This window comes from Henckelia pumila, chromosome 4, assembly GCF_033568475.1.
Source record: "Henckelia pumila isolate YLH828 chromosome 4, ASM3356847v2, whole genome shotgun sequence".
Classification (NCBI taxonomy): Eukaryota; Viridiplantae; Streptophyta; class Magnoliopsida; order Lamiales; family Gesneriaceae; genus Henckelia; species Henckelia pumila.
Window position 1 is genome coordinate 35,514,807 of NC_133123.1, and position 72,089 is coordinate 35,586,895.

A 72,089-nucleotide genomic window follows, 5' to 3' on the forward strand; every position below is an offset into this window, starting at 1 on the left:
GAAGATCAACAACGACAATCAAACTCAATAGCCAAATATCATCAACTCAAAATGGTTCAAAATCCCAATTTCAAACCGGCGGCATAACGGCTATATTCTAATTAAATCGGAATCGCAGACAGCATAATATCAATCCAATAAACTCAAATCAACCAACATTCAACCAAAACAACCTGATTCCAACAAATCACAAAACTCACTTTTTTGAAAATCACTTCAAAAATCATAACAATTTCAAACGACGCTCTATTTCAAAACCGACAGAGAATAAACGATCAGCACTCTGCCAAGATCAACATACTCAAAACTCAATCGATTCTAACGACATCCAAGAATAGAATTCTAGCTGATCAAAGAAAAACTTACTATAGAACGAAGCTCTCGCAGCCGTGATCGCTAATCTTCTTTCAAAAATAAATTCCAACGGACGGATCGAGCTCAGGACAAATTTTGGAAGCTCGAAGAACTTGGAATGCGTCTTCAATGGAGGGGAGGCAATGGAGGAGGAAGAAGAGTCAAAGCTCTCTTAAATATCTAAAAAATCCCATTTTTGCACTTTAGTCCCTTAAATTTCCAAAATTTGCAAAAAGGATCCTGATCAAAATAAAGTCTGCTCTTGAACTCTGTAATCTCCGATTATCTCAAATAAAGTCAATTAAGATAAAATCGGGGCGTTACATAATCCCTCAAATCTCATCTTGTTTTTCAAGTTCCTCTTGACCCTCCAAGCTTCCAGGCTGTAGAACAGGTTCAAGATAATCTCCTTTATGTGACTCCACCATGACATGATCACCACTATCACTGTCATTATCCAGGACTGTCTTTCTTTCTTGAAGCTTATTGTTTAGCAAGTAATCTTCATTGAAAGTAACATACCTGCTTATTACTGCCTTACCATGTCCATTTTCAGAAACCCAAACTCTGTATCCTTTAGTTCCTTCAAGATATCCAAGGAAAATGGATTTATTTGCTCTTGGTGAAAGCTTACCTTCATTTGCATGTATATAAGCTGTACAACCAAAGCATTTGAGTGTTTGGTAATCTGCTAGTTTCCCTAACCACACCTCAACAGGTGTTTTGAAGTCCAAAGCAGCCGAAGGACATCTATTGATTAAGTAACATGTTGTACTTGCAGCTTCTCCCCAGAAACTTTTCCCAAGTTTTGCATTACAGAGCATGCACCTGACCCTCTCCAATATAGTCCTATTCATCCTTTTAGCAAGTCCATTTTGCTGCGGAGTGTGCCTTACAGTGAAGTGCCTTGCTATGCCTGCCTTTTTTTCATAATGCATTGAATTCTTGATTCAGATATTCCAAGCCATTATCAGTTCTCAATCTTTTAATTTTCTTGCCCGTATGATTTTTAGTCAGTGTCTTCCAATCAATGAAATTTTGCAAAGCCTCACTCTTGTGCTTCATTGTGTATAACCATACTTATCTAGAATAATCATCTATGAAGGTTATGAAGTATCTAGAGCCACGTGTGTATGTGTTTTGGCAGGCCCCCATACATCAGAGTGTATATAATCCAAGTTGCCCTTAGTATTGTGTTTTGCCCTCTTGAACTTGACCCTAGTCTGTTTTCCTAACACACAATGCTTACAGAAGTCAAGCTTGCTTATCTGATCTTTGCCAAAAGCCCCTTGTCTGTTTAGTTCAACCATTCCTCTATCACTGACATGTCCTAATCTGGTATGCCACAACTTAGTTCTGTCTTTATCCACTACGGCATTCAGGGCATTCTGTTCAATGCATGTTTTGCCCTCCAGCACATAAAGACCATTATGTCTCAATCCTTTCATGACAAGCATCACCCATTTTGTGATACAGAGGATCACATCTTTGGCTTTGAACTCATATCCAAGTTGAACTAGCATACCAAGGGATATGAGATTGCTTTTTAAATCTTGGACAAATCTGACTTCAGATAGAGTTCTTGTCATACCATTACTGAGCTTAAGTTTGACAGATCCGATGCCTTCTATTTTACATGCCAAGTTATTTCCCATCAAGACTTTCCCACCAGTGATCTTGGTGAAAGTATTGAACCATTCCTTGGATGGAGTCATATGGAATGAGCATCCAGAATCTAAGATCCATTCTTGTTCAGGCTTATCAGTGCTCACTAACAGAACATCAACACTCTCATAGCCATCTTCTTCCAGTGCTACATATCCTGGGCTTGACTCCTTTTCATTGTGTTTCTTATTCCTTTCTGGGCAATCCTTTCTGAAATGTCCTTCTTTATTTCAAGTGTAACATCTCCTTTTAAACTTGGTTCTTGACTTTGATCGAGACTTGTATTTTGGCTTAAAATCTCTCCTCTCTGATATTTCCCTGACATACAATCCTTCACTCTGATCACTGCCTTGAATTCCAGCCTTCTTATTCAATTCTTTGGACATCAAGGCTAAATGTACTTCATCCAAAGTCAGTGTTTTTTTACCATATATCATGGTATCTCTCAGATTGTCATAAACATCAGGAAGGGAACGCAACAACAATAAAGCTTGATCTTCATCTTCTACTTTAATCTCTATATTCTCAAGATCCAAAATGATTTTATTGAAGTCATCAATATGATCTTCAATAGACTTACCATTCGACATCTTGAATGTATACAGATTTTGTTTGAGAAAAAGCCTGTTCGCCAGAAACTTTGTCATGTAGAGATGTTCAAGCTTCAACTAAATCGCAGCTGCTGTAGTCTTTTTTGAGATTTCACACAGCACTTTGTCTCCAAAACTCAAGATCAGGGCGCTATGAGCTTTTGCAAGGATTTCTTTCTTGTCAACTCCTTTGAGATTCTCAGGAAAATTGTCATCTCCCAGGAGTGCATCTTCTACTCCGTTTTGGACCAATAATGCTCTCATTTTTAGTCTCCATAAACTGAAATCGTTCTTTCCCGTTAATTTCTCGATGTCGAATCGTATGGTGCCCATCTTCAAACAAGGCTCTGATGCCAGTTTGTTATGTTGTGTATTGATTCACAACCGATTGATTCACTCTTGTTAGATTACACGATCAAAGAACGAAAACTTGAATGAGATAAAACGAATCAAAACAAGAAGAACACCAGGAATTATAATGGTTCGGATCAAAGTATCCTACATCCACTTTGCCTTGCCCAAGGCTCAATCAATAACTTGGATCAAAATCAGTTTACAAGGTGAATTCTATCAAGAACACAAATTGCTTACAATGATATCACTCAACCAATATCATATCAAGAACATAAGCAATTTGAGATGGAAGAACACTCAATTAACGATCAGCAGTATTGAAGAAGATCTCTCTTTTGGGGTGTCCCTTGTTGTAGCAGCTTTCACGTATATATGTATCGCATGCAAAAGCTAGGATAACTTGGATCGAAATCTTAATCTTGATCCCAGCGTGCACCTTGAACTATGATCCAACCAATAGCTAGATAGGTGATCCAATCTTCACAGTTTGTGTATGAATTTTTCAAATTATTTGCCAATTTTTTGGCAAGTTACGTTGGATTAGGTTGGAGTTCTCCCAATCGACCAGTTGTTGGAGTGATCTGTTTGATAGGCGCTCTAACTATCCCTAAAATATAATATCCGTTTATCACTATAATTATATATTCATAATTTATGAACTCGATCATATGCTAGTGTTACTCTCCAAGCACTTTTGACTTTTGTACATGCAAGATCTGAATTCAAAAAAATAAAATTCAAATATATATATATACACACTGTTTTTAAAACCAGATCGGACCGGTCGGTTCGACCGGTTCGACCGGGAACCGGTCTCTGGTCCGGTCCGGAACACCCCCAAAAACTGTTTTAACGGTTCAACTGCTCAGAAGCGGTCAAGAACCGGTCAAAACCAGTCGAACCAGCCAAGAACCGGCCAAAAAACCAGTCAAACCGGTTTTTTGAATTTTTTTTATTTTTTTAAAAAAAATTAGTTTTTTAAAATTTAAAATCTTAATTTAATATTTTATTATATACATATACATGATTATTTGGAATTTTTACTTAGTTTAAAATATTATTTTAGTATTATTAGAGTTTTTTTTTATTAATTTATTTATTTTTAAAAATATATATATAACTATAATTAATATTTTGAATATATTTATATAGTTTTTTTATTTTTTAAACTATGATAAATATATTCTTGTCTATTTATATACATATTTTAGGTTTTTAAAATTTAAAATATAATATTAATTATATTATATTATATAAACGGTTTTCCGGTCCGACCGTCCGGTTAAAACGATCGGACCGGTTGAACCATTTTTTGAAGGTAGACCGGTTCGATCACCGGTCCGGTTATGAAAACATTATATATATATATATATATATATATTGCATATGACTTTTATTCGTTCATAATTTATTTATACATGATACAAATTAAAGACAGGAAACTTGAAACATAAGACGAAACAAAATGAAAACTGAACTTGACACAGAGTAGTACATATGCGTTTGATGCTGCCAATTTTAGAATTATGGCATACATATCTTACCCAGAACAACATCTTTACATGTCCAACCGGAACAACATGAAAGTGTTTGTTCTGGTCTGTTGCAAACAGCAAAATATGGTATGCAAGTAAGTCGAAGCAATTTCCTCGAAGAGACGACACTCGTTGCCACAGGCGCCGCCGCCGATTCCGAATCTGCAAATACACACACACACATGAAATTAAATTTATAAAATGATAATTGATATATCGAGATATATAGTATTGTATCATGCGCACATATATAATAAATCATGTTTAATTTAGTTGTAACAATTATATATAGAATGACTCCAATCACACGTATGCATGTGATGCTTTTATGAAATCGAAACTATAAATAATACGGGATGCATGATCATCTACACTACTTTAACATGTTCATGTGTGAAATAGTAAAAAAAAAAAAAAAAGAAGAAGAAGAAGAAGAAGAAGAAGAAGAAAATGAAGAAGTTTTAAGGATATTGTTAAAAGATCGAAAGACAGTTACCTGGTGCGCAAAGCATAAGGAAACAGAAAAAATCTAGCTTAATGAATATTGCTTTCTCCATTGCTATTGGTGAGTTTTAATTGAATTTCATGAAGGTCTAGATGACTCTTTTTTATAGGAGATGCCAAGTTTTTAGGGTATGATTGAGCCCAAATAAAAAAATAACTAAATAAATAATTAATAATGAAGTACATATATTTGCTGGTAATTTATGTTATGAAATTCGGAATCCATATCGCTCATCAATTATTAATTTTTATTTACATGCGAATCATGTTGTGGCTTATAATTAATTATTAGAACCTCGTTTGACTGCACGTACAAATGATATGATCAAATTTTATTTATTATTTTAATATCAAAATTATTCATAAAATCATGTATATAAGTGTGTGTATCTTTTCTAAAAATATATTTTTGGATATCAAATCACAGAACACATGCAAACAAGAAAAATATAATGATGCTACCAGAATTTAGGGTTTGTGTTGTATTTCATGACGTATTTGAGTAAAACATAATATACTTTAGATCAAAGATATATAGGAAAATATATTTTTATAAAGAGAAAATTAAAAGTTAATCATCACACATAGCTGGGATCTGTTATTTTGGAATTTCATTTTTCAGAGATGAAAACATTTCATTATAAAATATGACATATATATGAATAAAATAAGTTTTTATGTCCAAAAAATGTTCAAACTGATTATTATTTAGGTTAATTAACTGTCGCTTCGTAAACAATATTTTTAATACATTTAAAGATTTGGACAGATATCGAAGTACGTTATTATATTAAAACAAGCTTATGCATTGATCAAGTACATTGTTCATTAATATATAAATTCACATGAGTATCACAACTCATTGATTATAACTAAAATAAGTATTATCTTATTGTCAGTTCCTTGTTGGAAGCATCGTCTTGCAAAAACTAATGTGCATTATCATTTACAGTTTAAGGTTGCTATTTTATATTTATATATTTATTTTTGTTATTTTAGTCATTTTTACGAAACGAAGCTAATATGGATATGATGTGTCATTGGCATGACATTAATATGTGTAGACTATAGTGCATGCCAATATATATGATGCTCCGATCCTATCTTACATAGGAAGAATTGAAGAGTTAAGAATGGTTTATAATGGGTTTCAATGGCTTCTATAACAACTTAAGTTAATTATTTTCGTAAAACGAGGATGAATACTAAGTAGTTCCTATATGATCTCATTGTGTAGTCGCGCGGGCCCGGGGTCGACGTGAGAGAATGGTAGGTGTTCTATCTCACATGGGAAGAATTGAAGAGTTAAGAATGTTTTATAATTAGACTATTAATTTCTAACAGTCCATGGTCCATACTGATCGATTAGGATTTAATTACGTGAAAATATATTATATAACGATTCCGACTACAGTCTACAGATGATATTGTGTATTGATGTCAACCAAAAACTGGTAAATCAATAATCTGTCCTGGATCAGTTCCAAGACGCAAGACATTCAAATCAGCCAAAATCGATTAATTTCATAAAGGCAATATAGCCATCGCCAACTCATTGTGGAGAAGTGTTCGGAAGGGCTGCTGATGATGCATGTTTAAGGAATATGTAAATCATTGGGATAACTATAGCACACGCACCTTTAGACGTGCCATCATGCATTGTCAACATATTTGAAGCATTGTCAACATATATATTTGATGTCACATCTGCACTCTATGCAAAATTGACCAAAATTGAATGAAAGAAAGTGCAAGTTAGTGGACGAAAAAGATAAATTTATCGATAATCTATATCTATATCTATACATATATAAAACAGTGAATAAAAGGTCAAAGTTTTACCATTGTGAAATAACGTTGTCCTTTATTTACAGTATAAGTAAAATCATATAAAAACATATAGGGTTATAAAAGTAAAAAAAACACTTTAGTTATATGACATAAACGTAAATTAATATTATATTATATGTAAAATATATTATTATGATAAGTTCAAAACTGAGAAAGTGTGTGCAAATTAGATAAGAATTCAGTTTCCAAAAGCATTGAAATATTTAAATACTTTTTTTTTTTTATTTTCTTGTATATAAAGTAATCAATATTTATATGTAAAATCGATTATCATGATAAGATCAAAATTTTAAAAATATGTGCATATAATATAAAAATTCAGTTTTCAAAAAAATTGAAATATCAAAATACTTTGTTTTTTATTTTCTTGTAGATAAAGTGAATATATTTTTTCCACAAATATTTTTAAAAAAAATTCACAAAAATATTAATTAAATACTATTCGGTTTCTCAAAATATTGAAACACCAAATTCTTGATTTTTATTTATTTGTATACTGAATAAAAAAAAATTTAAAAAAAAATCTTATATATTTTAATTCGTTTAAGGACCTATTGAAGTAAATAATTATATCATGAGTTCATATTTAAATATATACAAATATTAGATTCGGAAAATTTATATATATATATATATATATATATATATATATATATATATATGTTAATTAAATAATATACAGATGTTGAAATAAATCAATTAAAATATAGTCAAATTTTAATATAAAATAATAAATAAAAAAATATATCAACACACAAATATCATATATATAAAATTTGAAATTAAAAATTTAATTAATTTTCCTTCACATAAAGCTAAAACCATTTAAAAAAATTATGAGATAGTATTGCAATTAAAAATATCATATTTCTAATCTTTTATAAAGTATTATTTATAAAGTCACGTGAAATACCAAAATATTTTTTAAGTACTTGAAATACTTATTAGTTGCAATGTTAAAGATTATATTGATTATTATGATAACGTCAAATTGACAAAGTGTGTGCAAATTAGATAAAGATTCAGTTTTCAAAAAGATTAAAATACTTAAATACTTTGTTTTTATTTTCTTGTAGATAAAATGATCAATATTTATATTATATGTAAAATCGATTATTATGATAAGATCAAAATTGAAAAAATATGTGCATATTATATAAAAATTCAGTTTTCAAAAAAATTAAAATATCAAAACACTTTGTTTTTTATTTTCTTGTAGATAAAATGAATATATTTTTTCCACAAATATTTCAAAAAAAATTCACAAAATCATAATTAATTACTATTCAGTTTCTTAAAATATTGAAACACCAATTCTTGATTTGTATTTGTTTGTATACTGAATAAACATATTTTTTTAAAAAAAAATCTTATATATTTTAATTCGTGTAAGGATCTGTTGAGATAAAGAATTATATCATGAGTTCATATTTAAATATATACAAATATTAGATTTGGAAAAGTTAATAATATATATATATGTTTATTAAATAATATACATATGTTGAAATAAATAATTCAAATATAGTCAAGTTTTAATATAAAATAATAAATAAAAAAACATCAACACACACATATCACATATATAAAAGTTGAAATTAAAATTTTAACTAATTTTCCTTCACATAAAAGCTAAAACCATTTAAAAAAAATTATGAGATGGTCTTGCAATTAAAAATATCATATTTCTAATATTTTATAAAGTATTATAATTTATAAAGTCCCGTGAAATACCAAAATATTTTTTTAAGTATTTGAAATACTTATTAGTTGCAATGTTAAAGATTATATTGATTTCATAACTAAACATGTAATAGTTTTTCTTTCAAACAGTATATATATTACCAATTACTATAAAATATACTTTAATAAAGAACGACAACACTTCAATAAAGTGATGATAATGGACCGGGTCTAAACTTAGTTTTGTATTAAACGTGTCCCGAAAAAACGAGTTTAGACTCGCCCAAACGTGTTCACAAACAAGTCCAAATGGGTCTTCGTGTTTGGCCAGACCCACCATATAAATTGTTGTTAGATGATAAGAATATTGATTTTTTCATGAAGAAAAAATAATGCATGATAAATGGAAAAAAATCGTGAAATAGATAAAAAAAAAAAAAATTCATTATATAGAGGAAAATATTTATTAATAATTTAAATTAAGGTTTAGAATGCATTATATATGTTATTATTTTTATTACATAAATTAATATTTGTAAAACAAGTAATTAACACATAAATTAGAACATTACAAAATGAATATTTTTATTTAATTTGATTAACATATCTCACTTATTAGCAAATACATAATCAATAATATCGATTCAGAGCAACATACATAAGAAAGAAAATAAAACAAATGCATGGTACCAAAAATGTCATACTTGCTCAATATTAATCAACCAAATAATTGAAATTCGAGTTAATAATTGCATAAGAATCAATATCAATATTGTGCCAAAATAAAACTATATTAAAATTTAAACATTATATCTATAGGCTAGCTAACATGAGTTATTAATAATGTATTATTTTAAAATGTTATAATGATGACTGTAAATTGAAACTGTAAACTTTTGGTAAAGTGACAAGCGATCGGTCATACAATTGATAACAAAGCTAAGGTCACGTGTTCGATTCTCATTGATTACAAGAAGCTAAGTGCAATGAAGATTGTTGAGTGCAATAATTTTCCTTGCTGTGTAAAACAATCAAACCATGACGCTTGATTGTTGTGCGGTTTAAAAAATTTGAGTTGCATTATTACCGTGAGTTATAACTTTTGGTAAAGAATGCAGCAAACTCTCGGTCCTCTATATTATTACAAATTATTAATAAAATCTTTTTAATTTATAGGACAACATCACTTCAAAATAATACAAAATTTTAAAGGCACTAAATTAAAAAGAATATACATTTATTCTCAAAATGGATAAGACGGTTGAAATACAAGATGAAATGTTAACATTTTTAATAAAAAAAAAACATTCAAAATTCGAGTTAAAATTTAGCAAAAAAAATTATTGCAATAGTGGATTTCGAACAACTTAACATTAAATTAAAAATAGAAAAAACGTCCAATAATACATTGATTATTAACGATATTGACTTACAAGTAATAGAAGATAATAACACAAGAATGGAGGTTGAAAACAATGAAATTATTTATACTCTTGCAAAGAATTTTTTCAGCATAATCCAACAAAAGAATCAAAGAATAAAGATATAAAAATAAAAATAATTAGATAGTAAAAATATTACAAAAATTATTATCAAAGATGATGAGAAAATTAATTTTTTTATAAATGGACTGCAAATGAAAAATCGTGAAAGAAGAAAAAATTGTTATGTAAACAAGAAAAGACGTTGTAATTTAATTTAAAATTTAGAATGCATTATTTGTATTATTATTATTATTTTCTCAAAACCAGTAGTTGTAAAATAATTTTTAAAAACTATATATTATTTGATATATTTTTTTTAAAATTTTATATTTATTAAATATTTCACGACATCAAATTATATATTTTCCTCTTTTTTAAAAAAATTATTTATTTTCCTTAATGTCTAATTTATACAAAATTATAGTATTTGTTACAACTATTATTTGCAATAACGTCTATAAATTCAATTAGATTTGTAACATATAAAATCTTTCAACAAAGATTCTTCGCACTCATTTTATAATACATGTTGTAAATATCATACTACATTGAATTTAATATTTACTAAATATCATGAAAATTATTAACTAACTGCATATTTATCTTTTCTCATCTCAACTCATTTATTTAACAACATTTATCGATAATAGAAAGCATTCTTACGTGCAACGCACGTCACTTTTACTAGTATGATTGAAAAAATGAAACAAATTGTTGGGAAATTTAGTTTTGGCATTTACAAAATAAAGCCAAACTACTTAAGCATCTACGGAAAACTAAACTGATATTCAAGAAATGATGACGTCATGATGACAAACGATTCAGTCTACCTCGACTAAACTGAAAGTCACGCTAAAGGAAAACAATTCAGTTTACCTTGCTAAATTGAATCCATCAGTCCATCCTTACTCAACTGATTACTTCAGAGATACAAAGCAGTTTACCTTGCTAAACTGAATCAATCAGTTTACCCTTGCCAAACTGATTGCGTCAATAGTATTCATAGCAGTTCACCGCCATACTAATTTTAGATAAGATCCTCCGTACTCTGGCATTTCTGCAAAATGTAGTGCCGCGATACTAAGGGAATGTTGGCGTCCGAGATCGTTAATGATAGTGACAAATCCAACGGGAATAATTTGAATCCCATCTGAAGAACACTTTGAAATTATGACCGTTGCAAACCAAAGAGTATAAATAGGGATCTTGATCAAAGTTCAAAAAACAACCAAGTGCTGATATCTCTGATATTGCTCAAAAATCAAAAAGCATCTTACGCTCAAGACTCGATCAAGAGACTCGAAAGCACAAACACTCAAAAGCATCATTCTGACCATTGAAGGGTCGATCTTTGTGTTAAAAGATTTCGAGATTGTAATTGTTCTACTGTAAAATCAGTCTAGGACTGAAATCAAGGTGCTATATTAGGAGTTCTTGTTTAGGCAGTGTTTAAGTCCTAAATCGGATTGGGTTTGTGCAAATTGCTTGTATAAATCAAAGTCTTCTAGTGAATTCTTTCGAGGTGGAAGAAGGGGTGACGTAGGAGTGTTTGAAATCTCCGAACATTCATAAACAATTTTTGTGTTATTTCAGTTTACCTTTCATCTTCATACCTACCCTAAACTGATTTACACTAAGTGTTTTAAATCTGTAGCTTGACATCTTTCCGCATACATTCTGTTTGCCCCCCCCCCCCCCCCCCTCTAGACTTTCAACCGATCCTAACAAGTGGTATCAGAGAGGTTATTATCTTATTCATAAAGCACTTAAACAAAATGACTTCATTCAGCAAGATTCCTATGTTCTCAAAGGAAGACTTTGATGATTGGAAAATTTGCATGCAAGCACACCTATCAGCACTGGACGATGACATGTGGTTTGTTATCACTGATGGACCTCTTGAAATCACAAAGGTCAATACTGCGATAGCCATCTCTGGAGGTGGTCCACAATACATTGAGAAACCTAGAATCGAATGGACTGCTGAAGACAAAAAGAAGGCAAATTTGGACAATGTGGCTAAGGATATCTTGTATAAAATTCTTGACAAGAATACCTTTAGAAAAATCAAGACATGCAAAACTGGAAAAGAGATTTGGAAAAAGTTGATCCAACTTTGTGAAGGAAATGAACAAACAAAGGAAAACAAGCTATCTGTAGCTACTCAAAAATTTGACAACATCAAAATGAGACCAGGAGAATCAATGACAGAGTTTGATGAAAGAGTAAGCATCATTGTTATTGAACTCAACGGATTGGGCAAAACATATCCCAACAGGGAAGTTATTCTCAAATTAATTCGAGGCCTTCCTAAAGAATGGGATGTGAAGACAATGGTCATGAGAGAATCAAAGGACTTGAACAAATTAGAATTGCATGATTTGTTTGCAAATCTAAAAGCATATGAATTCGAGTTACAGACTCGAGAGAAAGATCAGTCTACCTCACAATTGACCAAGGTTTTGACTGCAGTAAAAATTGAGTCACCAGTCAAATCAAAAATATCGGCAGAACAACTAAGCAGTGATGCAATGTCATTGTTTGTAAAGAAATTTGGCAAGTTCATCAGAAGAAACCAAGAAAGATCACACAGAATAGATTTTCAAAAGAAAGACTCGGTTGAAGAACCAAGAAGCTATTTCAACTGTGGGAAAACAGGACATTTTATTGCCGATTGCCCCAAACCAAAGAACTTTGACAAAAAAAAAAGTTCAAGAAATGATAGACATATCTCAAGACAGAAGCATGAAGCATTGGTTGCAAAAGATAGCAAAACCAAGTGGGCAGAAACAGACAGTGATTCAGAGGGATCAAATTACTAGTCTAGCTCAAGTGATGATGAAGAAGAAGTCAAATGTCTTATGGCAAACGATCATGAGCTTCCATCCACCAGTGAACAGGTATTTGATTTTAGTTCTGAGGAATTTACCAGAGAAGAACTAATCAAAGCTCTTCATGATATGGCAAATGAATATCATCAACTGTCCTTAGCATTCGATGAAGTCAGAGCCAAGCAAAAGGATCTGCAAGACAACTCAATTGAACTTTCCTTTGAACAATCAGTTGAGATAAGGTGTCTTGAAACAGAGATTGCTGTGCTCCGAACTGAGAATGAACAGCTCAAGATTGATATCAAGAATCTTACAACGGAAAAACATAACATGGATGATATAATAAGATCATGGAATAAATCTTCGAGCTTGTTGACATAAATGAATGATTCACAAAGACCACCCCATGACAAAAATGGTCTTGGATTTGGTATGACAGTGGAAACTGGTGAATCAAGTTCTCTACCCAAACTGAATATGTGCAAATGTAAATACATAAACTTTGTACGAGCAGTTAGGAAACATGAAGATGAAAAGCCTACTCTGATGACTTGGCAACAAATAGAGCAGATGAACAGAAAAAGATTTGGTATTGGCTTCAATCCTCATGAAACTAAGGCAGAGATTGCTAAAAGTCCTAAACAGACTAAGGCATATCAACGTAATATCATGAGAGAAAATAGAAATCAATACCATAATCAACATCCAGTTCAAAAGCGATATAGAAATATCAAGGATATTGAAAAAGGAAAACAACATACAGTCTCACAAGCACATTACACTCCACTATCTAGAGCATCTAACTTAGTACGTACCTATAGGAACACAGAAACTGGTAAACTAGTTAAAGTATTCCAGGTTTGGGTTCCTAAAGGATTAATTTCTCGTGGACCCAAATAGATATGGGTACCAAAAGTTATTCAACTTTGTGAATGCAGGAAGCAGGTATCAAGGAAAAAAAAGAGGAATCATGGTATCTAGACAGTGGATGCTCGAGACACATGACTGGGAATGATAAACTACTATCTGAACTTGTTGAATTCAACGGCCCCATTATCACTTTTGGTGACAACTCAAAGGGTAAGACCATGGATAAGGGTAAGATTATCCACGACAACATTATCATTCAAGATGTCCTATTGGTTGAAACTCTCAAATATAACTTACTCAGCATTAGTCAAATGTGTGACTACGGGCACTCTGTTGAATTTCAAAAGTTGAATTGCATTATTAAAGATGCCTCTGGTAACATTATTTTGACAGAAAATCGATATGGAAACACTTATAAAGTATGCTGGAACATTCAGTCTAGCAAACTAGTTTGCCTCGTAGCTTCCAATTCTAAGCGCAACTGGATTTGGCACAAGCGACTGAATCATCTTAATTTCAAATCAATTGCCAGTCTGAGTAAGCTCGAGCTAGTAACAGGACTGCCTAAAATTGATTTTTCAAAAGACAAAGTTTGCTCAGCTTGTCAATATGGGAAGCAAGTTAGGTTATCTTTTAAAAACAAAAGGGTCATAACTCATCTTTCCGATGCTTGGAACTGCTTCATATGGACTTATTTGGTCCAATCCCAGTAACAAGTTTAGGGGGAATGAGGTATACTCTTGCCATCATTGATGATTACTCACGTTTTACCTGGGTTATTTTCTTAAAATCAAAAGACCAAACTGCTTCTCAACTTATCAAAATCTTTAAAAGACTATTTAACGAAAAATCAAGTAAGATTGACAGAATCAGGAGTGACAGAGGAACTGAATTTGTCTCAAACTTTATCTTCATTTTTAGAGCATTATGGAATCAAACATGAATTCTCAGCAGCTAGAACACCACAAAAAAATGGTGTTGCAGAAAGGAGAAATCGTACTCTTAAAGAAGCTGCGAGAACCATGTTAGTTGATTCCAAGATTTCTCAAAAGTTTTGGGCAGAAGCTGTGAACACTGCTTGCTACACTCAGAACAGATCAATGATATGCAAGAAATTTTTTAAAGCCCCATATGAGATCTGGAATGGCAGACAACCTAATGTATCTTATTTCAAAATTTTTGGGAGTAAATGCTTCATCCACAACAATGGTAAAAGTCATCTGACTGCATTTGATGCGAAGTCAGATGAGGGTATTTTTCTGGGATATTCCTCAATCAGTAAAGCTTACAGAGTCTTCAACAAAAGAACTCTCAATGTTGAAGAATCAATCCACGTTATTTTTGATGAAGATCTTACTACTGATGTTGCAACTAATACTCATCAACTCTCAGACCTATTTCAGGAAATACAATTAGATAATGATGATCAGGATAAAAGTGAAGACGAAGCTTCACCACCCACAAGAACTCTTCAATCTCCTGAACCGAAACTAGTGGACCCAGTAGTTGAGGATCTTAACAGTGATCAACCAGTTGATATTCACCGAACTCGCACAATTGAGTACATTGAAGAACAGCACCATGAGACCACAGAGCGTGACCAAAATAATGTAAATAGTCAAGATCCAAAAGCTCAAGTGATCAGTGAAAATCAGTCTAGTACTAAACTGAAATGGTCCAAAAAGCATCCACTCAGTTCTGTTATTGGTAACCCTATAGCACCACTAAGGACTCGAGGACAAATGATTAAAGAACTTTTTCACGCAGCATTTATATCTCAAGAAGAGCCAAAGAAAATTGAAGAAGCATTGGCTGACAGTTGTTGGATAGATGCAATGAAAGAAGAGCTAAATCAGTTTACTAGAAATGCAGTTTGGGATCTCGTTCCAAGACCAACACATCAATCAGTCATTGGCACTCGATGGGTCTTTAGAAACAAGCTCAATGAAGAAGGAACCGTGGTTAGAAATAAGGCAAGATTAGTAGCTCAAGGATACAGGCAAGAAGAAGGAATTGACTATGACGAAACTTATGCACCAGCAGCTAGACTGGAAGCAATAAGAATATTCCTTGCTTATGCTTCATTCAAGAACTTCAAAGTTTATCAAATGGACGTTAAAAGTGTTTTCTTGAATGGGAAACTTCAAGAAGAAGTCTTTATTGAACAACCACCAGGATTCAAAAATCATCAATTCCCAGACCATGTGTATCATTTAAATAAGGCTCTTTATGGACTGAAACAGGCTCCTAGAGCTTGGTATGACACCCTAACCAAATTTCTTCTTGAACACGAATTAACTATAGGCACAGTTGACAAAACATTGTTCAAATTTACGAAAGGCAATCACACTCTATTAGTTCAAATATATGTTGATGATATTATCTTTGGGTCAACTAACCCCAAACTATGCACAAGATTCTCAAAGCTAATGCAGGAAAAATTCGAGATGAGCATGATGGGTGAACTAAATTTCTTTCTTGGATTGCAAGTTCGACAAATGGAAAGTGGAACATTCATAAGCCAAGCTAAGTACACCAAAGAATTACTCAAAAAGTTTGGTATAGAAAACTGCACGGTTGCAACAACTCCCATGGGTGAATCAATCAAACTTGACGAAGACAAAGGGGGAATATCAGTTGATGCCACAATGTATCGAGGTCTAATAGGGTCATTACTTTATTTAACAGCCAGTAGACCTGACATTGTTTTTGCAGTATGTTTATGTGCAAGATTTCAATCAAATCCTAAGCAATCCCACTTCATAGCTGGAAAAAGGATACTGAGGTATCTAAAGGGAACTCAAAATGTTGGTTTATGGTATGCTAAGCACAACTCCTTCAATCTAGTTGGATACTCAAATGCTGATTATGCTGGATGTAAACTGGATAGAAAAAGTACTAGTGGATCATGTCAATTCCTTGGGGATAGACTGATTTCATGGTTTAGCAAGAAACAGACATCCATTGCTACATCTACAACAGAAGCTGAATACTTAGCTGCAGGAAGTTGATGTGCTCAACTGCTCTGGATTCAACAACAGTTGAGAGATTATGGAATCGAAGAACAGGACTCCCCAATCTTCTGTGATAACACCAGTACAATTGCAATTACTTACAATCCCATTCTTCACTCGAGGACAAAGCATATTGAAGTTAGACATCATTTTATCCGAGATCATGCACTCAAGAAAGACATCAGACTTGAGTACATTTCCACAGAGCAACAGACAGCAGACATCTTCACCAAACCTCTCCCAGAGTCTAAGTTTTCTTACTTTCGAAATATTTTAGGACTTATTAATTTAGATTAAAATTAGTTTATCCATTGCAACTTGCCTAAACAAATTTAGTTTGATCTAAACTGAATTCTTCGTAGGGTCTTTAAACTAACTTTATGTTGTTATCTTAATTGTTAATAAATTCTTTTCTGTCTTAAAAATGTTACGCATATTTTAAGGGAAAATTTCTTTTGCAGGATATAATATAGACTCGCATCAAACAAAATAAATTATAAACAACACATTCAAAATAAAAACTTATTTTATTTAATAAACTCGATTTACAATATCTATTTCTATCTCCACAGCCATTTTTAGAAGGCGAAGATGCTCCTCCAACGGGCCATCTTCCACCTCTTCCAGGCCATGAAGAAGGGTTACCACCCTTAACTCCTTCTTCAAGAGCAGGAGTCGTATGCCCTCACGACCAAGGACATATGCAGGGTTGTTTACTCCGAGCACTTGCTTGTACTTCTCCAAACGACGCACCTCATCAGGATTGAGAGCTTTTGGACTTCTAAATTGCATCCGTATTAGTTTTGCTCACAAACAAGCAATCTTCTCCTCGATGAAATCATCATGCGCAGCTCTCCAATTCTCCATTTCTTTATATCCTTACTCTAATGTTTATTTCTTTATATAGACTGATAGTCTGGATATCAAAGAGTCTCTTGCATTTATTATATTTTTAAATATTAAGAATATAAAAAGTCTCTCACATACAACTTTCACGAAATAAGGCATTGTTTATGACAATATAATCTCTGAAATACTGGTTGCATGTAATCATTACCTGCTAACATAGTTTCTCGTGCCCTTTAGTAAGTTCTATTTACCTTCACTTAAGTAAAATCAGTTTATGAACAATATCAGTTTAGGTAAAATCAGTTTATGAACAAATATCAGTTTAGGTAAAATCAGTTTATGAACAATATCAGTTTAGGAAAAATCAGTCGTTGAACAAATTCAGTCTAGTTAAAATAACTCTTTTATTAATACTTAGGAATCAAAAAGGTTACAATCACACACTTTTTATCTCCCTCATCTTTAGGAAAACTTCATAACTCCAGCTTGTCACCCATGCTCGTAGAGGCGCAACAGTAGGATCACTTAGCTCATCAGTTGCAATGCAAACCAATGTGATGTACTCTTTACTAAGCATCATATAGAGAATATTTTTATCCTTAAAAATATCTCTGGGTGCAAAAGTATCCAGTGCTATCATGTAGTACATTGCTCTTTGGGCTATCTCCTTAGCATCCTCAAACTTTCTCGGAGGAAATTGAGCATGGTGGTACATATGGAGTTCTTCAATCTTTAGCCAGACCTTCATTACTTTTTCAAAAACACGTTCTTCAATCTTCCTCTTCTCAGCTTCAAAATAGTTATCACGACATGCTTCACATGCCACATACGGATTCTGACCAAACCCAAACAAAGGGATATTGTCACTCATTTTTTATAAGCTATCATATGACAGCCTCACCTTTTATAGGTTTATATGTAGCATGTGTAAAGGGAAGTACATGTACTATCTCCCGCCTTTATGTACTATTGAATTTGAATTTTTAAATTCCTCAGTAAGCCACGTCACTCTTGTGTCGTATTGACCAAGTCTTTTGTTTCATCTTACTTCCAATCAAATTGTTCAAGAACCTAAAGCTTTCGACTAATCTCTCTTCCGATTACTCTATTGATTCACGGGAAAAACTCATGATGGCTACTTCATCTGCAGTTTACATTCTCAATGCTCTTGCAGTTGATTTTGATTCACTACTCGGAATGGACAAACCTGAAATATCCAAGGTCTGCACTGCTTTGGAACAATCTGGACTTCGCAAATTCCTGGATATCAAAAACTTGAATATCTATCAAAATGATCTCCTATCTCTATATCATAAATGTAAGCTCGGCGATGATGGAATTTTATTGGTATCTCTCGGAGGACATACCGTTCAGATCAGTGAAGGATTCTTTGCCAGCACTTTCAGTTTACCTACGACAGGTAATACTGATTTCAACATTATATCAACCACTGATATTACTGAGATGCAAAGTCTGTTTTCGGGGTCAAAGTCAACCAATTTCTCCGTCTGGACTCAAAAGAACTTGAAGCCTGAATATCAAATGTTAGCTGACATTGTTGCCAAAAGTATTCTGGCCAAAGGAGGGTCTTTCGCTAGATTAACTGTTGGAAAGTTTAAGGTAATGACTGCTATCATGAAAGGTGTCAAGATCAATTGGAGTAACATTCTCTTCAATGTATTCGTTCAAATGATGACACCTACAAAGCAATCCTCTGGATATATTCTTCAGGCCAGTCAACTTCTTGAAACTCTAGGAATTACTCTTCAAACTTCCTCCCAACTGCACAAGTTTAGAATTCTGAATCATGAATATCTCGCAAGCTTTCAAGCAAGAGGATCAGCCGACTCAATGACTGCAAAAGTACAGAAAACACCAACAAAGAAGTCCATCAAAAAGAAAAGAAATCTTGTCATTTATGATAGTGATGAAACTGACAGTGAAAAAGTGGTTACATTGCCTCAAACTAAGCGAACAAGAATGTTACAAGCAAAGGCTGTAACTTCCCCATCTAAACTGATCATTTCTGTGGTTCCTAAATCAACTGGTTTGACCTCAACTGAAGATACTCACCATGTTGATAACACAGTCAAGGAGGCTAAATCCAAAACTGATCCAAAGGGAAAGCAACCTATGATGATTGAACCACTTCAGAGTCTTCAACCATCTCTAGAAATCCCTACATCCGAAGATTTGAGCACTGTTGTTAAAACTCATAAAGCTACCCTGCAAGTTATTTCACCAATTATAGCTCTGCCTCCAGCAACACCAATCGGTGGTCTGTCCTCAAAACAAATTGTTGAATACACTCATTCAGGCTTGAACTTGGTTGCAGGGAGCTCACAAATAGCTTCTTCCTCAGACCCTGACAGACCATCAAATGCTATTCAGCTGCAAATTGACTTAACCATGGATGAAGTACTTGAATATGCTGAAAAGCGCACTGCTGAAATTTTTGATACTTGGCATCAATACAGGACTTCTACACTAGCTAGGCACTTCACCAAGAAAGCTGAGCTATCTAAATTTGTCAAGACTGGAGAAATTGTGCTAAGAGTAGTCAAAACTGCCAATATTCAAGACGCTTTGATGAGAAGAAAGTACTTCTATGATCTCTTACGGATAAAGAGGCAGGGAGAAATTGTTGGTGAATTTCAAAGCAATTATGTTCCATGTGCTAGAACTTCTTATGAAGACAGAGTCATATTCACTCAACTACAAACTGATCTCATCCAAATCCAAACAAAAGTCAAATTCTGGAAAACTGATCAAAAGTTGGATATTCCAGAAGCATTTGAATGGAAGAAACACAAAACTCATTCCTCATCCAAATCCAAACACAAGAAGAACAAGAAAAGTCATACTTCGACTGAATCCTCCAACCAGTCTATTGATCAGGCGTTTGATGAACTTCAAAAGGAAACTTCAGTTTCTCCAGATACAACAATTGAGCAGCAACTACACCCTTCCAAATTGACAAAGCTCTTCCTGAACTTCAACTTATGAATGTTGATGAAGTTATCTCTCACATTGAGGCAGAGAATAACTCAACTCCTATGTTGTCAGCACCAACTACAGAAGAACTTGTGTCTCCCATGTTTCTTCAAAAAGAACTTGAAGAATCTCAACAAGTCATCATGGACACACAATCTTCTCCAATTCATGATCAAACAGACGAGTCATTTACTGTAACTCAGATGGAAATCTCAGAACCACACCTGTCTCAGGTAGATGAGTTATCAAACCCCGTTGAATCAGTTATGACAGAACCTAAGGAAGTCAGTCAGACTTTGGACAATTCATCTCCACTTAATGACACACCTGTTCAAACAGAGTCTATTGCGGAGGAAGCACCCTCTAAACTCACTTCAACTGATGATTCTTTGGTTCCACCAGTTCATCTTGAGGACAAGGAGTTGCAAGAACCAATGAATGAATCTTCCCCACATGAACAAATTATCCATGATTCATCTCCTCTTGTCAAAGCTATTGAGACAGAGACTCTACCTCAAACTCTAGCTATGATTGCTCAAACAGCTCCTGAATCATCAACTCATCTGGACAAGGGTAAAGGAAAGATTGGAATGCTCACAATTACTCCTCCATCTCCTCCTAAAGGACAAAATCAAGAATTCACCAAAGGATCTCTATTATTCTCTGACAAAGGACTTCCATCTCCAACTTCAACAGCTGAAGATGATTAGTATCAAACTCTTTCTCAAATTGAGAACTCAGTCTATGCCATGTCCAAGACTGTCACAAGTCTTAAAGAAAATCAACAAACTACAGACAGCAACATCTCCTTTTTGAGACAATCGATGAAGGCTGAGTTTGGAAAACTTCAGGAAAAGCTTGCACTACTGGATAAGCTCCTAGCAGACTCAAATCAATAAACTAGCTCATTGTCTCATCTGCAAAACTCTCATCAGTCTTTGGAGACAAAAGTTGACAATTTGAATGGCTTTGTCCAAATCTTTCACAATTCAGTTCAGTCAAATTTTCAAGGGATCTCTCAGCAACTGAACTCTTTGGCTAGCTTATCTCAGAATATCTTGCGAGCTCAACATGAATCTCAGGCTCTACAACGCTCTAATTCAGCAGCTCATCAACCAACTCGAGTTCAGCATTTCACAGACCATCTTCAGATCGGCGCTAGATCTTTTTCTCTCACTTCAAGAATATTATATTATCTACTCTTGTATTTCTCAGTTTATCAAAAAGGGGAAAAGAGTTCTTACGACCTTGAGACCTTGATTTACTTTGCATGACAATGAATATCAGCTTTTGATGACAAACTTATAAATATCAGTTTATGAGCTTATGATATGACAACTGAAATGTTTTGATAAACACCAAACATAGGGAAATTGTTGGGAAATTTAGTTTTGGCATTTACAAAACAAAACCAAACTACTTAAGAATCTACGGAAAACTAAACTGATATTCAAGAAATGATGATGTCATGATAACAAACGATTCAGTCTACCTCGACTAAACTGAAAGTCACGCTATAGGAAAACAATTCAGTTTACCTTGCTAAACTGAATCCATCAGTCCATCCTTACTCAACTGATTACTTCAGAGATACAAAGTAGTTTACTTTGCTAAACTGAATCAATCAGTTTACCCTTTCCAAACTGATTGCGTCAATAGTATTCACAGCAGTTCACCGCCATACTACTTTCAGATAAGATCGTCCGTACTCTGACATTTCTGCAAAATGTAGTGCCGCGATACTAAGGGAATGTCGGCGTCAGAGATCGTTAATGATAGTGACAAATCCAACGGGAATAATTTGAATCCCATCTGAAGAACACTTTAAAATTATGACCGTTGCAAACCAAAGAGTATAAATAGGGATCTTGATCAAAGTTCAAAAAAAAACCAAGTGCTGATATCTCTGCTATTGCTCAAAAATCAAAAAGCATCTTACGCTCAAGACTCGATCAAGAGACTCGAAATCACAAACACTCAAAAGCATCATTCTGACCATTGAAGGGTCGATCTTTGTGTTAAAAGATTTCGAGATTGTAATTGTTCTACTGTAAAATCAGTCTAGGACTGAAATCAAGGTGCTATACTAAGAGTTCTTGTTTAGGCAGTGTTTAAGTCCTAAATCGGATTGGGTTTGTGCAAATTGCTTGTATAAATCAAAGTCTTCTAATGAATCCTTTCGAGGTAGAAGAAGGGGTGACGTAGGAGTGTTTGAAATCTCCGAACATCCATAAACAATTTTTGTGTTATTTCAGTTTACCTTTCATTTTCATACCTACCCCTAAACTGATTTACACTAAGTGTTTTAAATCTGTAGCTTGACATCTTTCCGCACACATTCTGTTTACCAAACTACATTCGACACTAAGATAAGCCTTGAACTCATTCTAAATCGATCGAGTTCCACATTTTAGCTAGACTTTCAACCGATCCTAACACAAATGAAGTTACATAACCATCCATAAATCATTTCTAATCAACCATATATATGTATGCAATTGAAATAAAAAAAAATTAAAATGTAAAGGTACCCGACCCGACCCGATCCAACCCAAACCGTGGCCAAAATGGTATGACCTGATCTGTTTTGACTACTCTGATTAATGAAACACTTATATATATAATATATGCTTAAATGACAAAACAATTTGAATATTCAGATTAGATATTCCTTATGATGTCTATATGCAGTGGAAATAGATTTGTTCAGTTTTGTCGGATTTAGTGGACTTCTTGTTGGTTTCATCGAATGAGGTTCTGCACTATACAACTCTTGCATGTGCAGATGAATGTCAACAACATCCACCTTTTCCTCGAACCATCTCTATAGTTCTTTTGATATAGAAGTCAACATATAATACTTTGCTTGCAGATCAATATAGTCCAACTATTTTTCAAGCTTTGCCAAGCCTGACATTGATCATGCGCATCTGTTGGATGGCCTTAGCAAGTTTATATGTGATTCTTTCCGACATTAGAACAATCTTCAAATTACTTGGCCAGTTTTAATTGTTAGTTTTGGTTGATAACCATAAATAATTGATAATAAATCGATTCGAAATATATACTGAGTATCAAAACAGATAAATATTGCCGATTATTTTAAGGACGCGCGCGCATGGGTTAGCGCGGCTTTGGCGTACCAGTACGGATGCTGGTCGGGGCTCAAGCTATACGCCAACGACACCGACACGGCCCTGGTCCATCCCACCATGGAGTTCTTGAATTCTTCGTTGTTCGTGTCCACCAGAAATGCGCTGGCAATGCTCGCGAATTAAGACGCTTTCGAGGACCAAACAGAGTCTTGGTCCCCGCCCAAGACGGAGCGCGACGGGTTCTGGGTAATCGGGTTTGGGTCCAAGGGCTCCGGTTTTGTTGGCGGGGTGCCGCCTGGGCTGAAGACGGATGTGACGGTATGCAAGGGGGGGGGGGGGGGGCGGCGTCGCGTGCATGTGTTTTGTTGGACAATCAGCTGCATTCTTCCAAGACTGCCTCATCCTGGTCGCCCCCGGCAACTCACACCCGAAAAAAGGCGAGAACAATGCTATAACGGCGCATGGCAGGATCGACCCCGGTCAGTCCACGAGCTTCGTTTTCCAGAACTGTGTCATCAATGGCACCGATGCATACATGGCTTTGTACTACACTAAACCCAGCGTGCACAAGAATTACCTCGGCAGGCCATGGAAGGAGTATTCCAGGACCATGTTCGTCCGATGTCAGCTGGAGGCTCTCATCACGGTGGATGGATGGATGCCTTGGAGTTGCGATTTTGCGTTGAATACGCTGTATTATGGGGAGTTTTAGAATACTGGGACTGGATCCGATACATCGAAACATGTTAATTGGAGTAGTATAATTTCGGCCAAGCATGTAGATTCGTACTCGCTCCAGAGTTTCATTCAAGGGGATCACATGGATTCCTGCGTCGTCTTCTTGATCAACAAAGCCTCTAGAATGTAGATCATGATATAGTGCTGAAGTAACACAGAGCTTGAAATATACTTACTTTGAAATTTGGATACAAAAAAATTGTAGAAACTTTGAAGAACAAGTTCATTCTCGGTAATTGAACGAAGTTGGATCAGACTAAACTTTGGATCATACGGATATTGAAGTATGATTAGTGAAGCCATTATTATAGTAACTAGTAAAAATGCATGTGCTCCACACGTAAAATAACTTATTTTATGATCCAGTAATTATATAATTGAATTAAAAATATAATACAAATAATAAAATATATTGTATATATTATATATATATAGACTAATATCTATCTACTCACTATCTAATTCAATGAAAAAAATATTGATTCAGAAGTTTATCTACCACAAGTAAAAAATAAGACACTATACAAATATATTTAGCACATTAGATACAAAATGATATATTGATGAAAGTATAAAGTTGAGAAAAAATGTAAAACATTAACTCAAAATATTAAATCACAATTCATCAATATTGTACTCACATGTACATAGTCGTGAATCTAATTTATCTAAATCAACCCATCATTCACGATTCAAAAATCAGAACCTTAAAAAAAAAAACTGAAATCAACAATTCAACATACCAGAGAATAAAAGTCGGAAAGTAAGAACCCAGGCAGGAATGATCCTAAATCTGCAAATAATAAACATAAATAAGAAAAAATCGGAAATAGCATAGCATAGAGAATTTATTAAGGACTGCATATTTACAGAGATCTTGGCGGCAGACTCAAAAGAAACGAATGGAAAATCGAAATGCTCTAAAAGTTTCCTCAGCGCGTGTTCCATTTCTTAGAGTCCAGTGCACAGCCCGCTCTTGGCCTATAAAAGTTGGGCTTTTTAATTTTTTTAGTGGGCTACTCGGGCTCATGAAATAAGTATAGTCCAAATTAGCATATAAATTTTTGTTAAAAATATTGGGCCACCCGGGCTACAGTCCGGATATGCCAACAGTGTCTCCGCCATTCATATTTTTATATTAGAAATAAAAATAAAATAACATATAAAATTAATGTATGAAAATTCAATACAATTAATAGTAGGAAGGAAGTAAAGTGGATAAAATATATATAAATTTAGTGTATGCATTTGTTTGCAAAGTGACAATATTCTATTATTTGATTGAATGATATTAATATAATATTAAAAAATTTATATTTAAATACATATAAAATGTATGTATGAAAATTTGTTCCAATTAATAATAAGAAGGAATTGAAATGAAAGAAATAGAATTAAATAGAGTTCATTAAAATGGAAGTTATATGTAAATTATTACATTAATTGTTTTTGTCATTTTTCAACTTTGTCCCTTTTCTATTGTAATTTTACTTTTATAGCCCTCATTATTATCTCATTTATATAGAATGAAAGGGTAAAGATGTATATACACAATGAAAAAATTTTAACCTTACATTCATACTTTTATAGTAATAATAATAATAATAATAATAATAATAATAATAATAATAATATATAATAGATATATTTAAGAGAATTTTTGTAATATTTTGGATTTTTGAAAATAGATTATCGAATTCGAGGAGAAAACAGATATACTAAATTTACGTTGAACTCGATTCACTTGATATCACATGACAGTATATTGTTTGCCAGCTCAAGAGTTTTAATATCAAGCAAAATTTCATAGATGCATTTGAAGATAACAATAACTCAAGAGCATAGAAAATAATTCAAGAAACAGCCATTGTATGTATAATCACCATCATATTTCCACAAGTCACCAACACATTGTTTCATTTATATAGTCATCATCTTCTATTTGGACAGACAAGTTTAATAATCCCTTTACTCAGTCGGTGTGAAGCACAAGTCATGGACAACTATAAATTTACAGATATTACAACTGGATCAAGACCTTGATCAACCACAAATGTTTCAGATGCCAGTTTCTTCCGAGAAACTGAAACGACCTCGACTTTGTACGAACCGTGAAATCCTCTGAACTCGAATTCACCTTGTTCATTTACATGCCCATGAGCACGAGTCAGCCATTCTTGCTTAAGTGCAAGATACCTTTTACCAGCTTCGTTAACATCCCCTTCAGCGTTCACTAAGTGACCATTGGTACGGCTCATTAACAGCTCCCAGAATCCCCAGAACATCACGCCCTCAACTACAGGGTGAGCATACGCCTACTCGTTGTCTGAAGAGATGTCAACTTCTGTGAACCAGATTGGAAGGCCAAGAATACCCATGAAACTTATCGAGTGCGGAACAAACGATGGAACCCATTGGATTCTCTATGTGCCCCTGCAGGCCTATTCCTCCAACAGGTGCTCCTTTGTTTCTGAGTTTATGATGTTGCATAGATATTTTTTCATATACTTGGGATTATAATACGTTTAATAGAATAGAATACATGAAATATGTGTGGTCTGTGTACTCAATTATATTAGAGTTCATGTGTATTTATAAACAATCCTTGAGCGCTTTAAATATTCCCGTCTCGAAAACCGAGATTTGTATAAATGGATGGTGAAAAATGTAATGTAAGCAAGAGCTAGCATTTTTCTTTAAATAATATCGGTATAGACTGTATTATACCGATATCATATCGAATTTCGGTCTGTATAAAATTTATGTTATAGAGAAATTTCAGTATACCTAGATTTCGGTATACGAAATATCGGTACGGTATCGATATCAATTTTTTTGTTACCGAAATTTTCGGTAAGGTATGCGGTATTCTTTGGAAAAGTCGGTATACCGCACAAAACCAGCCCTAATTCAATGTGTATCATGATCATGTTCAAAATAATCATCATGTACAAAAAGACATACGTAGTAACATTCTCGGTATGACGTAGTGTTTTTTTTCAATCCCCTGATCGATCGAGTATGTTATTATTCTCTTCTTTAACTATTACAAATACTAATGAAATAGACACAAGGCTCACCATTTTTTAAAAATTATATTATTTATAATGATTTAGGTATGGTTGATGAATTCTGAAATATATATTATTTATATAATTGTTTGTGTATGAATTTTTCAATTTACTTGCCAATTTTTTGGCAAGTTACGTTGGGTTAAGTTGGAGTTCTTCCAATCGACCAGTTGTTGGAGTGATCCATTTGATAGGCGCTCTAACTATCCCTAAAATATAAGATCAGTTGATCACTATAATTATATATTCACAATTTACGAACTCGATCATATATATGCTAGTGTTACTCTCCAAACACTTTTGACTTTTGTACATGCAAGATCTGAATTCAAAAAAAATAAAATTCAAATATATATATATATATTGCATATGATTTTACTTGAAGTGATATATGTGAGAATTGATTCATATCATGTTTGATATGGTTGTTGATATTGCATGATAGTCTCTTTTACTGGGAATTGTATTCTAATCGAATTATCCGGCTGTTGTCTTTGTTTGTATGTGTACTTGGCAACAGGTGGGGCAGGACCGATTCAGAGGTAGCATGGCTAGGTGATTGAGATGATAGAAGTGAGGCTTAGTTGTTTAAAAGTCGAATATGTAATCGAACTTAGATTGTATTCAAACTTGTATTGTATTGATTTGAATAAGCTAGACTGAAGCATGTTCTATTAGTATGAGATTGTATGACCCTAGAACTAGCTTGTATGATGTTTAGATGAACTATGTATTGATTTATACATTGTTGGATTGATTGGAAGTGGATTTTTGAACTAGAATTCCTTTTGATTTCTGGGCAAAAGTGGCCGCTCGATCGGTAGAAGTTGACCGATCGATCGGTGGAGTTGCAACCCAGTTTCTGCTTTTGAAACTGAGTGCCCGCTCGATCGGTAAAATTTTACCGATTGAGCGGTGCTGTTTTATTCCCGGGCAGAGATTGCAAAGTTTTTGGCTCGCTCGATCGGTAAGATCTTACCGATCGAGCGGAGCACTGTTCTTTTTTTTAAAAAAAAAAAAATTACTTTTAATCTTGGATCTTGAATGCCCTTTTGTTCTTTAATTTCGAGATTAGTTGTTTAGAATCGAGGCCTCACATTAAGTGGTATCAGAGCGATAAGATTCTTGGACTGAACTAGAGTGAGCGGGTAGATCGAGTCCACTTGAATTGGCTTCTCGCATGTGTTTGAGTTATTTAATTAATTTATTAAATACAATACGAGCATGCTTTATGATTGAGAATTATTTGAATTACTTAGATATGTGATTTAAATTTTAAAGCATGATTTATTTGAGATACGAACTGTTTCGAGTTACTGGTTGTATTGAATACTCTAGCGATCGTATGAGTATGTCGAACTGAGGTTGTTGGACACCGGATAGATGTATTTGAGATGTTGTGTTCTAATACTCTTGAATCAGATTTTCTACTCGGCAAGTTTTGAACAGGATTCAACTAGTAGCGAACTCGATTGTACAAAATTGTTCTGTGACTGAACTGATGGATGTCTCTCCGAAATAATGGAAGCATTGCTGATGAGATTTCAGTCTTTTAGCCTTCAACTTTAAGGAGTTCTGAGAATGAGTTTGGGTGTGAAAGCTGACTAGAAGAGATCGATCAGTTGTTTGATTCTTTTAAACTACACTGATGAACGACGGATTCAGTTAATTGGTTACCAACTGCAAGGTATTGCGAAAATGGTGGATATCGAAGAAGAAAGCCTTAGAGAAACAAGGTTTGATCATTTCGTAGAGTTTGTTTAAATCCAAATTCCTTCGAAAGACTGTGGTACTTACTCGAGGATTCACAGACTCTAACTGCTCTTGACGATGATGAAGCAGGTAACTGTTCGATTTTAGTCTTTCGACTCTTTTGCTGTTAGATATTGATGCAAATTTTCTTCTTGTGGAGAAGTTAGATTGATTCTTCCTCTACTATAGACTATCTGAATTAGTTGCGGTGAATTTAGTTCAAAATTTTGAATTTTGTTTCGATGAGAGTTGATTGTACTGAACAGTTCTATATTCCGATTATCAGTTTTTGATTTTATTATCGATGTAGTGCATTAACCGAGTACAGAGCAACCGAGTTTGATTTCAGATTGTTGCCAGATTCGGATCCGAGATGATAGACGAGTGGATTTCCTCCGGTAAGAATTCCTGAATTAAGAATTTCTTTCTTATTGTTTGTTGATTACCGTTGGTTACAGAAAGGTGCGGAGGAATGTTTGATGTATGTAGATGGTGTCTTCAATCAGCCCGTGTTGGTTGTTTTAACAGAGATGTTAAGTTTGTTGATGTTGTTCTAGTTGAGATTCCAGATTTGCCTCCGAGTCGAGAGGATGAGTTCAGCATTAATTTTAGATCAGACATCATCAATATTCTGAAGGGAAGAAGTTTCAGAGATTGAATTCGGAATGAGGTACGACCGATTTGAATTTTAATCGTACAGATTGAATTGGAATTACATCTGCAATGTTTATGAGTTCTTTGAACCGAATCTTCCAGAGGTTTGTAAATGAGTTCTTGAGTATTCTTATCGATGAATCTTTTATCCTTCGAAGATCCGTACTGATCTTTCAGATTCTTTAAGAATTGTTCGCAGTTTTGCATGTCGATCAATTATGCTATTCTTTTGACGTCTGAATCTCGTGAGACCGAGTGGTATCTTCCTCGACCTTTTCTCTGGGAAGATGGAATTTTATTGAATACCTCAAGACTAGAGCTATTATGAATTGATTTGGATCGACGTCCTTATCTGAAATTGAAGATTCTTGGATTTAGCGAGTTCTATCGCGAATCCTTTGAGGAATTCTTATTGTTGATTAGACGAATACTCAGCAGATTATGCTCTTCTATTCAGTTGTATCTTTGATGACCTTTTAGTGCTTTGCACTTCTTCTTATTGAGTATTGAGATTTATTCTTGTTCAGAAGAAATCTGTATTATCTTGAGCATCGAAGAAGTTGAAGACGCTCGAGATGCAATATTAGTTTCCGATTTGAATCTCACAGAGATCTTATTGCTTGAAAGATTTCAGTAATCTATTCTGATCTAGGAAGATAGAAGTTTTGATTGTCGCAGTCCGAACTGATTTTGTTTTGGGAGAGAGTTTTAGAGGATGATTTATCTGACTGCAAATTTTTATTGTTATCTGGAGAACTGATGGTAACCGCTAAGATCCTAAGCTGTATGATCTGATCTTATTTTATCCACTTCAGTTGTTCTCTTTGACAGATGATTGCTGCACTTATGTTAGAGACTGGAACAGATGGAATGTTTATCTTGACTCCTTCATTCGACTTCAAACCAGAGTTGATTGAGAAGATTGAGAACACTCTGGAATCTGATTCGACCTTTCAGAATCCAATGAAGATAGATCAGATTTGAGTATAATCTGAGTTTCAGGTTTTTATTGATGCCTTTTTAGCGAATAACTTTTGTTGTGCCAGATGTTTTGGTTTGAGACAGAGTATCAGGAGTTTTGCACTTTGAAGTTTATTCAAAGTTCTTCCAGATGATCGGAAGATGTTTGATGAATTAAGGAATCAGATCGAATAGAGGATGATGAAGCATGATGTTCGAAGTAGGGTTTCTGATGTTTTGAACTGTCAGCAGTCAGAGAGAGAGAGCAATCCGAATTTTTTTTGTACAGTCTATTCAGATTCAGAAGGGAATTGAGATCGCATTTTGTTGATTTTCGTAGCAAGGCTACTTTGTTGAGTCTGAGATGAGATGTCACCTGAGTATCGTTGATCGAGTTATGGAATACTCTGTTAAGAATTCTCGATTCTAAGAATTATTGTTTTATTATGTAGAATGACTGTTGTTACAGAATAGTATGAACGAACTCTCGAAGCTTTACAGCTGATGTTTTGAATTGTAACCTGAACTGGTTGATGTGCCAGTGGTTATTGAACGAATGAAGTTGTTTGGAATGAACTTCTAGATTGGTCCCGATTGTCAGAATGAGTTCGAAACTGTATTTTTGAAGAATTTTATGTTGACCGAATCTCTCAAAAGTATGAGTTGAAATTAGGAGTTCTTATTGATGAATTCTTGTTTTCTGGATGTGAGAATTTTACTGATCGTTCAGAGCCTTCTACAATCTTTTCAGAATTGTACGCCGATCAGTTGTAGACTAATCTCGACGTTTGAATTTCTGATCGAACCGAAGGAATTCTTTGATCTTTTTATCTGATGATGGAATTTCTGATTATCCGCTCTTCTGTATTCTAAGTTTCAGTACTGAAGATCTTGCAGTACTTGGTTTTTTCTTATTGAGATTTTTGATTTGAATCTATTTAACAGAAGGAGTGAATGCAGCAACTGATGTTTCGAACCAAAGAATTTATTCTTATTTCATACTGTCTGATTTTGATTGATTGATTGATGGAATCCGCTACAGTTTTCTGTACAGAATGATTTTTATGAAGAACAGAGAATTGATATCTTGTCAGAGGTTGTCAGATGTCATGAATTGCCGAAGTCTGTCGGTCTAGACATAGATCCTTGATTTTATGATTCTTTCGGCATAGACTTGGAAGAGAATTTTGTTGTTGATTTCAACTACTTTTGATTTGATACCCTCAGAACCACGGACAGCCAGATCAGATGAGTCGAACTTTAGAAGAATTTCATTGAGTAGTAGTGCTCGATCTAGCACTAGTTGATAGAATTCTTGATGTTCGTGGAAATTTCGTGCAACGACAGAGTTTGACGAGTTTTTGGAGGCACATTATAGAAGTTGTGCGAGAGTAGATGATGATCGAATTGAATTTTGAGATTAATTCCCTTTGTCTCTTGGTTTAGAACGTAAAATGATACGAATTGTGACTGAGTTTAGAAGAATTTTTTGACGACGATGAGTTGACTTTTGATAGACGGACGGAGTATTGATGAAGTAATCGACTAGAGTTTATGACTTCTCTGATTGATTGAGATGCCGAACTATTTGAGATGAACGATTCAGAGTTTGATTGGAAGAAGATTCTGGAATTAGTTCCGAGATGTAAATTCTTATTGCAGTCCTTTGACTATCCTCGACCTTGTGATAGACAGTGATTGATTTCGAGGACGAAATCTATTCTTAGAGGGGGAGAATTGTAACGCCCCAAAATTATCTTAATGGACTTTATTTGAGATAATCAGAGATTTTAGAAGTCGAGGGCGGATTTGATTTTGATCAGGGACTAGAATGCAATTTTCAGAATTTTCAGGGACTAAAATGCAATTATTGGATTTATTAGATATTTATAAGTGTTGTTGACTTTCTAATCACTCCATCTTCATCCCCTTCAACGTGATCCTCCATGGAAACCGCCCCTTTGTGATTTCAAGCTTTGGGATTTCCATTTTAGCTCGATCCGTCCGTTGGAATTTATTTCTGAAGGCAGATTAGCGATCACGACTGCGAGAGCTTCGTTCTATAGTAATTTTTTCTTCGATCAACTAGACTTCTATTTTCGGATGTTGTTAGAATCGATTGAGTTTGGAGTATGTTGATCTTGGCAGAGTTCTGATCGTTTATTCTCTGTTGATTTTGAAATAGAGCGTCGTTCGGAATTGTTTTGATTTTTGGAAGATTATTTCGAAATTGGAGATTTTAGATTTGAAGGATTTGAATTGTTTTGATGATATTGAGATGATTATGAGTTTATTGAATTGATATCTTGCTGTCTGCATTTCCGGTTTGATTAGTTTATAGCCGTTATGCCGTCAGTTTGAGTTTTGGACTTCGTTCAATATTTTGATCGTATCGAGTTTGATTGAGCTTTTTGATGTCGATATTGATCCTTATGACTTCTTCTGTTAGATTGAAGTGAATTCAACAGAGTTGCGAGATAGTAGCTTTGGTCAGTTTGGAAGATTGAAGTCGGTACAGTATCGAATTTCTTATTTGATCAATCGAAGAAGTGTGATTGTGTTTTGAATGAATTTGATTGGATATTGATTATTATCCTTATTATTGATTTCAGATTGAAGTACCTTCGAAGCGAATAAGGTAAAATACGACTTAGACTTGAATGGAATGATTAAGTCGAATTAGACTTTATTCGAGTGTTCCGAAGAATTCACATACTTGCATGATTGAATGCTTATTTGAAATCATGATGGAATGTTTATTTGGAATCATGATTGAATGATTATTTGAATTGATGAATGAAAGCATGATTGAATGCCTACATGAATTGATGATTGAAATGATATTAGAATGCATGAGATGACATATGCATTCATATTGAGCCTCGATTCATTTCAATTTGATTAGACGATCTAGAGATTGTAGTTGAGTGACCTGGTTGGAGATTTTATACCTTGTCAAATAAACTCTCTATAATGCTCTGGAGTCTAGAGGATTAAAATATGTCTCGTCCACCTCGAGAGGGGAGTTCGGTGTGATTGTTGGATATTTTAACCTCGGGATCCCAAACCGAAGAAAGAAAGAAGAATTCTATTGATTATCTGAGTATGATAATCCAGATGTTTTAAAGACATGCATATCATTTTAATTCAGTACTTGAATGAAGGATTGATTTTACTTGAAGTGATATATGTGAGAATTGATTCATATCATGTTTGATATGGTTGTTGATATTGCATGATAGTCTCTTTTACTGGGAATTGTATTCTCACCGGATTATCCGGCTGTTGTCTTTGTTTGTATGTGTACTTGGCAACAGGTGGGGCAGGACCGATTCAGAGGCAGCATGGCTAGGTGATTGAAATGATAGAAGTGAGGCTTTGTTGTTTAAAAGTAGAATATGTAATCGAACTTAGATTGTATTCAAACTTGTATTGTATTGATTTGAATAAGCTAGACTGAAGCATGTTCTATTAGTATGAGATTGTATGACCCTAGAACTAGCTTGTATGATGTTTAGATGAACTATGTATTGATTTATACATTGTTGGATTGATTGGAAGTGGATTTTTAAACTAGAATTCATTTTGATTTCTGGGAAAAAGTGGCCGCTCGATCGGTAGAAGTTGACCGATCGATCGGTGGAGTTGCAGCCCAGTTTCTGCTTTTGAAACTGAGTGCCCGCTCGATCGGTAAGATTTTACCGATCGAGCGGTGCTGTTTTATTCCCGGGCAGAGATTGCAAAGTTTTTGGCTCGCTCGATCGGTAAGATCTTACCGATCGAGCGGAGCACTGTTCTTTTTTTTTTAAAAAAAAAAAAATTACTTTTAATCTTGGATCTTGAATGCCCTTTTGTTCTTTAATTTCGAGATTAGTTGTTTAGAATCGAGACCTCACATCCACCTTTTCTTCGAACCATCTCTATAGTTCTTTTGACATAGAAGTCAACATATAATACTTTGCTTGCAGATCAATATAGTCCAACTATTTCTCAAGCTTTGCCAAGTCTGACATTGATCATGCACAGGGGTTAGCGCGGATTTGGCGTACCAGTACGGATGCTGGTCGGGGCTCAAGCTATTCGCCAACGACACCGACACGGCCCTGGTCCAGCCCACCATGGCGTTCTTGAATTCTTTGTTGATCGTGTTCACCAGCAATGCGCTGGCAATGCTCACAAATTACGACGCTTTCGGGGACCAAACAGAGTCTTGGTCCCCGCCCAAGATGGAGCGCGACGGGTTCTGGGTAATCGGGTCCGGGTCCATGGGCTCCAGTTTTGTTGGCGGGGTGCCTCCTGGGCTGAAGGCGGATGTGAAGGCATCGCTTGTGACTACAAAGCGGTTCAGGATGCGGTGAATGCGGTACCCGATGACTCCGTGTCGGGTAAACGGTTCGTGATATGGATCAAGGAAGGGGTTTATGTGGAGACGGTTCGGGTTCCATTGGAAAATAAAAATGTGGTGTTCGTCGGAGATGAGATGGGATGGGAAAAATGGTCATTTCAGGTTCCATGAATGTAGGCCAGCCAGGGATGACTACCTATGAATCCGCCACCATTGGTAAGTCTGAGGTCACATGTTGATTTAAATATTTATGTTTTTTATTGAGATAAAATAAAAATATTTATTTTATTTTAAGATTTAATTAGTTGGTGTTGTTATTTAATCTTGAAATAAGTATCATAATTTTTTAAAAATAAAGTATAGCAAAATTTGTGAAAATATTTTAGTTATAATTTGTAATCCGAGCACTGATATGTTAAAAAAATAGTGTTTGGGAAAACTTATAGTAAGTACTTCTACGTTTTTGTTCGAGTATGAGTAATATATGATGTCACACCAGTATTCATTGAAAAACAGTATGAATAACTTCTTCTAATCATGCATCTAATGGATATGCATGCAGGAATTCTGGGCGATGGATTCATGGCAGCTAATCTCACAATCCAAAACACAGCAGGCACCGATGCTCATCAAGCAGTAGCATTCCGATCGGACAACAACCTTTCCATCCTCAAAAACTGCGAATTCATCGGCAACCAAGACACCCTCTACGCACACTCACTTCGCCAATACTTCAAATCATGTCGTATCCAAGGCAACATCGACTTCATATTCGGACAATCAGCTGCATTCTTCCAAGACTGCCTCATCCTGGTCGCCCCCCGACAACTCTACCCCAAAAAAGGCGAGAACAATTTTGTAACGGCGCATGGCAGGATCGACCCCGATCAGGCCACGGGCTTCATTTTCCAGAACTGTGTCATCAATGGCACCGATGCATACATGGCTTTGTACTACAGTAAACCCAGTGTGCACAAGAATTACCTTTCTAGGACGTTGTTCGTCCGCTGTCAGCTGGAGGCTCTCATCGCGGTGGATGGATGGATGCCTTAGAGCGGAGATTTTGCGTTGAATACGCTGTATCATGGGGAGTTTGAGAACACCGGGTGTCACGCCCCGAGAACAAGACGTGCCACCGGAGTTGTTTTAAATTCATACAAATTATAAAACAACCAGCCTCATAGTACAGTATATACCAAATCAGTATTTTTCATAAATAAATTCCAAAATTATCGTCTTTACAACTCGATAATTTCAAAATAACAAAACTAACAAAACTCGCGGAAGCGTTTAATAACTTAACTAACAAAATATTAAATGCAACAATCCCAAAAGAAATAACAAAATTAAATCCTAAAGTTCTTTCTTTCACCAACCCCAAAACTGGTCTTGTTCTCGATCCTCTAATTCTTTTTCTATATCATCTGGGAGGGAAAAGTAAGGGGGTGAGTGTTTTGGAAAATACTCAGCAAGTGGGGGTCGTTCGAGATATATACCAAATATATGCATAACATAAAATCATAATCGTAAACATGAACATCAACATAAACATAACTCAATACTTGGGTCATCGGACATAACATCATCATGATACATAAACTTTCAACACATGAACATAAGCACTGAAATTCATCTCCTTTCCATGATTTATTGTCTCCTATATGTTAATCCTCTAAGGAGCGAGGCCATGTCCAATATGTTAATCCTCTATGGAGTGAGGCCATACAACGGTTACCATCCCACCGTATAAGGGTCAAATCATTACCATATCCATTCGAATCATAACAGTGCTCGACAACATGCATGACACAACATGAACCAACATGACACGAACAAAGACACATGCTCGAACGAATTTCGAAAATCCAAATACCATGACTCATCAATAAATATTTTTAAAACCATATCAAGGAATATACATACAAAAGCCCACTTACCGTAGATGTGTACAGAAATCAATAACCTTGCAAAGCCTGGATCGAAACTTCAATGGAAATTCGGAATTACTTCTCAAAACCCACTACTCCTTTGACCAATCAAAGCAAGCCTCTTTTTTATTTAATTTATTCCCAATTCATGAAAGTACTCTGACAACCTTAGTTGAACCAATTCTTTCTCCTTTAAAATTCCTAGGCCACCGCGTGAGATTGTGGTTCTAATGGACAACCTTTTTCTTTTGACTTTTGATGGTTTCGAAAATCATAAATAAAAAGGGACTAAATTTTGGACGGAAATTTGGATCAAAGTTGCTATACTATTTGACGAAAATAATATAGAGGAAAATGTAGGCTCTAGTTTCAAAAACATAGAGGAGGATTTGGAAGATTTTTGAACGTGAATATTGTGAAGGTTGAGTCTGTATTTATAGGCACACAAAAGAATTAATGATAGACTAGGATTATGACTTTCAAAGTTTGAATAAAAATATATCTCCCAAGATTTGACTGCATCTAAATCTTGATCACCTATCTCAATAATATATCATTATCTCTAGATATCATGAAACCTAATAAAATCTAAATATTATTTCAAAACATAATATATACTAATTATCATAAATAAATTAAATAATTAAACAATAAGAGATCCTAACCTTAAATTACGAAAAATTTACGGTCTTTACATCCTCCCCACCTTAAAAGAAGTTTCGTCCTCGAAACTTGGATTAACTTACTATTAAGGGTCGCTAAGCTAAATGGTTCGGTCAGTTACTCAGGTATAAGCCCTAACATCTTACGAATCTCTTAGATGTAAAAGAATGGGTGACACCACAATCAAAGGAAACATATTTAGACACATAACCGATTAGAATGGTACCTTCAATGACCTTGTTCGCACCTCCCGCGTTGTCTTGAGTAATGGCATAGACACGAGCATTGGGTTTATTTTTCTTTGATTGGCCTTGAGTATTAGTACTAGTATTTGGTCCTATCTTGCCCTTCATGGTTTCGGGACATTGAGCAATTCGGTGTCCTATTTTTCCACAATTGAAACAAGCGCCATTGTTCCGACGACATTCTCCTTCATGTCAGAGGTGGCAGGTGGGGCATAGCTTGATCTGTGGATGGTTTGAAGCAGGATAAGTCTTCTTGAACAATTCACCAGACTGGTTTGGACGCTTGGACACTTGCCCGTTCGGAGAAGATTGGTCAGGCAGTGGTCGTTTGTTGTGGAAGTCATTCTCACGATGCTTGATATCCGATTCAGCTCGAATGGCCGCTCCCATCAAGTCTGCAAAGTTGGCAGGCTGATTAACTGCTAATGCCGACTGGATGCGGCTGTTCAATCACTTCTTGAAATGGTGCAACTTCAGATCATCATCCCCCATAATTTTTGGGGCGTAAGACCCGAGCTCATTGAACTTGGAAGTATATTCCACCACTGTCATGTCCGGTGTTTGCGTGAGATTCTCAAAATCGCTAAGCTTCTGCATTTTAACTTCCGCTGGAAAGTACTGCTTCAGAAATGCGGTACGGAACTACTGCCATGTGATTGCTCCCACAGCAAGCATAGCAGGTGAAACGGCTTCCCACCATTTCCTTGCTTTGTCTTCCAGGAAAAGAATCGTCACATCCACCTTCAGTTCTTTAGGGACTTCGAGTTACCGTAGTTGGTCCTCCATCTTCTTCATCCAATTTCGTCCCACTTCTGGGTCGGCATCTCCCTTGAATATTTCAGTTCGATTCTTCTGAAGAGATTCATAATAGAATTTGATTCCATTGTGGGCAGGTGGTGGAGGTGGCGGATTGCCATTGTCGTGTCCATTGATGTTCCCTTGGATAGTTGTTTCTACTATTGTTGCAATAGACGCAAGGTCTTCTCTACTAAGGTTGACTCTTGGAGGTGGATTCGCATTATCCCTTTGGTTGTTGTTGTTGTTGTTGCGAGAGTTTCTAGGGGGTGCTTTGGCCATTTCCTACAGTAAAGGAGTTCTAAGAGTTTGTCGAAACATGACAATTTATGAAAAAAGGAAATAGCGGAACAATTGAATCAATACGGATCAAAAGAATAAAAAATCATTTTATTGATTCTCAAAATGTCATGAAGATAAATGAAGCAAAACAAGCCGAGTCTCAAAACATCAAGATATCAAAACCATGCCGAATAAAATCAAAACAATGCTGAATAAAAGGACTAAGCTAGGTGATAGTCTAATCTATGATTTGTCCATCGCCCGCGGCTTCATCTTCTGTCGGAACATCTTCGGGGTCCGCATCTCACGCAAAGGCTGCCATATGGAGTTGATCATTGTACTCGAGTGCGGCTAAGTTCTGCGCCTCAAGGTTGTGCACAATGTGTTGCAGTTCTTGCACTTGATTTTGTAAACCTTGGATACGGATTCCCGACTCTTGACGCCTTAGTGCCTCTTTGCGTGTCTCCTCAAGGAGTATGGCTTGAAGTTCCTTCACGTTAGCTAGGGCAGATGCTAGTTCCTTCTTTGTTTCCTCGTGTTCTTTCTCCTCATTGAGGTAATATGCAAACCTTTTCACATCGGATTCAAGGTAGTCCTGATGCTCCTCCATCTCGCTTTTGTTAGCCTTTAGCGTCTTCATGTTTTCTATCATTTCCTCTTTCTCGTATTGCTCCACGTATAGCGAAGACCTCAATGATTTGATAACTTGATCCTTGCTTCGAACAACGTTTTTGCGAGTCGTAACTTTGGTGCGAGCCATCTTCCTAGAATAAAGAGGAGTGTGGAATGGGTTCAAAGTTAGAATTCAAAGGGATGAAACTTCAGGCAGAATTGATATAGAACAAGATTTTTTAGGCAAATTTTCCAAAAAAAAAAAAATTGAGATATTTCCAAGGATCGAAACTACTGATCACAAAGAGTATGAGACAATCGACGGAATCAAATTCCGAGTTTCCCAAGAAAATTTATAGGCAAAACAAAATTTCCAAATATAGTAAAAACGCGAATTCGAGGGTTCAAACGACCGAATTAGAGCTAAAAGTGTCACTGATCCTACAAAGTATGAGTTTGACTCAAAGGGTCAGTTTGGGTCAGGATACGCTAGGCTTGGGTCGAAATTTGACAACGTCAAATTTTTCGGTACGGAATCCCATATAGATTTATGAACCTGGCTCTGATACCACTTAAATTTCACGCCCCGAGACCGAGACGTGCCATCGGAGTTGTTTCAAATTCATACAAATTATAAAACAATCAGCCTCGTAGTACAGTATATACCAAACCAGTGTTTTTCATAAATAAATTCCAAAAATATCGTCTTTACAACTCGATAATTCAAAAATAACAAAACTAAAAAACTCGCGGAAGCGTTTAATAACTTAATTAACAAAATATTAAATGTAACAATCCCAAAAGAAATAACAAAATTAAATCCTAAAGTTCTTTCTTTCACCAATCGCAAAACTGGTCTTGTTCTCGATCCTCTAATTTTTCTTCTGTATCATCTGGGAGGAAAAAGTAAGGGGGTGAGTGTTTTGGAAAATACTCAGCAAGTGGGGGCCGTTCAAGACATATACCAAATATATGCATAACATAAAATCATAATCGTGAACATGAACATCAACATAAACATAACTCAATACTTGGGCCATCGGCCATAACATCATCATGGTACATAAACTTTCAACACATGAACATAAGCACTGAAATTCATTTCCTTTCCATGATTTATTGTCTCCTATATGTTAATCCTCTAAGGAGCGAGACCATGTCCAATATGTTAATCCTCTATGGAGTGAGGTCATACAACGGTTACCATCCCACCGTATACATTGGGTGACAATGAACAATCACAATTGATGCTCTCATTGGGTCATGATCAATATCTTCCTCCTACACCTTAGACAAGAGTGGGACAAGCCACATTACTAGACAAATACTTGGGTTATGGTTCTACCTATCTCTAGGGATTGAAAACTCCTCTCCACTTGTGTCATGCAGTGTATTATAGGATATTGGTGCATGTTAACATGGGCATGCCTTCTTGTTCCGCAAATCATAAAGATTATTCTGCATAATTCTGAGATTGTTCCTAGTACATGATATTTTGATCCAAAGCCAAAATGTAGATGATGAATATATTGTTCATTGTTCAATGAAATCACATGTGATGATATCATTCATTGACTAATATATACGATTGCGTAATTAGATGTACTTCTAAACTTTTACATTCATTGAATATGATATTTAGACATCAATAAACACAAAACAAAAACACTTAATTTGAACTTCATTATTATAAGAACATGTGTGTTCTTGGGGTCTGGCACATCATACGAGCAAGAAGAGTACACATATGGCTTAGTTGCGCATATAATGTTATATTTTTAGGCATAAAATTTTGGGTTACTAAGGTATTCGCTGCCAAGTGAAAGTAAATTAGGTTCGAATTTTTTTCGATTTGGCTAATCAATGCATAAATATTGAAGTTCATATACTAGCATTGTCTTACAAATTTAGCTAGTCAATGCATAAATATTGTTTGAATATAGAAATACATCTAATCACATAATTGTAAATATTGAGCAATGAATAATATTGTTACACATGATCTCATTGAATAATGAAAAAGATGTATTCTCTTATATATTTTCCAAAATAGTTAGTACACATGACATAAGATGACCAACACTCAAGTAATTGGATGATGATTCCGAGATTGTTTCAAATTAATTTGGATTTATTCCAAATTCAGAAGAATTCGAACCTAATTTATTTTTGTTGGTTGACATGTTCATCTTAGTAATATTGCTCGAATATATATTTATATATTCCATCATAAAATTTATTTATATATATATATATATATATATATATATATTTGATCATAATATTTTTTACTTGTTTGACATATTCAATCTTAGTAAAACAATTTATCAACCTAGAAAGACGAAGAACTATGCTAAATTATACAAATTATGTACTATTATCTTTAATTTTTGTACCAAAAATACAGAACACACATACAAATTGGTTTCACTGAAGCTTAAATAACAGATTAAATCACCTTGAGTTTACAACATGTCTTCCTACTAATTAATTATTGTCATACTTACATCAACCCCAAAAGCACAACTATATAAGAAAAATAACTCAAAATTGTTTTCCAGCGATCCATGTTCAACATATAATATAGTCATTTCTTCGGATAACATATTCGCAACAACACAAGTTCAATTAGTGTCCATCTTCACTGTCTTTTTATTTGTCCTCATTTTTTCTGTGTCACGGGCTACTCCAATGAACTCACAAAATGCATTAACAAGCAGATTCAAAAAAAAAATTCAAGAACCAAAATAAAGTTTAAGAAAAATTGGATTTACCATAATCACTTAATCATTTCAAACGAATAATTATTCCAATGAAGCAGCCAATAATATAAAAGAAATCATATAACAAATTCAAGAACAAAAACATAAAAATAGAGATAAACGCATAAAAATAAATAACTAAAAAATAATTTATGAACCTTAAAAAACAATTGAAGGATTTAGAGTAAAAAATCCACTGAACCAAATAAATACATGAGTATGTTTTTATCAAATTAAATAACAAAACACTCGCAATTGTCGATAACAAAATCAAAATCAAGCATTTAAAACAAAATTATGAACTTCTGCATAATCATTCAACAATTTCGAACAATTAATCAAAGGAAACAAATAAATAATTTAAACAAGAAAGTGACCACAATCAACACTAGAACACTACAAATTTGGGACAAAGGGACACAATCGAGAATTACAAAAAAAAAAACCAAAAATCAACACCAAAACGCAGAAACCTTCAAATACTTGCAGAAAAACGATATTTAATCGATTTCCAAGATGAAAACATATTTTTAAAAAAAAACCTTCAAACTTTTTCTGGGTTTCATATCTGTCTTCACCTACGACCATTTATAGATTTCATTCTCAACCCAATCAATAAAAAGCATAACATTCAATACAATAAACTAAAAAATGAAGACCGGGGCTTTATTCATAACACATTCCACAACAACAAAAATAATAACAAGATCACACTTTTAGACAGCTGATTTGAATATTACAAGGAATATCCACATAATATTTATAATCCAGTACTAAACTATAAAAATTGAAAATGAAATCATTATAATCGAGAACAATTACAAATTTTAGATAATCTATACACAATTGGTTGATATGAACGACGGACCCACTTATATATGTAAAACCTAAAATCCGTCTATCAAATTTGTATAATTCACGCGATGTACGGACCTTCAACATAACCACAACACAACATACAAAACACTCAAAGAATAACTCAATTGGAAAAGAAGAAAAAAAACCCAATCATCTAGATGGAATTGCATCTAAAAATTTCTTAATTTTTCATTAAAAAAATCTACCTTAAACTTGTTGTTTCGATGTTGGTTCTTCGAAAAGATTTTCAAAATCTAACGATTCTTTGCTTTAAACTCCTTTCGCCTCATTTTGTTGCAGAAAACATCGACACAAATATATTGATCGTCGTTGATTTAGCTGTCAATGAAGGATTCAAGTAGAAGGCAAATTGGGGAAATGTTGGATTGAAAAGAGAGAAAAATAGCTATTAAATAAATATTTATTGGTCAATGGGTATTAGTGGATTTTCATATTATTTGAGGGTAATTTCATAATTTCACCTCAATTGGGGAGTCCAAACAAATGACAGGTATTTTTCAGGGATCTGGAACATAAAATGTCTTACACAGAGACTGAGGAAACATTTAAGTTTTTTTTTGGGGATTTATCGAGAATTTGCCCTTTTTATAATATATTTATATTTTTAAATGTGCATTTTTACCAAATCGAACTGAAAATTCGATTTGTCCGAAATTCAAACCGAAAATCCGAAATTTAACCAAATTTTTGGTAATTTGGTTTGTTCGAATTTCAAATAAAAAATTTAACTAAATTTAACGATTCGATTTAAAAATCAAAAATTCAATTTTATTATTATTTTTGTTATTTTTATATTTATTATTATTTATTTTATTCATACTAAAAATGATTTAAAAAATCGATTTTCGGTTCGATTCGGTTAACCAGAAGAAAAAACCGAACCGAATTAACAGTTTGATTTTTTGTTCAAATCGAATTTTCAGTTTCGACTCGTTTGGGGCGGTTAACCGATTTGTAAATGTTGTGAAAATTCCTCGCAAGCGTACGAGTGTCAAGTTTTAATATAGTGAATAATTCAGATATGGATCCCACAGGGAGTAAAAATAAAAATATTTAGTGCTTGTAATTAAAATAGTCTAAACTTTATCTAGAAAATCAATATTTGAGAAATTTGCAATAAATAAAAATAATCAGGATAATTTTGATAGCACGCACACAACTTGCAAGATATAATCAATCAGAGAAAATTGGTCTAGAGGTATAGATTTCACCTGGTTTCAACAACAGTCAATCCTAAATGATTAATCTTCATGAATTCCAATTAATTAATAACCAAGAACACTTACGTATATTATTTCCCTCTCCCGAGCAACAAATAATGTTTATCAACTACAATTCAATTCCAATATTCCTATTAAGAATTTATCGCAGTGATCTATCACAAAACAATGTTCTTTTTAAAAGCTCTGTTAAAATCATACACTCTCCCGAGCAGTATAAATAATTAACAGTGTAGTTTTTAATGTCCTATTCAAAATCCCCTCTCCCGAGTAATGATTTCAAATAAATATAACAAATCAATTATTGATCAGATAATTGAAAAGACAATCAATTCTAGAAAAAACAATTAATCTAGAAGAAACTCAATTCAATAAAATTAAAAATTCATGAAAGCGTCTACACCAGGTTCCATTTGACCTCTAGACTCTAAAAATTTAGTTCATAATAAAATTATGAATAAACCAAAACATGTTCAAAAATCCAAACATATATTCAGAATTAAAGAAATAAATATAAAAGAAACAAATCCGTCGTCGACGCCGTGTTCGGTCGATCAAACTCTTTGTTCTTTAGATAAGCTCCAGAAAATCCTCCAGAAATCTTCACAAGTTCCCGATCAAACTCTGATATTTTGTGTGATTGTGGCGGCTCTACCCTCCTTCAAGTCTGATTCAATTCCTTTTATATCGTGTGGAAAAGCCCATCCAAAAAGCCCATAGAATACTTGCCCAAGATAATAAAATTTCCAACTCACGATCGGAGCGGGCGCTCTAGGAACGGCGCGGGCGCGCCTTAATCTCGACTTCAATTCTCTCGCTTCAACAAAAACCAAGCGCGATAGCTTTCCTCTTCTCCTCATTAGCGCTAAATTAAGCGCTGACTTTTAAGCCCAATAAGAAAGCCCAACGTTATTCCTTCTCTTCTTTTGTCTGATCGTTCTTTTCTTTTCCTTTTATTCTTCTTTTCTCTTTCTCTTCCAACTTTCTCTATTTTCTTCACAAATTCTCATTTTTCATCACTTTTTCAAATAAATTCAATAATTCTCTGCAAGCACAAAAATAACACAACACAGCATAAATCTGCTCGAAACAAGCAATTAACAATTAAAATCATATATAAATTAAGTGTATAAAATACACTTATCAAATACCCCCAAACTTAGACTTTTGCTAGTCCCGAGCAAAACTATTCAAAACCAAATTACTTCAAAAACTACTACTACCCAACAACCAACAAAAATAGCCAAGAAATAATATGGAACAATGGCCTCATCAATGATTTCAAAAATATCAAATCCAATCATGTCACACCTACTAACACTTGAAAGTTTTAGCCAATCACAAAATAATAACCGCATAAACTCACAATCTCCGCAACTCATGTTCAAAACACCATTCTCCAAGTTCAATTCAAACATTCATAGATCATGAAGACTTTTCAAGGTATCATAGGATCAAATAAAGGATATTTATCAAAAACACTCACAATTAGGTAAATTCAACGAATAATAGTGTGTGCGTGTTTCGATCAAAATTCATAATCATTAAAAGCATCAATCAACAGTCCATAGGCTAAATTCTCGCAACTCTTCTCCACTAGTATATTGGGCAACTGAGACTCGGTAAATAGGACTTATTCAGCTTATAATGTAAGGTCTGGCTCATGGCTACAAATGAAAGATAAGAATTCAAATAAGGAGTAATTTATTGCTTAAACTCAATTCTAATTTTGACTCCTTTCATTCACAATTTCACACTTATTTCACTTCATTGATTTTTCAATTTTTCTCACAACTTCTTTCAACTCTCTTTTACAACTTTTCCAACCACATTTTTTTTTCTTCTACTACCTCTTTTCATCTTTTCAATTCATCCACCACACCATTCCATTTTTCACAAATAAAACTAGGAGCATACAACATTTTAGCATTCAAATTACTCCCTTAAAGGTAGGAATTAGTGTTTAGGCTAATTAGGTAGTCAATGTAGGACCTTGAAATAATGACGAATGGAGGTTTATTCACACGTTTACACGCATGCCATTCGATTTTCAATAAAACTCAAACAAGGTACTAGGGATAACATGTATTAATGGGTAGCTTGAAAGGCTCAAACGCATTCAGAAAAATTGCCTAAATCATTCCTAATCTCAATTTTGCCCGTATTTCGCCTCGAAGAGTGTTCGAACTAGTTTTAGACAAGTCTCAATCCACAATTAATTCATACAAATATCAATCAGTGCAGAAAAGATAATCATCAGCAGTTAACGATGATTTTCACAAAAAATTTAGATTTTCTCGTACCTCAATGTACTAATATACGTGTAGGCTCAAATAGGAAACTAAGGATAAAATTTCAATGAAAATTAGGCCCAAAGTTTCAAACAATGCCTCAATCATATCTATGTCTGTATGTTTCACAACTCAGATTCAAGTATTAATCACAGAGTATATAGGAAATTATTCATCTAATTGGTTCCATTTTTCTCAAAAATATTTGTCAGATAGGTAGACAATCATGGATTTCAGTTATAGCACAAAACAAAAAATTTTCAGCCATGCATCCATTTCTTTCTTGACTCTTTTTCAACTCAACTCAACTCAACAACAAAAATTTTATCTATGAAACACACAATAAAATTCAACTACTCAACTAAATCATTGCACAAAATGATTCATCCCCCCAAACTTAATATAATCATTGTCCCTAATGATTAAAAACAATAAAAAAAACAAGGGACACGTACCTTCGACACCGAGCATCAGGACTCGGCGTCATCATCATCATCTCCATAGAAAGAAGGTGCAGCATCAGCAGTATCATCAGAAGACCACTGCGGAGGAGGTGGATAAGGCACAACAGTGGGAGGATAATTCTGGGCGAGAGCAGCAGTGAAGTCATGCATATATGTCATATGTACTCGCATCATCTTCCACTGCTTCTTCATCTGAGTAAGCACGGCCGTAGAATCATCACGAGTAGAATACTCAGTGGCCGGATGCGTCGGTAAGGACATAGGTCCTTCCAAATGGGAAGGTGCTGGCTCAAAGTGTGGTAGTGGCTCAAAGGGCTGCGGTGGTTCAGCTGCCTGTTCAGAAGTACTGGCCGCTTTCTTCTTCTTGTCCCATCTCAGTGCACCAGTAATTATTATAGGACCTCGAATTGGAAGAATCTGCTCCGTATCATCCTACACAACACCGGCTAACCGGCAAAGTTGAGTAATCAAGGACGAGTGGGGTAAACTGATAGTCGAGGATCCCCTAATAGCAGCAATGATAGAATCCTGAATCACCCTCCCCGCATCAACAGATTTTCCAGTCACAATGTAGTATACAAGACCAGCTCTAACCTTAGTCACATCAGATGTATGCCCAGATGGCAACATCCTGGCAGCCACAAACTCATGCCAATTATTAGCTTCTCTGCGAAGAAAGATGGATGAAAATGTAATAGCTTCATCCTTCGCATTCCTCTTCCATTCCGCCTCATCCTGACACAAAGTCTGAATTACAAGATTATCTGGAAATGGCTCATTCTTGAATACCTGATACTCATCATCTGCAATGTCCAAATCCGGCATGTCATAGAGATTGTTAATTGTACTCTTATCAAAAGGCACCAATTTTCCTCGAACTCGAACTTTCAGATTCACGTCTTTAACCATCAAATTTGCATAAAACTCATGAATCAATGATATAACAGCATCTGGTGGACTCCTCACCAATGTCTCCCAACCTCTTCTCTTAGCTTCAATTAACGCCGGAGCATCAAGCTCTCTCAAGCTCATTCCCCTTTCTTTTTGCATCCCTCTCTCCATTACATAAAAGCAATACTCTTCTGCCGTGGCATTCCAAAATCTGTGTCGATCATAAGAACCAAAAGAGGACGAAGAAAGTGATCCCTTTCCTTTGGTTTTTGGTGGCATTGTAACTCAATAATTCAACTCAAATCAAATACCTCATACAAACAATGCACTAAACTCCAACCAATTCCAGCAACGTTCAAACACAACTTTAACCTAAGCAATTCAACAAACACTTGGTATGCACGAAGTTAATCATATCGAAATTTACTCACATCAACTTTCTTCACACCACAATTCAAACAACCCAACAGCCTCAAATCACAAAATTTAAAACTGTTCAAATGTAATAGAGAAAATTTCAGCTTTTGTACCGTTCAAGAATAAAATTTTCCAAACCCTCCAAGATGATTCGCCTGTTTCTGGACGAGCGTAGATGTAGCAAGAGCGAATTCTGGGAATCTCTGCCTTGTAATGAAGATCAAAATCCTAGAGATGGTGATATTTTGTTGAGTGGAAAATTCACAATGATCGTGCCAGAATGTGAGATTTAGAGAGGGACTCGAAATAGCAGCCTGTAATGCGCTTTTTAATGTCTGAAGTATAAGTTGCGCGATAGAGCTTAAATAAGCGCGGCTCATTCGCGCGATAGCGCTTAAATTGGAGCGGTAGAGGAGCGCGATAGCGCTAGGTGTAGCGCGATTGAGGATGCGCGATAGCGCTTAAATTGGAGCGGTAGAGGGAGTGCGATAGCACTTAATGGAGCATCCTTGAGTTGCACGATAGCGCTAGGTGTAGCGCTGTTCTTGACTTAGTAAAACGAAGGGGAGGCGCGTGCGCTCGAGAGCAATGGCGCGGGCGCGCCTTTAAGTCGCAAACAACTCCAATTTCATACAGGGTATCGCGCGGGCGCTCCATTAAATGGGGCGGGCACGCCCTTTGCTCGGCATTGAGATTTTTAAGCCTGAAAATAATTGTAAAAATTAAGAAAAATTAAGCTCAAAAATTTAAAATAAAAAAAACTTGAAACAATTAAATAACAAAAATTAAAAAAACTGAAAAAAAAAATGCTTGGGTTGCCTCCCAAGTAGCGCTTGGTTTAAAGTCGTCAGCCCGACTTTCACCGGTGTTAGATCTTCCCTTTCTCTTTTACTCGCCAAATAAATTCCACAAACCGCCTTTTAAATTTTTCTCTCTTTTTCGTGGTCTTCTTTGTTGAACTTGGCGCTGCAACCTCAATATCGGCTCTTTGACATCCCTCTAGTTTCATAATCGGCTCTATCAAGCATAATTTTTCAATAGGGGTGTTAGATGACTTCATGAATATATTAAAAATTACACTATCACCGTCCACACCCATCGACAACACACCTTTCTTCGCCTCTATCTTGGCATCGGCAGTGGCCAAGAAAGGTCTCCCCAATATTAGGGGCATATTTGCATCCTCCTTCATATCTAACACAACAAAATCCGCAGAAAAAATAAATTTATCTACTTTTACCAGAACATTTTCAATGATTCCAAGCGGATATGTGATAGATCTATCAGCCAACTGCAACGCAATCATTGTGGGATTCACCTCACCAAGTCCTAAGCTCCTGAAAACAGACAAAGGCATGAGATTAATGCTAGCTCCTAAATCGCAAAGTGCATTATTAAAATAAGAAGAACCAATTGTGCAAGGAATAGTAAAACTCCCTGGATCGTTCAACTTTTGTGGCATCTTCTTTTGAATCACGGCACTGCACTCTTCAGTTAAGCTCACCACCTCGTTCTCTAGCAGCCTCCTCTTCTTGGACATCACCTCTTTGATGAACTTTTCATAGTTTGGCATTTGTTCCAACGCATCAGCAAAGGGGATGTTGATGTGAATTTTCTTGAAAATCTCCAAGAACTTGGAGAACTGCTCATCCAATGCCTTCTTCTTGAACCTTTGCGGGTAAGGAAGTGGAGGCTTGTACATCGGTTTCGGCTCCAGTTCAGGCTCCTTCTTCTCGACTTCCTTCTCTTCAACCGCAGGTTCTTGGACTTCAACTTTTTTTCCACTCCGCAACTCTATGGAATTGCACTGCTCTTTGGGGTTTACCTCAGTGTTGCTCGGAAACTGGCCTCTGTTATTATCCTTCAGTGCATTCGCCAACGGCCCAATGCTAGTCTCCATGGATTGCAACACCGCGCCCATGTTGGCCATGTGCGTCTCCAAACTATCAAGGCGAGACTCGGTTCTCGTCATCCTCTTACCTGATTCCTGCACAAAAGTACTAACCACATCCTCCAAAGATGGCTTACCATCACCCTTATTAGTATTGTTAGCATATGAAAAATTTTCATTATTCCGCAAATTAGGATAAAAAGTATTGGGAATAGGATTACCTCTGTAAGCTCCATAACCTCGGTAGCCATTAGGATGGATATAATTAACTTCCTCTGGGTTATGTGATCCTTCAACTCCAATGGAATCTGCAACAGTGATCTTATTCAAAGAAGCTACCTGTGTAGTCAGTGCAGATAATTGGGCCATGATAGATGTGAGAGGATCTACTGCATACACTCCAGCTGGCTTCTTGACTCCCACACGCTCAGATGGCCATTGAAAACTGTTTATCGTCATCTGTTCCAGCATATCATAAGCTTGAGCGGGGTCCTTTGCAAAAATAGTTCCTCCAGAATCAGAATCCACGTTCATCCTCGTAGGCGCATTCAGTCCTTTGTAAAACCACTCGATCTGTTCCCAATCTGCAAAATTGTGGTTAGGACAACGTCTAAGTAGTTCTTTGTACCTTTCCCACGCCTCGTAGAGCTGTTCAAAATCCATCTGCCTGAAAGTGCTAATCTCGATCTTCAACTGGGTGGACTTGGCAGGTGGAAAATATTTAGCAAGAAATTTTTCTGTCATCCCCTCCCAAGTAGTGATGCTTCCAAGCGGCAGTGATTGCAACCAACTTCTGGCTTGATCCCTGAGAGAAAACGGAAACAAGCGTAAACGAATAATATCCTCAAGAACACTGTTAAATTTTACCGTATCAGTAATTTCTAAAAAGGTCCTGAGATGCAAGTGAGGATCAGCTGTGGCACTCCCATTAAATTGGTTCGATTGAACCATATTGATCAATGCCGGCTTTAGCTCAAAATTGTTGGCATTGATTGTTCCTCGAGCTATTCCAGAGTAGTGAGCCTGGATCGTCGGCCTGAAGTGATCTCTGATAGGCACCAGGGGAGCTTGATTCACATTCTCTTCAGCCATGTTATTAATTTCTTCTCTTCTCGCTCTTCTCAAAGCACGTGCAGTTCGTTCGATCTCCGGATCAAAAAGTAGAGAATTCGCACTATGAGATCGTCGCATAAACTGCAATTAAAATTAAGAAGAATTTAATTAGTAAACTCAAAATAAAATAAAAAAAAACTCTAAATTAAAATCTAGACTAATTGGTAACAAGACTAAAAAATAATCAAAATTTACTCCCCGGCAAAGGCGCCAAAAACTTGTTGTGAAAATTCCTCGCAAGCGTACGAGTGTCAAGTTTTAATATAGTGAATAATTCAGATATCGATCCCACAGAGAGTAAAAATGAAAATATTTAGTGCTTGTAATTAAAATAATCTAAACTTTATCTAGAAAATCAATATTTGAGAAATTTGCAATAAATAAAAATAATCAGGATAATTTTGATAGCACGCACACAACTTGCAAGATATAATCAATCAGAGAAAATTGGTCTAGAGATATAGATTTCACCTGGTTTCAACAAAAGTCAATCCTAAATGATTAATCTTCATGAATTCCAATCAATTAATAACCAAGAACACTTACGTATATTATTTCCCTCTTCCGAGCAACAAATAATGTTTATCACTACAATTCAATTCCAATATTTCTATTAAGAATTTATCGCAGTGATCTATCACAAAACAATGTTCTTTTTAAAAGCTCTGTTAAAATCATACACTCTCCCGAGCTGTATAAATAATTAACAGTGTAGTTTCTAATGTCCTATTCAAAATCCCCTCTCCCGAGCAATTATTTCAAATAAATATAACAAATCAATTATTGATCAGATAATTGAAAAGACAATCAATTCTAGAAAAAACAATTAATTTAGAAGAAAATCAATTCAATAAAATCAAAAATTCATGAAAGCGTCTACACTAGGTTCCATCTGACCTCTAGACTCTAAAAATTTAGTTCATAATAAAATTATGAATAAACCAAAACATGTTCAAAAATCCAAACATATATTCAGAATTAAATAAATAAAGATAAAAGAAACAAATCCGTCGTCGACGCCGTGTCCGGTCGATCAAACTCTTTGTTATTCAGATAAGCTCCAGAAAATCCTCCAGAAATCTTCACAAGTTCCCAATCAAACTCTGATATTTTTTGTGATTGTGGCGGCTCTACCCTCCTTCAAGTCTGATTCAATTTCTTTTATATCGTGTGAAAAAGCCCATCCAAAAATCCCATAGAATACTTGCCCAAGATAATAAAATTTCCAACTCACGATCGGAGCGGGCGCTCTAGGAACGGCGCGGGCGCGCCTTAATCTCGACTTCAATTCTCTCGCTTCAACAAAAACCAAGCGCGATAGCTTTCCTCTTCTCCTCATTAGCGCTAAATTAAGCGCTGACTTTTAAGCCCAATAAGAAAGCCCAACACTATTCCTTCTCTTCTTTTGTCTGATCGTTCTTTTTTTTTCCTTTTATTCTTCTTTTCTCTTTCTCTTCCAACTTTCTCTATTTTCTTCACAAATTCTCATTTTTCATCACTTTTTCAAATAAATTCACTAATTCTCTGCAAGCACAAAAACAACACAACACAACATAAATCTGCTCGAAAAAAGCAATTAACAATTAAAATCATATATAAATTAGGTGTATAAAATACAATTATCAGTAAACATCCCTTATTTTTACTCATTAATAATTATTTATTCAAATATAATATATTTTAAAAATATTAATAAATATATAATAAAATAATATTTTTATATCTGTATAAAATAATTGTCTAATTTTTTTGAAAAAAAATTGATATAAAAATTATATATTAATAAAACAACACACAATAAATAAATCTTGTACACAAAATAAATTTAATAACATAAATATTTATTTATTCATATTTATATTCGAGCATGTGTAAAAAAATATAAATTTACAAATTGTTAAATGAAGATATTTTAGATCATTAGAATCACGTAAATCAAGATATGAGTGAGATTTTTTGCTATGAGATTTACTTTTAATGATCTAAATTTTTGGTGTTAAACATTTTTTTGAACTCCCAACGTAACAATTATATCAAATTTTGAAATACTAAAATGATAATTTTGTTTGATACAATAGTTTAAAAACAAGATCAACAAATTTCGATTACATATATTTGTTTTTTATTATATTTTATCAATATATTTCAATATTTGTTCTTAAATGATTTGAATTGATAATTGATGATGGTTTGCTAAACCGGGGCCCGGGCTGTCAGGGTAGTGAAGTGGGCCTGACGAGATGACCGGGCTGATAAAAGGTGATATGCGATCTATCCTTCCCTGATCGAAATGATCTGCACATGTGGAAAGGGAATAAAAGCACGTTAGTGGGGCACCGAAAGGTTTTCCGGCGGGGCCACTCCGATGCTTAAGTCAGACTTAGAAATAGAGTGGGCTTTTGTTAGAGAAATGAGTATAGTGCTTTTGCTATTTAGATGAACCTACCTCTACGAATATCTGTGGCCAGGTATTTATAGGCCTTGGAGTGAGAGAGTCATTCCACCTTTCCAGGGTAGTGGCCACGATCTGGGTCGTGGGTGCAGGAGTTGCCCACGTTTACCTGTCACGCACGATGGAGCCAGAAGGCTCGGGATTATGGCAATCGTGGGGATCATGATTCATGCCCTTGAGAAATGGGCTTTGTCTAAGTCATGAAGACCTGGTATTCCCGGGATCCTGAAGCTCCTGGTCTGCCCTTATACAGCCCTGACACCCCTGGCTTACCGGGGTATCACTACTCCTCCCTAAAATAGTCGGGCTAGAGTCTTACTCGCTGTCCTGACTAGTAGCCCTGACACCCCTGGCTTTGCATAGCCCTGCTATCCCTGGCTTACCGGGGTATCACTACTCCTCCATAAAAATAGTCGGGCTAGAGCCTTTGTAAGGCCCGAAAATATTAAGTTCTTAATTATGGGATTTAAGATTTAAATTCCAAATAAAAGTGAAAAGATGAATTTAAGAATTTATGAAAATTAGAGATTTCAATTTCGGGTCAGAAATATTTAATTTGAGGATTTTCGGATTTTAAGATTTTAATATCCGAAATTCTTAGAGTAAAAGATTAAAAATATTTGAATTGATGTTTATGAAATTTAAGATGTGAATTCCAAGATGATAAATATCAAAGATTGAATTTGAGGATGAAATCCGAGCAAGGACCCATTTGCAAATATTGAGCACTTCAAGGACTAAATTGCGATAAGGTCCGAAATGATTTAATTTTAATCCAAGAATATTTAATTTGAGAATATTTAGAGTTTAGAATTAAATTCTATTATTATTAAATTATTTAGGATTGAAATTGAATTAAATCGCTTGTCCGGAGATTGAATTGCAAATATGCCAAAGTTTAGGGACTAAAGTGCAATTTGGCTTATATATATCTTCTCTCCACCTTGTTTTCATCAGATTACACGTGATTATAGGGGAAGAAGATCAGAAAAACGTTTGAAGCCATTTTTGTCCCTTCAAGTCCCGATTAAATTCAATCCGCCTGGTAGAATTTCCGATTGAGCATATATTTGCGATCACAGCTCCGAGTGCTACGTTTTGACGTAAGTTTTATGAAGTTCTACCATGTTTGAATTTTAATTTGTTGTTAGAATTATGATTTGATTGTATAAACGTGTTCTAGTATATACGACGATAGCATAGCTAAGACGGATCGAGAAAAGATCGTCGTTTGAACATGTTTTCGATTTTTGAAAGATTTTTCATAATTCTGAATTTTTAGGGCTGATGATTTCGAAATTATGTTGATGAATTGGTGTTGCTTTTGAGTTGAGATGATTAGTAAGATTGCTGTTATGCTTTTGGAAAGACCGAAATCGTACCGTTACGCCGCAGGTTCAAGATTTTGAATTGATATGCATTCTAAAGGTCTAGAGCTCATCTTCAAGTTATTGTGGATGAATTGACTATGTGATTATGTTGAGAATGAAGATATAATGATATTTGAATCGAAAGATTTATCGGACTCGAATAGTTGCAACGTCGGTTTGAATTCCGAGTGTATTAGCAAGATTTGAATTGTATAAGCTTTAATGAATCATCGATTCAGATTGGAATTGATGTTTAGATATGTTATAATCTATTTCAGATTTGAATTGAAGATTATCAAAGTTGAATCGATGCATTCGAGTTCGAATGACTTGAAGTGTTTGAAGTTGAATCCAGAATACCTTCAAGTAGCACTGATTGAAAAAGCATATTTTGATGAGCGATTTGGCTAGTGTTGAGATGATCAGCAGTGGCAACAGATTCAAGAGGTATGAATCGACATTATTCCTGCCAGGTGGAACAACTCGAGAACGTGGTGGTTTTTGAGTTATTCTGAAATCACATACTTAGTTGTTTAAGTGCTCTTATGTGAATTACTTGCTTTAGTTGTTATGAATATTGACTTATGTGTTCAAGATGTTTATCAGTGTTTATTTGATTAATGCATACAGATTATGTTGCATTCATCTTGAACCCTACCTTGAATAGCACAGAGGGCATAATGGCCTAGAGTGCATATGACGTTTGAAGGGCTGTAGTTGAGTGGCACGGAATGTAGACTTACTTTCAGAGCCAGAAGACTCACTATAGTTGCACCAAAGTCAGGGGAAATGAAGTATTCAACTTCACCTCGATTGGGTGAGTGGGTGTTTGTTGAAGATTTTATTCCCCGGGATCCCAAGAACTAAGCTTATTGGTATCAGATTTGATAGCCTTTTCCTTGGCACATGCATTGCATTTATGCATTAACCTAGAGTTTTCTATGGTTTAGATTATGCAATGATAGATGCTAGCATGTTGTGATACACTATTCTAGATATGAATGTGTGCTATTGCTTTAGATGAATCATTATGTGTTAAGAGTTTAAGCATCGATGATGATTCTATGATTTACATGTTATTACATGTTTTATGATTTTAGAGTTTTATAGCATATAGATTCCCATATGCTTTCATGATGTATATGCATGTCTTTCATACTGAGATTTATTCTCACCGAAGTTATCCGGCTGTTGCTTTGTTTGTATGTGTGCATTGCATCAGGTTGGGGCATGATCAAGCTAGAGTTGGCTTGGATAGCTTGAGAAGAGAGATAGCATGTGGTGATTCGGGTTTTAAGCAGCTGATATGTATTGTATATACACATGTTAGAAGACAAGGAATCTTGTACATGTGTCTGTAAATCCTAGTTTATATTCATGAGTTGATGTATTTAGATGCTAGGATTTATTTATCAATGCATGTTTACTGTTTTAGCAGCATGTTAAAGATTGAAGGGCACCAAGATAGCAGCAAATTCAGAAGTTGAATAGCTGCAGTTTTGGAGCAGGGTATGCCCGCTCGATCGATAGAATGTAACCGATCGAGCGAGGCCCATTTTGTCCAAAACAGAGAAGTCGATTTTCTGCCAGCTCGATCGGTAGAGTTTAACCGATCGAGCGAGGCCATATGTTTGCAGACCCGAGGGTTTATACTTTGTGCTCGCTCGATCGGTAAGGTTTACCTGATCGAGCGAGGGGCCTTCTTTAAAAAAAAAAAAAAAAAAATTTTAGCTCTTGGTTTGAACAATCTTTTATTGTTCGATTAATTGTTAATGAATCATTTATTGCTCTAAGATGAGATTAGCAATCCGGGTCCCCACAACAGGTGGTATCAGAGCGTAAAGTCTTGGACTAAGATAGAAGTTGAGCGGGGTAGAGTGAGTCGCATGCATTTATAGTATTGCATGAGTATGCTTTACTTGTTTTACAGAATTGTATGCGACTCTGATTGTTTGATTGAACACTGCTTGCTTTATCGATATGCGAATTACATGCTTATATGCTGATATATATGCATGATTTCTTGAATTCATTAGAATAAATGAATTCGTTGCAAGCATGTATTATGTGAAATGCATGAGAATTTGCAAGCATGTGTTCTATTCAGAAGCATGAGATTATATGTATGTTATACTGCAATTGTATTTTATAATCTCTGCCATATATATTGCTTCTGTTATCGAATAAGACAGCTTATGCAGATAGTATGAGAACCGGATACAGAACAGAACTGCAGATAGAACAGAACAGTGTTGAGGTAAGTTTTTGAGCCGAATGTACTGAGGAGTATGTTAGTTGAACAACTCCAAAACTATGAATCATCAACTCAAAAAGATACAGAATATGCTATGTCTAGAAAGGAGTTGATTTGAAGAGCTGGATCAGTTGTTCAAGAGAAGCATATTCAGATGAACATAGAACCAGCCTGATTTTATATCAACTCCAGGACTTAGCAAGAAGTTGGTGAAATTGCCAGAAGAAGTACTGAAATTGTTTGGCAGGTAAGTAAACAGATTTGTTTCTTTCCGTATATGCTAAAGAAGATAGAACAGTAGACTTTGCAGACTAGAAGCATAAGTTGATTTCAAGCCAGTAATAGAAGGACAAAATCATGAACCGGTAGTACGAGGCAGAGTTGAATTTTTATTCACGCCTCTGTAATTGTGAAAACCTATGATCATCACCTCCACTACAACTTTCATAGCAGTATAGCTATGAAGCAAGAGATAGTGACAACAACAGCAAAGATTGATTCAGCCTAAACGCCAGCAGATGAAGACATATAAGCATACTTTCCCCAGCTGAAACTTTAGGCAATAAGAAAGTACAGAAATGAAGGCTCAAGTTGTATCAGATAAGAATATTACAGGTAAGTGAGTTAATTCTAGTTAACCGCTTATATTGCTTGCATAGTATACAGTCATAGATTAGTGATTTGTTATGCTATAATCCGTATCTGATGAGCCTTTATTCAATGTATTTGCTGAGATTTTTGCCTTTGAGTAGAAGAAATGCATTTGAATGATTAGACAGAGAAGATGAAATGCAGACTTGAGGACATAAGATTGAATATGCATTATAGATATTAATGCAATAACTGAGTATCAGATAAGAATTGATTGATTCTGTGCAGTGATTAAGTTAGATCAGTAATTGCAATGAGTAGAGAACTATTTGATATGAGTTGCAGAAATAAATTTCTATTATATGGGTACTGTTTATATCACGATGATCGTGGAAGAATGTCAGTAGAAGTCTAGTCGATATATTGAACTAGTACAAAATTAACCTAGAATTGACAGCTATGTCAATGGTTAGAATGTACAGAAATAGTTCAATGACATATTTTGACCTTTCTACGACATAAATGCAGGTCTATATAGAGTGGTGTCTAGTACGAAAGTATTATGGCAACTCGTATAGAAGAGCATTACTTGAAATGAAGAACTTCAGAAACAGCTAGCAGATTGCGTAGAAAAGAGTTATGTAGTACTGAAATGATGATTAATTCTATGACAATAAGTTAAGTCGAAAAGAGTATATTCGACTATTATCAGCTGAGAATTAAGAATTAATACATGAACTCATATCAATAGAGAATAAGAAAAATCAGTTACAGTTGAGCTTTTTCTTTCATTTTGCTGAAGCTATTACATCATAGAAATCATGATTCTTGAATTTCTTGCTATCGATTCTGAGGTTTTTGTATTCGACCTCGATCGATTTTGATTGACTCTTATTCCTTTGCTAGAGTCTGATTTATTTCATTCTTTTTGAATTTTTATGATGCAAGTGATATGGTATCACTTAGCAGATTTTATCATTCAGAATATGTAATTTTGGATGATCTTGATTTGAGCAAGTTCCTTTGAGCTGAGATTTGAGAATTTTGATTATTTGATGTATTTATTCAGTCTATCTTGAAGTCTTTGGCTCGTAACTGATAGAAATTCAGATTCAGAATACTAGCAAGATTTATGGGTTGTAGCTAATTGCTGGATTTATTGGGTACAGATCTGTAATTGTTGAATGTTTGTGCTTGACAGATAAACGATCAGAATTGTTGCAATCCAAGCTAAACTCGATTGGTTTGGAAAGATAAAAACAACATTGATCTTAGATCAAGCAATAGAATATTGATTGAGAACGCTAGATTAAGATATAAGATAAGACAGCAGAGCAGAACAAATGAATTTTTGCGGTGAATAATCATTTGATTATGCCAGATATTCTAGATATGGAATATCAGATTCTGAAAGAGGTATATGACAACAGATTTAATATCCATTCAGTTGTCTAAACATGTATGACTTACACGTAGTCAGTACTTGGAAATTAGTATTGGAAGAAGAACTGAAAACAGATACGACATAATTGACAGTACCAATACTAAAATTCCAGTAAAAGAAGCAGAAAAGAAGAACGCAAGTGGTTTATGTAACAGATTAGTTACATAAGAGTTGAAAACAGATCAACTTTGTGAACAACTTTGGTTCGAATCTACTCGAATCGTCATGATTTTGTGATTTAGAGTGTAGTAGATTTCGACAGATTTATGAATATGTTGTATTAGATATGATACAAACATAAAAGATACTTGTCATGCATTTAGCAAGATGATCAGATTACAGGAATTATGGAAATCTATTGTCAAGATAGAGACTTTAGATTTGTTTTCTAGATTGTGGCATTGATTGTCAGATGTTCTGAGTGTTTGGTTGTATGAGATTTCATTATACCATCCTCTGATTTGTGGATTATCAGATGTGATTATCCAGATTTCCGAGGATATGCTCAGAACTATAGTACTAGATTCGGTACTAGTTGATTGATTATTTGCCACGTGATTACTATGATTCCTGTGACAGCTATTTGATAGATATAAAGACAGTATTTTGATGATTGATTGATCAGAAACACAGAATTGTCTTTATATTGAAACAATCTTACAGAAATATCAGCTATCAGACCAGATATGTCAAGAAACGATAGAGAATGTGAAGATTGTTTCGAACAGAATAAGAATAGAGCAGCATGAACAGAGCTAGTAAATAAGTAACAAATAGAGATTTGAAGCCTGAACAGAATGATCAGTTAAGATGTTCTTTTCCGAGCATCATGAGGTTCAGAAAGAGGTTTCAGAATTGATTCCTATGAGTATTTGATCTAGCTTATGGATTAATACTCGAATTATCAGATAGATGAATTGTTATCCATATGCATTGGCTGAATAATATCAGCTAGAATATGTATGTGCATTCAATTCAGACACAACAGAAGTCGATAAGATTATAAGCAAGACAGGCTAACTAATGCAGAGTTAGATCACGAGAAAGAGCAACTTAGATATAAGTTGACTCAGTGATTATATGTATTGCAAAGCAATCAGAAAGAAGATTAAGATACGATAGAAGAGAAGATATCAGAATAGATATCAAAAGCTTAGAGAATTGAAGTCAGTATTACTTCAGTCAGCTATACAGCTTACGAGAATCAGCAGTAAGATCAAATGCAATTTTGAGGACGAAATCATTCCTTAGAAGGGAGGAATTATAAGGCTCGAAAATATTAAGTTCTTAATTATGGGATTTAAGATTTAAATTCCGAATAAAAGTGAAAATATGAATTTAAGAATTTATGAAAATTAGAGATTTCAATTTCGGGTCAGAAATATTTAATTTGAGGATTTTCGGATTTTAAGATTTTAATATCCGGAATTCTTAAAGTAAAAGATAAAAATATTTGAATTGATATTTATGAAATTTAAGATGTGAATTCCAAGATGATAAATATCAAAGATTGAATTTGAGGAAGAAATCCGAGCAAGGACCCATTTGCAAATATTGAGCACTTCAAGGACTAAATTGCGATAAGGTCCGAAATGATTTAATTTTAATCCAAGAATATTTAATTTGAGAATATTTAAAGTTTAGAATTAAATTCTATTATTCTTAAATTATTTAGGATTGAAATTGAATTAAATCGCTTGTCCGGGGACTGAATTGCAAATATGCCAAAGTTCAGGGACTAAAGTGCAATTTGGCTTATATATATCTTCTCTCCACCTTGTTTTCATCAGATTACACGTGATTAGAGGGGAAGAAGATCAGAAAAACGTTTGAAGCCATTTTTGTCCCTTCAAGTCCCGATTAAATTCAATCCACCTGGTAGAATTTCTGATTGAGCATATATTTGCGATCACAGCTCCGAGTGCTACGTTTTGACGTAAGTTTTATAAAGTTCTACCATGTTTGAATTTTAAGTTGTTGTTAGAATTATGATTTGATTGTATAAACGTGTTCTAGTATATACGACGATAGCATAGCTAAGACGGATCGAGAAAAGATCGTCGTTTGAACATGTTTTCGATTTTTGAAAGATTTTTCATAATTCTGAATTTTTAGGGCTGATGATTTCGAAATTATGTTGATGAATTGGTGTTGCTTTTGAGTTGAGATGATTAGTAAGATTGCTGTTATGCTTTTGGAAAGACCGAAATCGTACCGTTACGCCGCCGGTTCAAGATTTTGAATTGATATGCATTCTAAAGGTCTAGAGCTCATCTTCAAGTTATTGTGGATGAATTGACTATGTGATTATGTTGAGAATGAAGATATAATGATATTTGAATCGAAATATTTATCGGACTCAAATAGTTGCAATGCCGGTTTGAATTCCGAGTGTATTAGCAAGATTTGAATTGTATAAGCTTTAATGAATCATCGATTCAGATTGGAATTGATGTTTAGATATGTTATAATCTATTTCAGATTTGAATTGAATATTATCGAAGTTGAATCGACGCGTTCGAGTTCGAATGACTTGAAGTGTTTGAAGTTGAATCCAGAATACCTTCAAGTAGCACTGATTGAAAAGCAGATTTTGATGACCGATTTGGCTAGTGTTGAGATGATCAGCAGTGGCAACAGATTCAAGAGGTATGAATCGACATTATTCCTGCCAGGTATAACAACTCGAAAATGTGGTGGTTTTCGAGTTATTCTGAAATCACATACTTAGTTGTTTAAGTGCTCTTATGTGAATTACTTGCTTTTGTTGTTATGAATATTGACTTATGTGTTCAAGATGTTTATCAGTATTTATTTGATTAATGCATACAGATTATGTTGCATTCATCTTGAACCCTACCTTGAATAGCACAGAGGGCATAATGGCCTAGAGTGCATATGACGTTTGGAGGGCTGTAGTTGAGTGGCACGGAATGTAGACTTACTTCCAGAGCCAGAAGACTCACTATAATTGCACCAAAGTCAGGGGAAATGAAGTATTCAACTTCACCTCGATTGGGTGAGTGGGTGTTTGTTGAAGATTTTATTCCCCGGGATCCCAAGAACTAAGATTATTGGTATCAGATTTGATAGCCTTTTCCTTGGCACATGCATTGCATTTATGCATTAACCTAGAGTTTTCTATGGTTTAGATTATGCAGTGATAAATGCTAGCATGTTGTGATACACTATTCTACATATAAATGTGTGTTATTGCTTTAGATGAATCATTATGTGTTAAGAGTTTAAGCATCGATGATGATTCTATGATTTACATGTTATTACATGTTTTATGATTTTAGAGTTTTATAGCATATAGATTCCCATATGCTTTCATGATGTATATGCATGTCTTTCATACTGAGATTTATTCTCACCGGAGTTATCCGGCTGTTGCTTTGTTTGTATGTATGCATTGCATCAGGTTGGGGCATGATCAAGCTAGAGTTGGCTTGGATAGCTTGAGAAGAGAGATAGCATGTGGTGATTCGGGTTTTAAGCAGCTGATATGTATTGTATATACACATGTTAGAAGACAAGGAATCTTGTACATGTGTCTGTAAATCCTAGTTTATATTCATGAGTTGATGTATTTAGATGCTAGGATTTATTTATCAATGCATGTTTATTGTTTTAGCAGCATGTTAAAGATTGAAGGGCACCAAGATAGCAGCAAATTCAGAAGTTGAACAGCTGCAGTTTTGGAGCAGGGTATGCCCGCTCGATCGGTAGAATGTAACCGATCGAGCGAGGCCCATTTTTTCCAAAACAGAGAAGTCGATTTTTTTGCCCGCTCGATCGGTAGAGTTTAACCGATCGAGTGAGGCCATATGTTTGCAGACCCGAGGGTTTATACTTTGTGCTCGCTCGATCGGTAAGGTTTACACGATCGAGCGAGGGGCCTTCTTTAAAAAAAAAAAAAAATTTAGCTCTTGGTTTGAACAATCTTTTATTGTTCGATTAATTATTAATGAATCATTTATTACCCTAAGATGAGATTAGCAACCCGGGTCCCCACAACCTTACTCGCTGTCCTGACTAGTAGCCCTTACACCCCTGGCTTTGCATAGCCCTACTACCCCTGGCTTACCGGGGTATCACGACTCCTCCCTAAAAATAGTCGGACTAGAGATGGATGTCGGGGCATGGAACCTTCCGGGCTTATATAATGCCAAGGGCTTATATATGTCTTGGGTTTAAGATGGGTGTCGGGGCCTGGAACCTCCCGGGCTTATATAATGCCAAGGGCTTATATATGCCTTGGGCTTGAATGGGTGCCGAGGCCTGGAACCTCCCGAACATATATAATGCCAAGGGCTTATATATGCCTTGGGCTTGAATGGGTGCCGGGGCCTGGAACCTCTTGGGCTTATATAATGCCAAGGGATTATATATTCCTTGGGCTTGAATGGGTGCCGGGGCCTGGAACCTCCCAGACTTATATAATGCCAAGGGCTTATATATTCCTTGGGCTTGAATGGTTTCCGGGGCCTGGAACCTCCCGGACTTTGGATGCCATGGCGTATACAGTGCCATGGGCTTTTCTGGACTGCCATGGCGGAGATATTGCCATGGGCTTTCCTGGACTGCCATGGCGGAGATATTGCCATGGGCTTTTAAATGAGTGTCCGGGCCTTGAAACTCCGAGACTTTAAATAAAGATCTCAGGGCCTTATTGCTAGATTGCATGCCCGATAAATAAATCCTGTAATGACCCTGCATAGAATCACCTACTAACTGGAAACTAATAGCATGCATTAAACTTAATACAGCAAAATAACTTAACAGAGTAAAACGTACAGAAACATAACCATAAATTACATATCAGCTTAGTATAAAAGTGTCAAGCTTATTCATCAGTAGTGATACAACCATATCGAAATACTTAAAAGTAAACATTATACAGCTATATCGAATCCTGCTGTATAACTAACTCCTCAAGGCCTGCTCCCTAATCCTGCCTTGAACCACCAGCTCCGTCCATCCTGCGACCTTCCCCATGGAATAGGGTGTCCAAGATAACAACTAGGACGTGAGCGCTAACGTCCAGTACATAGACATGAGTAAACATATGTATATAATGCATGCAACGTGATGACTGGTAAAGGGTCATCTGAAAAGTCATGCTCAGAACCGGCGCCACATGAGTGCTGCCACCGCACGGATCAACCTCTGGGTGCAACCACACTCGTCTAGTACACCAGAGTAGACAGACATAAATGCCCCCGCCGTCGTGGTACTCTCAGTGACAGACTATCGAGTATAGAGCTGAGCGGCTCTATAGTCAGGTATAACAAGGTATAGGCTCAACGTGTATATGCACATGACATATGAATATAGAAAGCGGTAAATCATATATCATGCCATATAATAATACCAAATAAATGCAACATATAAACATGTATACTCGCTGGCAATCTCAGTCAATGTGTACGTACCTCTAGGCTAGTTCAAGTATAGTAGGATCCTAGGTTTCAAGCCTATATTCAAAAGTTCACCGTATCACTATATAAATTCTATAAGCCTTAACTAAGCTAATAAGTATTCCCAAAACTTAAATATATTCCCGGACCATACCTTCGTCCGTAGATAGCCCTTTGGAGTCGCTAGTCCCGGATGATTATAACCACTCCTTGGTTATTCTAGAACCTCTATTATAACTGATAGGGCCCTCAAGTATATAACTCACACTATATAACTGAACACTCGGAATACTTGATTTATATCTAATTTCTCGTCCGAATGGCCCTATTTATAGGCAAAATATGCCGGAGTTTGGAGCCTCCGAACTGGGGTTCGGCCCTCCGAACCTGCATGCCCGACACTTGTCAAAAATCGCGGATTAGTCATCTAGCATTGCTGTTTGGGGGAGTTCGGAGCCTCCGAACTGGCTGAGTTCGGAGCCTCCTAAGTGCTGGGTTCGGATCCTCCGAACCCAGGTTCGGATGGTCCGAACTTGGTCTTTGAGTTCGGATGGTCCGAACTCATTTCGGTGCCTCCGAACTGTCCGAGACCCCCGGGACCCTTCCTACCATTTTCGAACATTCCAAAGCTGATTTTTCACTTATTTTTACCAAATAAGGACTCCTTAATCATGTTTTGCCACTTTTAAAATTATATGACATATCATAGCACGGAAAGTGGAACTTGGCTACTACCTTTATATGTAGCGATCCATCTGGTAATTTTGATGTCTGATTAAGCCCTGGAATTGGTTAATTACCAACCCTTAATCATGTTTAACATATCATTATCTTAAAATGAAGTCCAGGTTACTAAATTCTCCCCTTTAGATATTACGTCCGCGAAATAAAATCTAAAGACAAATTAAGATAACAATATGAAACAGAAAACCATGTTTTATTACAACAACTGTAATTACAACTACATGGTAATAAAAAATACAAAGCAAACAACTCAGGATATTCTGCTTGCATACGACTCTCAGTTTCCCAAGTTGCTTCTTCAATACCTCGGCGCTGCCACTGTACCATTACAAGTGGTATAGTCTTGTTCCGAATAACTTTCTCCTTTCTGTCTAAGATACGGATTGGTCGTTCAACAAAAGACAGATCTGGCTCTAGCTGAATATCAGTAGACTGAATTACATGAGATTCATCAGCTATATACTGTCGAAGTAACGACACATGAAAAACATTATGTATACTGGAAAGATTTGGCGGTAAAGCCAAACGATATGCAACATCTCCGATCTTCTCCAGTATCTGGAAAGGTCCAATAAAACGAGGAGACAACTTGCCTTTCACGCCGAATCTCATCACCTTCCTGAAAGGTGATACTCGGAGAAACACATATTCACCAGGCTCAAACTGAAGTGGCCTGCGATGAATATTAGCATAACTGGCTTGTCTATCTTGAGCAATTTTGATCATATTCTTGATCAAATCTACCTTGTCTACAATCTGCTGCACCAATTCAGGACCCTCGACTTGTCGTTCCCCGACTTCATCCCAGAATAACGGAGTACGACACCGTCGACCGTACAATGCCTTGAAAGGTGCCATATCAATACTACGATGATAACTGTTATTGTAGGCAAATTCGATCAAAGGTAACTGATCCTGCCAAGATAAGCCAAAATCCATGACAGAAGAACGTAGAATATCCTCCAAAGTACGAATCGTCCGCTCTGACTGCCCGTCAGTCTCCGGATGATATGCAGTGCTCAAACTCAGAGTGGTACCCAATGCCTCCTGAAAACTATCCCAGAAACGTGAGGTAAATCGCGGGTCTCTATCACTGACTATGCTCACTGGAATCCCATGTAATCGCACTATCTCTTGGATGTATAAACGTGTCATGCGATCATAAGAATACTCCCGGTTATAAGGAATAAAGTGTGCTGATTTTGTCAAACGGTCAACAACGACCCAGATAGCATCACACTGACGTGAAGTCATAGGTAAGTGGGTAACAAAATCCATAGTCACGTGCTCCCACTTCCATTCGGGAATCTCAAGATTCTGCAATAATCCACCTGGTCGTCGGTGTTCAGCCTTGACCTGTTGACAAACCAAACATCGAGAAACAAATTGATACACACTATGCTTCATCCCCTTCCACCAGAATCTAGTTCGCAAGTCCTTATACATTTTCATGCTTCCAGGATGAACTGATAATCGACTCCTGTGAGCTTGAGATAGAATATCGTTCCTGAGCTCCGCAACATTAGGTACAACTACTCGATTAGATAAGCACAATAAACCATCTGCCTGAAAATGAAATCCAGATGTATTAACTCCATTGGCTAAATGTGTCAAACGCTGAGTCTTAACATCAGATATCTGAGCATCTCTGATCCGAGAATACAATGCTGGCTCAGACAAAATAGTATACAATCGAATCTCATTTCTCCCTTTCTTGTGCTTGAGCGTAAAACTCAATGAACAGCACTCTTGAATCATATGAGATACTTCACTAGTCTGAAGTGCAGAAAGTCTCACCTGCCGACTCAAGGCATCAGCAGTAAGATTAACAGAACCTGGATGATATTTGATTTCACAATCATAATCCTTCAGAAGATCCATCCAGCGTCTCTGTCGCATATTCAACTCCGCCTGAGTGAATAAATACTTCAAACTCTTGTGATCCGTGAATATCTCAAATTTCTCGCCATAAAGATAATACCTCCAGATCTTGAGTGCAAATACAATGGCGGCTAACTCAAGATCATGTACTGGATAATTACTCTCATGCGTCTTCAACTGTCGAGAAGCATAGGCAATAACATGTCCATGTTGTGTCAGAACACATCCTAACCCCTGACCATAGGCATCAGTATAGACAACATAACCTCCTGATCCAGAAGGTAGAGCTAGCACAGGTGCAGTAGTAAGACGTCCACGCAGCTCGTGAAATGACTCCTCACAATCCGAGGACCATATGAATGCAACATCTTTCCGTGTAAGCTGTGTCAAAGGTCTGGCCAACTGTGCAAAATTCTCGATGAACCGACGGTAATATCCAGCTAGACCCAAGAAACTACGAATCTCAGCAACCGTCGCCGGACGAGACCAGTTCAGCACTGCCTCTATCTTACTAGGATCAACAGATATCCCTTCATTAGAAATCACATGACCGAGAAATACTACCCGATCAAGCCAGAATTCACACTTGTTCAATTTCGCATACAGCTGCTTATCTCGTAACGTTTGTAAAATAATCCTCAAATGATGTGCATGCTCATCCTTGTCATGAGAATAGACAAGAATATCATCAATGAAGACGATGACAAATCTATCCAGATATTCTCGAAATACCTGATTCATCAGATTCATAAAGACTGTCGGTGCATTCGTCAAACCGAATGGCATCACCAGAAATTCATAATGCCCGTATCTGGTCCTAAAAGCAGTCGTAGATATATCTGAGTCTCGTACCCGCATCTGGTGGTATCCAGATCTTAGATCTATCTTGGAGTAAACAGAAGTACCCTGTAGTTGATCGAATAGATCATCAATCCGCGGCAAAGGATACTTATTCTTGATGGTGACACGATTAAACTGTCTGTAATCAATACACAATCGCATTGATCCATCTTTCTTCTTGACGAACAAAACAGTTGCTCCCCACGGAGAAACACTCGGACGAATATATCCCTTATCAAGCAGATCCTGTAACTGCTGTTTCAATTCCCTCATCTCTGATGGTGCTAGACGATAAGGCGCTCGGGATATAGGCATAGTTCCTGGTACTAAATCAATACCAAATTCAACCTCTCGCACCGGAGGAAAACCAGGAATCTCATCAGGGAATACATCAGGAAACTCACTGACTACCGGTAACTGATCAATACCCATACTACTCATGGACATATCAACTGTATAGATAAGGTAGCCCTCCCTACCTAACTCCAAGACATGACATGCCTTCAGAGCCAAAACAAGTGGCATCGGAGGTCGCGCACCCTCACCATAAAAATACCAGCTATCACCCTTAGCAGGATGAAACTGTACCAGACGCTGATAACAATCCACAGTAGCATGATACAAAGTCAACATATCTATTCCCAAAATACAGTCAAAATTTGCCATCGCTAATATCATCAAATTAGCTGAAAATACATTACCCTCAAACTCTAGAAGGCAACCCATCACTAGACGCTTAGTTACTATCTTCTGCTCCAGCGGAGTAGATACAATAAATCCATATCTAATGATACATAATGTAATCTATGTCTCTTAACAAAACGACTAGAAATAAAGGAATGCGATGCTCCAGTATCAATTAAAACAAGTGCAGGAATACCACATAACAAAAAGGTACCTGCCAACATGCGATCGCTTCCCTCAGTAGCCTGTTCTTGAGACAGAGAAAATACCTGCCCTTGAGTCTGGGGACGGTAACCAGAAGAACTCTATGGTGCTGGCTGCCGTCGTGGAAAAGTAGAAGCCTGAGATCCAACCTGTGATCCCGATCCACTAGCAGAACCCATGCGTTGAGGACAATCTTTCCGCAGATGTCCCTGCTGACCGCAAATATAACAAGCACCGGTAGCTCTCCGACATGAAGCTGCAGGATGCTTCCCTCCACAGTGACTACAAAACTCCTCCTTCTTATTCTTTTTCCCAAAACGGAACATACCTCGTGAACCACGAGATCCAGATGAAGTAGTAGGAGTAGAAGAAGACGTAGGTCCAGATTGCACAACAGATTGAGCTCGAGTCTCAAAAGATCCACTAGGCTGTGCTGGCATCATCAACTGTGCCCGCCTGTTGCTGGTCTCCACAAGACGGCAACGGTTCACCAAAGTCTCATAAGATACCGGGTCATCACAGACAACAACCTGTGAGTAGATATCTTGGTTCAGGCCTTGTAGAAAGAGATCATACTTCGATGCATCACTCTCATTAATATGAGGACTGAAAGGTAGCAGATCAAGAAATCGTTGCTGATATTGATCAATAGTCATTGATCCTTGCCTCAGAGTAAGCAACTCCATCGATCGTGCTTGGCGAACAGCTGGAGGAAAATACAGTTTCTGGAACTGCTGACAGAAATCTCCCCAAGTCACCTGTCCTCTCTCAGTACGTGCCTGAGCAGCTTTGGCATCCCACCAAAAACGTGCTCGATCCTCTATAACAAATTCTAGAACTTTCAATTTCTGATCCTCAGTACAGTCGAAAGCACGAAAAGTACTCTCGAGTTTAGACATCCAACTTCTTGCTTGTTCAGGATTCTCGCCTCCCACCAAAGGTTTCGGTCCTACTTGCATGAATTTATTGATAGAGTAGCGACGTCTACCCTCATGATGGCGATGTTGATCATCATGATGGCGGTGATGGCGATGATGATGACCACCTCCCTGGCCAACACTACCGTGACTCTCGTCAGTCATATCCTGAAAAGAATTGCACATTAAAATCCCAAATGCGCAAGAATTACTAATTCTAAATCCCAAGTACTAATCCCAAAATCTAAGCATGCTCTGATACCAAAAATGTAGTGACCCTGCATGGAATCACCTACTAACTGGCAACAAATAGCATGCATTAAACTTAATACAGCAAAATACTTAACAGAGTAAAAACGTACGGAAACTTAACCATAATTTACATATCAGCTTAGTAACATAACCCAGGCTTAAATCTGTAGTAATACAACCATATCGAAAACTTAAAAGTAAACATTATATAGCTATATCGAATCCTGCTGTATAATAAACTCCTGAAAAGCTCCGGCTCCCTATTCCTGCCTCGAACTACCGGCTCCGTCCATCCTGCGACCTGCCCCATGGAATAGGGTGTCCAAGATAACAACTAGGACGTGAGCGCTAACGCCCAGTACATAGACATGAGTAAACATATGTATATAATGCATGCAACATGATGATTGGTAAAGGGTCATCTGAAAAGTCATGCTCAGAACCGGCGCCACATGAGTGCTGCCACCGCACGGATCAACCTCTGGGTGCAACCACACTCGTCTAGTACACCAGAGTAGACAGACATAAATGCCCCTGCCGTCGCGGTACTCTCAGTGACAGACTATCGAGTATAGAGCTGAGCGGCTCTATAGTCAGGTATAACAAGGTATAGGCTCAACGTGTATATGCACATGACATATGAATATAGAAAGCGGTAAATCATATATCATGCCATATAATAATGCCAAATAAATGCAACATATAAACATGTATACTCGCTGGCAATCTCAGTCAATGTGTACGTACCTCTAGGCTAGTTCAAGTATAGTAGGATCCTAGGTTTCAAGACTATATTCAAAAGTTCACCGTATCACTAAATAAATTCTATAAGCCTTAACTAAGCTAATAAGTATTCCCAAAACTTAAATAGATTCCCGGACCATACCTTCGTCCGTAGATAGCCCTTTGAAATCGCTAGTCCCGGATGACTATAACCACTCCTTGGTTATTCCAGAACCTCTATTATAACTGAAAGGGCCCTCAAGTGTATAACTCACACTATATAACTGAACACTTGGAATACTTGATTTATATCTAATTTCTCGTCCGAATTTCCCTATTTATAGGCAAAATATGCCGGAGTTCGGAGCCTCCGAACTGGGGTTCGGGCCCTCCGAACCTGCATGCCCGACACTTGTCGAAAATCGCGGATTAGTCATCTAGCATTGCTGTCTGGGGGAGTTCGGAGCCTCCGAACTGGCTGAGTTCAGAGCCTCCTAAGTGCTGGGTTCGGATCCTCCGAACCCAAGTTCGGATGGTCCAAACTTGGTCTTTGAGTTCGGATGGTCCGAACTCATTTCGGTGCCTCCGAACTGTCCGAGACCCCCGGGACCCTTCCTACCATTTTCGGACGTTCCGGAGCTGATTTTCCACTTATTTTTACCAA

At 35.8% G+C, this 72,089-nt stretch overlaps 2 protein-coding genes and 2 pseudogenes across 2 annotated transcripts; all 4 read left to right on the plus strand.

Annotated features, from left to right (window-relative positions):
• The first annotated feature begins 11,795 nt into the window (after nt 1–11,795).
• On the plus strand, nt 11,796–12,842 carry LOC140860838 (uncharacterized). Its single transcript, XM_073263843.1, has one exon. The coding sequence runs from the start codon at nt 11,796–11,798 to the stop codon at nt 12,840–12,842; it is 1,047 nt and encodes a 348-aa protein (XP_073119944.1).
• Nucleotides 12,843–13,232: 390 nt separating this feature from the next.
• On the plus strand, nt 13,233–16,732 carry LOC140860839 (uncharacterized). Its single transcript, XM_073263844.1, has 4 exons — nt 13,233–13,709; nt 13,790–14,346; nt 14,872–16,061; nt 16,212–16,732. Exons 1-4 carry the CDS (start codon nt 13,233–13,235, stop codon nt 16,730–16,732), a joined length of 2,745 nt encoding a protein of 914 aa, XP_073119945.1.
• Nucleotides 16,733–24,028: 7,296 nt separating this feature from the next.
• Nucleotides 24,029–24,518, plus strand: LOC140860840 (probable pectinesterase/pectinesterase inhibitor 51; annotated as a pseudogene).
• Nucleotides 24,519–26,815: 2,297 nt separating this feature from the next.
• Nucleotides 26,816–36,360, plus strand: LOC140860841 (probable pectinesterase/pectinesterase inhibitor 51; annotated as a pseudogene).
• The last annotated feature ends 35,729 nt before the right edge of the window (nt 36,361–72,089 follow it).

Coding starts and splice junctions, on each gene's coding strand:
- LOC140860838 (XM_073263843.1), top strand. CDS start 11,796: ATGACTTCATTCAGCAAGATTCCTATGTTCTCAAAGGAAGACTTTGAT.
- LOC140860839 (XM_073263844.1), top strand. CDS start 13,233: ATGAATGATTCACAAAGACCACCCCATGACAAAAATGGTCTTGGATTT. Junction 13,710..13,789: donor AACTAGTTAAAGTATTCCAG/GTTTGGGTTCCT, acceptor TTGTGAATGCAG/GAAGCAGGTATCAAGGAAAA. Junction 16,062..16,211: donor ATTGTTCAAATTTACGAAAG/GCAATCACACTC, acceptor TTGGATTGCAAG/TTCGACAAATGGAAAGTGGA.